The sequence below is a fragment of the Equus przewalskii genome, chromosome 1 (assembly GCF_037783145.1).
Source record: "Equus przewalskii isolate Varuska chromosome 1, EquPr2, whole genome shotgun sequence".
NCBI classification, from domain to species: domain Eukaryota; kingdom Metazoa; phylum Chordata; class Mammalia; order Perissodactyla; family Equidae; genus Equus; species Equus przewalskii.
The window spans coordinates 75,455,353-75,527,182 of record NC_091831.1 but is presented as its reverse complement, the minus strand read 5'-3'; the positions used below and the strand labels follow the sequence as shown (position 1 = coordinate 75,527,182).

Below are 71,830 nucleotides of genomic sequence, written 5' to 3'. Positions count from 1 at the left end.
TCCTTCTTGCTTGTATGGTTTCTGAGCAGAAGTTGGATGTAATTCCTATCTTTACTTTTCTATAGGTAAGGTGTTCTTATTCTCTGGCTCATTTAAAGATTCTTTTCTTTATTGTTGCTTTCTTAAGTTTGAATATGATATGCCTAAGTATAGGGTTTGGGGGTTGTTTTTTCCTTTCTTTTTTTTTTTTTTTTGGCCTTTGTCCTCCTTGGTATTCTCTGAGCCTCCTGGATCTGTGGTGTCTGACATTAATCTGGGAAAATTCTCAGTCACTATCACTTAAAACGTTTCTTCTTGGGGCCGGCCCAGTGGCACAGCGGTTAAGTGCGCACATTCCACCTCAGCGGCCTGGGGTTCACTGGTTTGGATCCTGGGTGCAGACGTGGCACCACTTGGCAAGCCATGCTGTGGTAGGCATCCCACAAAGAAAGTAGAGGAAGATGGGCACGGATGTTAGCTCAGGGCCAGTCTTCCTCAGCAAAAAGAGGAGGATTGGCAGCAGATGTTAGCTCAGGGCTAATCTTCCTCAAAATAAATAAATAAATAAATAAATGAAACAAACAAAAAATTTCTTCTCTTCTTTTCTCTCTTTCTTCTTCTGATATTCCCAACACATGTGTGTTAAGCCTTTTGTAATTGTTCCACAGTTCTTGGATATTTTGTTCCACTTCTTTTTTCAGTCTTCTTTCCCTTTGCATTTTTATTTTGGAAGTTTCAATTGATGTATTCTCAAACTCTGAGATTTTTTCGTCAGCCATGTTCACTCTACTAATGAGCCAGCCAAAGGCTTTCTTCTTTTCTGTTATAGTATTTTTTATCACTAGCATTTCTTTCTGATTCTTTCTGAGAATTCCCATCTGTCTGCCTACATTGCCCATCAGTTCTTGCATGCTATTTTATCCATTAGAGCCCTTAGCATGTTAATCACAGTTATTTTCAATTCCCTGCCTGGTAATTCAAACATCCTTGCATTATTTGGGACTGGTTCTGATGCTTGTTCTGTCTCTTCAAACTGTGTTGTTTGCATTTAGTGTGTCTTTTAATTTCTTCTTGACAGCCAGACATTATGCACTGGGTAAAAGGAACTGCAGTAAACAGGCCTTTAGTAACGTGCTGTGAGGTATGAGGGGCGGGGAAGCATTCTATTGTCCCAGGATTCGGTCTCAGTCTTTTAGTGAGCCTGTGCCTCTGGACTGTGACCTTCACAAACGCTGCCCAGTCCCCTCGCCCCCTTGGGTGGGACAGGATTGCTAGAGCATGTCGGAGGTGGGTGTTTCCTTTCCCACATGTGGAAGGCTAGAGCTGGCTGGAGTTGGGCATTTCCTTTCTCCAGATTGGTTAGGTTCTGATAAAACCCAACAGTTCAGGCTTTGGTAAAATAGTTTCTCTGGAGGGCAGGCCTTGTCAAGAACAGAATGCTCTGTGTATTTCAAAATGGTTCCTTTTCTCCTCTGCCTGCTGATAGTCACTGTGAGAACCTGGTCAAACTCCTGGAGGTAAAACACAAAAGTTTGGCAGCCCTCCTGGAGTTTTTATCTCTCAGACTTGTCCATACTCAGCCCTCAGGAGTTCATCAGTTACAGTTCAGGTTTTTCTCCCCGGCACTGGTTCCCGTGAGAGTTTCTGCTTGTGGGTTTCTGTTTCGGTAAGTTGTGATTCTCTGGATCGGCCTGTTGGTCTCTTCAATTTTGAGGGCAGCAGTTTGAGCTCTGACATCACTCTTCTGACAGATCTAAGAAGAACTGTTGATTTTTCAGTTCCTTGAGCTTTTTACTTGTAAGGAAGGAATGACGACTTCCAAGCTCCTTACATGCTGGCCACTATAAAGTTTTAAGTATTTGAAAGAAAAGTAACTATTTTATTGTTGTCTTGATTTACTTTTGTGATCATCATTTATGTACCATAATTCAACCACTCTACTATCATGAAACATTTTGGGGTACTACTTTTCCCTTCTTTCTTACTTATACTTAAGTACTTAAAATTATTCTTTGTGTACTTAAAATTATTCTTCTTTTGGATTATTTTCTTCTTATACCCCAAATTTATGTCCATAATCCTCAATCCCAAACTCTATTTAAAAAAATGACTATATTAGTCATAAGTGGTTGGATCTTTTGGTGGAGAGAGGGCAGGTAGGGGAGAGAGACGGGGGTTAGTCCTCTTTCCAGAGCTTCAAGTCTTTGCACTGATTGAAGTGGAAAATTTCTGAGCATCATCGCAAGTGGCCTTTTGAAATAACTAGAGTCACAATCCCCTCTCTCTACAAAAGAAATAAGTAGTCCTGAAACTGGGAGCATTTTTACTGAAACACTGGTGATGGGCATTTCTAAAGTGCAAGTTCTTAATGATCAAAAGAGAAAGGTCAATTAGCTTCTGTTGACCTATGAGAAATTAGATTCTACATTGTGCAACTTAAATTTCCCCTTTGTTTCACCTGAATTAAACTTCTCTCCATGCTAACAGTGCCAAGTGTAACTTACTGATGAAAATTGACAAGTGTCTTCCCCTGAAACTGCTGTGTTGCAGATGTGCCTTGCTGGTTTGTGGTGTTTCATGCACAGGTCCTATGCGCTCTCCTTTGCCTTTGGTGCCCCCTACCTTCCCTTTCCGTGCACTTCCATCTCCTTGCTCCTCTTCATTATTTCCTTCCTTCATAAAGTTCCCATGTTCCCCAGAGAAAACCTGATTGGATAAAAATAATTGAAAATAACATAAGACTATTTGCATTTTAAGGGGATCAAAATAGTGTGACACAAAGGAGTGAAATGCTAATGGTGTAATCTCACATAGGAAAAGTCTCAAATCACTTCAAATATGCTAACCTCCACTTATTCTGTAGAATGGATTAAAAAAATCAATTATTACTTCCATATTTATTTGAACATTTCATAGTCTGGAAAATGAGGATAATGGAGGGAAATTTCTTGGGTGACTAAATCTTTGCAAACAGATCAGTCTGTGAAACAGTGTTTGAGGGGGGAGCAAGTCAAGACTGATATTATTAAGCAGACACCTTTTTGAAAATCTCTTCTAAATTTTCTATTTAAAAGTTTTTAATTAAATAAGATATACACAAATAAATACTCATAAACAAAGTTAGAACATTACAGAAAAACCTAGTCTCCTTTAAGCATTACTCTCTCCCAATCCTGGTCCTCCCCCCATTGCCCAGACAGCCATTATTAGCCATTGTTATGAGTTTGGTATGTATCCATTCTTTAAAGAAAAACAGCTTCATTGAGGTGTAATTGTCATACAACCAACTGCATATATTTAAAGTATAAGTTTTGACATATGTATATACCTATGAAACCATTTCCACAAGCTCTATGTGGTGAACATATCCATTATCCCCAAAAGTTTACTCATTTCCCTTTGTAGTCATTCTTCTCTCCCCATCCTTCATCCCAGGCACCACTGGTCAGCTTTCTGTCATTACAGATGAGTCTGCATTTCAATAGGTTTTTATAAATAGAGTCATATAGTATCTACTCTTTTTTTTTTACTTGGCCTTTCTCGATGTAACTACAGGCATAGCTCATTTTATTGTACTCTGCAGACATTGAGTTTTTTATAAATTGCAGGTTTGGGCAACCCTGCATGGAGCAAGTCTATCAGCGCTGTTTTTCCAACAACATCTGCTCACTTCATGTCTGTGTCATGTTTTGATAACTCTTGCAATATTTCAAACTTTTTCATTATTGTTATATTTGTTATGGTGATCAGTCATCTTTGATGTTACTATTGTAATTGCTTTGGGGCACCATGAACTGCGCCCATATAAGACGGTGAAATTAATGGATAAACATTGTGTGTATTCTGACTGCTCCACTGATCAACTGTTCCCTGGTCTATCTCCCTTTCCTTGGGCCTCCCTGTTCCCTGAGACACAATAATATTGAAGTTAGGCCAACCAATAACCCTACAATGGCCTCTAAGTGTTCAAGTGAAAGAAATAGTCACATGTCTCTCAATTTAAATCAAAGGCTAGAAATGATGAAGCTTAGTGAGGAAGGCACGTAGAAAGCCAAGACAGGCCAAAAGCTAGGCCTCTTCAGCCAAACAATTAGCCACATTGTGAATGCAAAGGAAAAGTTCTGAAGGAAATTAAAAGTGCTACTCTAGTGAACACACAAATGATAAGAAAGTGAAACAGCCTTATTTCTGATATGGGGAAAGTTTTGGTGGTCTGGATAGAAGACCAAACCAGTCACAACATTCCCTTAAGCCAAAGCCTCATCCAGAGCAAGGCCCTGACTTTCTTCAATTCTGTGAAGGCTGGGAGAGGTGAGGAAGCTGCAGAAGAATAGTCTGAAGCTAGCAGAGGTTGGTTCATGAGGTTTAGGGAAAGAAGTCGTCTCCACAACATAAAAGTGCAAGGGGAAGCAGCAAGTGCTGGTGTAGAAGCTGCAGCAAGTTACCCAGAACATCTAGCTAAGATAATTAATGAGGGTGACTACACCAAACAACAGATTTTCAGTGTAAATGAAACCTTACATTGGAAGAAGATGCCATCTAGGACTTTCATAGGTAGAGAGAAGTCAATGCCTGACTTCAAAGCTTAAAAGCACGGGCCGACTCTCTTGTTAGGGGCTAATGCAGCTGGTGACTTTAAGTTGAAGCCAATACTCATTTACCATTCCAAAAATCCTAGGGCCTTTAAAAATTGCTAAATCTACTCTGCCTGTGCTCTATAAATGGAACAACAAAGCCTGGATGACAGCACATCTGTTTACAACCTGGTTTACTGAATATTTTAAGCCCACTATTGAGAAGTACTGCTGAGAAAAGAAGACTCCTTTCAAAATATTACTGCTTATTGACAATGCACCTGATCACCCACGAGCTCTGATAGAGATGTACAAGATGAATGTTTTCATGCCTGCTAACACAACATCCATTCCGCAGCCCATGGATTAAGGAGTGATTTTGACTTTGAAGACTACTTAAGAAATACATTTTATAAGGCTCTAGCTACCATAGATGGTGATTCCTCTGATGGATCTGTGCAAAGTAAACTGAAAACCTTCTGGAAAAGAGTCACCATTCTAGATGCCATTGAGAACATTCATGATTCATGGAAAGACATCAAAATATAAACATTAATAGGAGTTTGGAAGAAGTTGCTTCTAGCCCTCATGGATGACTTTGAGGGGTTCAAGACTTCAGTGGAGGAAGCAACAGCAGATGTGGTGGAAACAGCGAGAGAACCAGAATTAGAAGCGGAACCTGAAGATGTAACTGAATCGCTGCAATATCATCACAAAATTTTAACGGATGGGGAGTCGTTTCTTATGGATGAGCAAAGAAAGTGGTTTCTTGAGATGGCATCTACTCTCGGTAAAGATACTACGACGATTGTTGAAATGACAACAAAGAACCTGGAATATTACATAAACTTAGATGATAAAGCAGCAGTAGCAAATGGGCTCCAATTTTGAAAGAAGTTCTACTGTGGGCAAAATGCTATCAAATAGCATCGCATGCTATGGAGAAATTTGTGGAAGGAAGAATCAATTGATGCAGCAAACTTCACTGTTGTCTTATTTCACAAAATTGCCACGGCCCCGCCAACCTTCAGCTACCACCACCCTGATCAGTCAGCAGCCATCAACATTGAGACAAGACCCTCCACCAGCAAAAAGATTATGACTCACTGAATGCTCATGACGGTTAGCATGTTTTAGCAATAAAATATTTTTTAATTTAGGTGTGTATATTTTCTAGACATAATGCTATTGCACACTTAATGGAGTATAGTGGAAACATAACTTTTATAGGCACTGGGAAACCAAGAAACTCATGTGACTCATTTTACTGTGATATTAGCTTTATTGGGGTGGTCTGGAACAGAACCTGCAATATCTCTGAGCTATGCCTGGATTTTGAGATTCCCCTATGTTGTTATGTGTATCAATAGTTCATTCATTTTATTGCTGAGTCATATTCCATTGTAAAGATATACCACAATTTTTGTACCCATTTACCTGTTGATGGACATTTGGGTTTTTCCTAGTTTGAAGCTATTATAAATAAAGCTGCAGTGGACATTTGTGTACAAGTCTTTGTACGGACATGTGCTTTCTAAAAACTTGGATAAATACATAGACTAGCAAGATCAGATGTTAGGTGTATATTTAAATTTTTAAGAAATTGCCAAATGGTTTTCCAAAGAGGTCGTAACCCTTAGCACTGCAACGACCAGGGTCTGAGAGTTCCAGCTCCTCCACATCCTTGCTAACTCTCAATATGGTCAGTCTTTAAATTGTAGCCATTGTAACAGGTGTTAAGTAATATCGCATTATGGTTTTTTTTTTTTTTTAAAGATTTTATTTTTTTCCTTTTTCTCCCCAAAGCCCCCCAGTACATAGTTGTGTATTCTTCGTTGTGGGTCCTTCTAGTTGCGGCATGTGGGACGCTGCCTCAGCGTGGTTTGATGAGCAGTGCCATGTCCGCGCCCAGGATTCGAACCAACGAAACACTGGGCCGCCTGCAGCGGAAAGCACGAACTTAACCACTCGGCCACGGGGCCAGCCCCGCATTATGGTTTTAATCAGAGTTTCCCAAAAGACTATTGGTGTGGGCATCCAGTCAAAAGCTTATTTGCCATCTTCTTTGGTGAATTGTTTCTTTGAATGTTTTGTCCATTTTTATTGGATTGTTTGTTTCCTTATAATTAAGTGTTGAGGGTTCTTTTTATATTTTGGATAAAAGTCCTTTGTCAAATACATGCTTTGCAAATATTTTCTCCCAGTCGCGGTTGGTCTTTCCATTATTCTAACAGTTTCTCTAGAAAAGCAAGAGTTTTAAAATTTGATGAAGTCCAATTTTTCAATTTTTTTTCTTATAGTATTGTGTTTTTGGTATTCTACCTAAGAAATTTCTGCTTAACCCAGATGAGAAATCTGTTGTCATCCTTATTTTCCTCCCTCTCTATTGTGTCTTTTTTCCTATGACTGTTTTAAGATTTTGTCTTCTTCATGGCTTTAAGCATGTTGACTATGCTGTGCCTTGGTGAAGTTGTTTTCATGTTTCTCATTCTTGGGGTTCATTGAGCTTTTTGAATCTGTGGGTTTAAGGTTTTCATCAAATCTGGAAAACTTTATTTTCCCAATAAGCCATTATTTCTTCAAACATCTTTTGGTCCCCCTCCCTCTTTCCGTTTCAGGGATTTCAGTTATATGTGTATTCGGGGACTTGAAGTTGTCCCATGGTTCTCTTATTTTTCACTTAAAAATTTTTTTTCTGAGTTTAATTTTTGAAACTTTTAATTGCTAAGTCTTCAAGTCACTAATCATTTCTTCCACAACATCTTGCTTTCTATTAATCCCATTTTTTGTCTCAGGTATTACAGTTTTAATCTCTGAAAATTCTATTTTGGGTTTTTGAATATTTTCCACGTCTCTCCTTAGCTTGTTGAACCTATGGAATACAGTTAAAATAAAAGTTTAATGTAATTCTCTGTTAATTCTGGATCGGTTTCAATTGACCACTGTTTCTCCTCATTATCAGCCTATATTTTCCCACTTCTTGCAAGCCTGGTAATCTTTGTATCCTAGACATTGTGCACTTACCTTGTTGAGCAGTGGATATTTTTGTATTTCTATAAATCTTCTCAAGCTTCTTGGGACGCAGCAAGTTACTTGAAAAGAGTTGGATTCTTTTGGGTCTTGTTTTTAAGATTTGTTAGATGGAACTGGGCTAGTGCTTGCTCAGTCTAGGGCTAATTATTCCCCACCACTGAGGCAAGACCCTTCTGTGCACTCTATCAAACGCCCACGAATTATAAGGGTTTTTTTCAGTCTGGTTGGTGGGAACAAGCACTATTGTTGGCCCTGAGTGAGGACCAGGTGCTGTTCCCTCTAATCCTCCCTTCCCCAGCCTTGGGTAATTTCCAACATGAGTGCACCCATCAGTAAGTGTTATGCTTAGTAGTCAAGGAGAACATTCTATGGATCTCCAGGAACCTTTCTGTGAAGTCTTTACAGCACTCTGTCCTGTGACTTCCAGCTGCCTTGGTCTCCTCCCACTTTCACCTACATCTCTTCAAATCAGGGAGTCCATCAGGCTTTGCCTGGTTCCCTTTCTCTGCACTAACTGGAAATTCTCTCAAGGCAGTAAGCAGGGATCGTAGCAATCACCTCGTTTATATTCTAGCTCTAAGGGGTCACGGTCCTTCTTCGCCTGATGTGCAGTGCCTTAAAAACTGTTGTTGCATATATTTTGTCGGGGTTTTTTTGTTGTTATTGTTTCAGGCAGCAGGGTAAATCTGGCTCCTGTTACTCTGTCTTGGCTGCAAGGCAAAGTTGACATGTATCCACTGAAAAAAATTTTATATGTAGTAATAGAAAATATATACATTGGTTTATGTCTCCCTCTCATATCATTCTGCAACTTATTTTTTTTCATTTAAAATGTCTTTGAGCTTTTTTTTTATAACTTTCTATAAGATATTCCATTGCATGATTATTACAGCATATTCATCCATTCTCCTATTGATGGACATTAGGGTTGTTTCTGATCTTTGCTCTTACAGACAATGCTGCAACCAACATTCTGATGCATGACTCCTCGTACCATATGTGAGTTCCTTTAGGGAAGTACATAGTTCAAATGGCTCTCCAATGTGGCCATATCAATTTATACTCCTACAGTGTATGAAGACTGTTTCTCCACAATCTTGCCAATATTTGATATTGGCAAGCTTTTAGATTTTTGCCAGTCTGCTAGCTCATTATTGTTTTAATTTGCATTTCTCTCATTTTTAGTGAGGTTGAGTACATTTTAATATTTTTATTGGTCATTTTTGTTTCTTTTAGGAATTTTCTGTTTAGTCTTTGCCTAACTTTATACCGAATTATTTTTCATCATATTTTATTTAAATAAGTGCTTAAAAATTTAGATACTAATCTTTTGTTTTATATATAAATTATATATTATATAATATTCTATCTTATAATTACAAATATAAATATTTTATAATTACTTTTTATATTTTATAATTGTAGGATAGAATATTTCATATATATAATTTTTGTCTTGTTTTATAATTTTCTATTGTCTTGTGGCATAGAAATAAAACTTTTATCTTTTTTGGGTTTATCAGATTTTTTTCTAAGTCTTTTGATATTTTGCCTTATGAAAGCCTTTCCTGTTCACTGAAGTTATTAAGAGATTCTCTTACATTCTCTCTGAATAATTTTAAGGTTAAATGTTTTGCAGTTAGATAGTTAATCTATTTGAAGCTTACTTCTGAGTATAGGGTGAGGTGGGGATATAAATTGCATTATTCAAGTATATAGCAACATATCCCAATACTATTTTTGAACTGTCCATCTTTTTGTCATTTAACCATCTCTATCATATAGCAAGTTCCGAAAGGATACATGAGTGTGGGTGTTGAATTTTTTTCTGTTCCATTAATCCTTTTTTACTTTTTTTATACCAATACTCACTGTTTTAATTACTGTTACTTCATAATATCTTGTAGGGCAAATCCCCTCTCTTTGTTATTATTTTTCAAAATTATCTTGAATTCACCCTTCCGTATGAATTTGTAACCAGTTTGATGTTTCAAGAAAATCTTGTTAGTTTGATTGGGTTGTATTGAATCTATAGATTAACTAGGAAATCATGACTATTTTTACAGTGTTGAGGCTTCTTATCTATTATCCTGGTATAGCTCTCTATTTAGTCAGATTTATTTTTATGTTTTTCAGCAAAGCTTTGTAGTTTTAGTGAATTTATTCCTAGTTACTTTATAGCTTTATTTGCCACTGTAAACAGGACATTTTTTTCGCAGTCGGTTTTTGTCGATATATGAGAAAGCTGTTGGTGTCTGACACATCGAGCTTTCTCCCTCCTTTAGACTCACTTCAATGATTCTAATAGTTTCTCAGTTGACTCACTTGGATCTAAGCCCACCTTTCTGTCTTAGCTCAGAATAAATTCTGAATGACAATTGGTTAAATTAATTTTTTTAAAGATTGGCGATGGTCTAGTCACCAACCTGAGCCTGTTTCCTGCGTTCTGGGGCTGCAGAGCCCAGGAAATGGGGCTCTCATGTGCCAACTATGCAATGTTTACTCCGTCACTGATAACACCGGATTTTCTTCTCATTGCCCTTTTCTCCTAACAGAAAAACAAAACAAAATCTCCTCCAGCTGACTTTATTTAGTTGGGGTTCAAGTTTTAATATATAAAGTTCATCTGTTTGAACAGATTTTTCTCTCCAAATCTGGAGCAGGAAATAAATTGTTATATATAAAGATATTCACTGAGAAAGCAGCTAGAAATGACGCTCAGTATGACAGCATCTAAGATCAAGGCATCAGGACACACCTGTGAGTGCTGAATGAGGAACCAGAGGCTGGAGGAGGATTTCTAGAATAAAAGTGCTTGCTGCACAGCCGCACCTTTTCTGCCCGTCTCTTTTTTCTTCTCCGCATCTCCCACTCCCCACCCATGGCATTCGAAGTGTTTTTAGCAATGTATCATACTGAGAATCACCCACACTGTGCCATTCTCTGTGGGAAACCAAAAGCACCAAAACTGTGGTTTTCTAGCTCATGCAACTTAATGGGTAAATAATTCAAAGTAAGCTGGTAGGAGTAGGCAAGAGAGATGTAATCTCCGGTACGTGGAAGGGCACTGCGTAAGTGAGTAGAGGAGCCTTTAAGAACTATTCACGCTTAAATATATGCACCAGAATGTTGTCCCCCTGTCGAACAAGATTCAAATCAGCAAAAATATTATTTTATTTATTTAAGTTTTTAGTCCCTCTGTTAACATTTTGGAATACATCATTTTTATACATATCTGCAAATCTACAAGGCAATCAATTCACGTGAGACAATGAATGCTTAAAAAGGCAACAAAAGAACATTTTAAATTTTCAGATATAAGTCTCCCTCACATTTGGGCAAGGACGTGAATTCAGCTCTGTAATAAATTACAGTGTAGTGTAAAGATTAAATGGTCTCTTGGCCTGCATTCTCTCCTTGCTCCATTCTATCCTACGCACAGCTGCCACGTTAATCCTCCAAAAACATCAATTTTCATATGCCACTTTGCAAAAACTAGCTTCTTGGCTTCCTGTTGCCTGAAAATTCATTTCAAATGCTTTTGTCTGGCATTCAAGGCTCTCTATGATGTGGTCCTCCTGAACGTTTCACTCTGCTCGTTTCTTCCACCACGTACCACCTGTGTGATCTGGGGCTAGTTATTTAAAGACTCATCTCCCAACTGTCACAGCAAAGGTCCCACACATCTCCTAGGCTCACTGGCTCATTCAGCAATCTTCTGAAAGGCTATTACTGGGTCACATGCCAACCCCTGGAGTCAGGACTCAGGGGTGATGTTGCTACCACCAAATGGCATGGACCGAGAGTGGGAACAGTGGTTATCCAAAAGAAAACTGGGCGTTATTATGAGAAGTTAGATGGCAAAGCAACAGAAATCAAAGACAACTGCCTTAACACACTCTGGACAAAATTTAACAAATATTTGTTCCAAAAATGAGGAGACAAACTTACTAACTCTTACTAGGGCCTCTTCCACCACACACAATTCCACATGGGTATACCAAGCAAATTCAACTGAGAGACTGTCCCAACCCAGAACCTAAGAGTCTCCTATCCTAGAGTCCTGAGTCTACACTACCACGGCAGCTCTAGCCACTGTTACAGAGATCAGACCCTGTTGGGGAGCCAGTGAGCTGGTTCATCCGCACACAATGGACATACCCTTTGAAATAAGGAAGTATGTGGTTCAATAAGATAACTTTTTATCTTAGGTTGCATAAATTTAAGTAACACCCAAAATGGTGTAAAATAAACAAAAGCAACATATTCCATGATGAATCAAATAAAATATATTTTGAGTTGCTGTTTTCCCTATTTGAAGATAACGTGTCTCATAATTGTCCTCATCTGTTTGTGAAAAGACTCAAGACCGACAGTGTCTTCCCTACTTGAGGTGGTAGCCGTATTGTCATGAATGAAGGCCTCAGAATTTGCTAGAAGGCTTCCCTGGCACACTGTCCGTCTGTGAGCGGTCACCACCAAGCCATTGGCTTCCAGGTATCTTCAGTGCCTTTCTTCCACACACACACACAAACAAGGGAGTGATAAAATCACAAATGCACAACTAACGACATTTCTGTACCCACACTGTGGGCCACGTTTGACGTGATTCTGGGGAAGCAGGAACTGAGCTTACGTACAAGTCCCTCTCCCTCTTTCCCACACAACTGAATGAAAATACAGCCAGCATTTTTTTAAACCAGTAGCCACACAGTAAAATCTGTACATCATTGTCTAGTCATTTAAAAAGCAAAGTCACTGGCATGGTATAAAAGTGATAACCAGTACCCTTCACTTTTTGGTGATGAACGCTCTTTCTCTAAGATTGAGAATTATCTCCACTCTCTCTTCGTAACCATTACCCCAGTTCCGTAGTTAAACAATATTTGCAAATCTCTCTGGACTATAAACTCCTAAGAGGCAGGGACTTCTCACTTTGGTTTCCCTAGGACTTGGCATTTTATTTGGGGCTGGGGGGCAGAGGAGCAGTTTAAAAATTGCATTAATAAATGCTGTGAATCAATCCCTTGATCCACACTATGCACAAACACAATAATAAATATTGTTTCATTTCTTGTAACAAAGGCAATAGGAGCTTTTCTCAGACTAAATTCAAGGGAAGAATGAAAGCAGGAAAGTAGCTGATTTATTTGTACCTAATATGTGACAGGCACTGGTTTAGGTATTTTTATATATATACATTATTTCATTGAATTTTTACAAACCTGCAAATTCTTACATACCTAGAGATTGCTAAAGTAACACAAACTCATGGTGACTGGCCCATGAGTCAAATCCAGCATGTCTGACTCCATGATTACCAAGTTCACCATCCCCATTTACTGTGATGCCGAGATTCATAAGTATTTAGGTGCTATAAGAAGTGCTGAGGGGGCTGGCTCCATGGCCAAGTGGTTAAGTTTGTGCTCTCTGCTTCAGTGGCCCAGGATTCACCAGTTTGGATCCTGGGTGCCGACCTACCCACCACTCATCAAGCCCTGCTGTGGTGGTGTCCCACATAGAAGAACTAGAATGACCTACAACTAAGATATATGACTATGTGCTGGGGCTTTGGGAGGAAGGTTGGCAACAGATGTCAGCTCAGGGCCAATTCTTTCTCACACACACAAAAAAGCATACTTAAAAAAAAAGAAATGTTGAAAATGGAACCCTTTGGGAACTGCATTGGAGAATGTTTTTAAATTATTTCTTTAGTAAACTGCAAAAATCATAGCTCCTATTTGCATTACACTTGATAATTCACAAAGCACATGGGAAAAATAAAGATAATGAGATGTATGGTTGCAATTCATAGGAAAGGAGGTAGGAGGAAATGGAGTGAAAGGGAATAATAAGCCATTTACGTGGGCATCTTGCTTTAAAAAAATCTAACCTTTAAAATGCATTTCTGCCGCTCACTTTCTATTTGCTATAATAAAGAATGGGAATGATAAAAAGACGAATTATAGTTCAGAGTTTTAAAAAGCAAGCCAGCTTTAGAGCAGCTCTTGAGGTCGTGTTGCTAACAAGGGGGCAGGCCTTCATATGTGGTTCCTGACAACCTACCTCAGAAGCAATTCAAGAGAAGCACAGAAAGAACCACAAACCAAACCTCGGAATGGATTCTAAGTGAAAATACCTTTTAAAAAATTTCCTTCCTATCAGAAGGGAGACTAAAAGGAAGTTTATCCTCCCACCCACAAATTCCCCAGAAACCTTCCATCTAGAAGGTTTTGCTCTCTTTAGACACCCGGCAGGACCCTCTTCTCTGAGCCTCTTGCTGCTTCCATGGCACATTGCAGAGAGTAAGACGCTAATCCACGGGCCTCAGGACTACCAAACAGATGGGGAGAGGCACGAAGCCAGCGCCCCCTCACCAAGAGGGTATGTAACATTCGCTGCTTTCCCGCATTTCTCAGAGCTGAGCTTTTAGCCAGAGGTGTTCCTTTATCATAAATTGCTTTCAAACCCTATTAAATTTCACTCGCCTGTAACCTTTGTATAATTTATGATTGATGATAGGTTTAATTAGAGTATAACCATCTTAAATATACTCTTAGTAACCGATTCCAATCTGTGCTCACGTAAGTAAGTGGTATAAAAATCCCTTTTAATAAACCTCAGGGTTTTTTAAGGACCAAGTCAGCATTTCCAAGAGAACCCCAAGCTCTTTTTCTAGAGAGGCTGGGAGTATCCAGCGTCTTCTTTTCACCGCTTTGCGTAGCACTTACCCTGGAGGTCAAGTAGTAACCAATGCCAAAGAAAATCAAAATAGACATGATTAGCGTGTGCCATCATGCAGCGGCATACTCTGCCTAAAGATCAGGAAATTGTTTAAATATCAGATCGCCGGCAGGCATCTCAGCCCAGACCTGTGTACGGAGAGTTGTGTCCCGGCTGAGGGCGTGTTTAGGGAGTCAGGAAAGCGACCCGCGACCGCAGCCGGGTTCTGAGGCTAATAATTCCTTCGCAGCCCGTCTCGGGCTGCGATCGCGTGAGCTCCGCGCTGGGACCTGCCCAGGGGGACCCGCGCGCGCGGCAGGAAAGACGCCCGCGCTGGGCGCTGGGGAGGCCCCGGGCACCCAGGGGCCCCAGCCCCGGCCCACGGCACCCCAGCTCCCGCCCTGTGCCTCTGGAGGGAGGGACGGAGGGACGCGCGGAGAAGGGGTTTTGCTAATTGCCAGAGCAGGAAGTGAGCGCGAGGAAGAAGCTGCGGAGAGCCGGGGAGGAAGAGGAGGTGGAGGAGGACGTGGAGGAGGAGGAGGAGGAGGAGGAGGGGCGCGCAAAGCCGGCGTGGTGTGCTGCGGCCGCGTCGGCACAGCGCGACTTTCCGTCCCAGCCGCCCCGCTCTCCTACCCTGTCCTGGCTCGGGCGCTCGTCGGCACCAGCCCGCCACGATGGCTTCTCCGGACGACCCTCTGCGCGCAGGTAAAGTGACACCGCGCCGCGCCCTCACCTGGAGCGGGGACCGCAGGCCGGGAGCACGCGAGGCGCCCTCGGCCGCGGCGGGGCTGTCGGGGCCAAGCCTCCCGCGATCCCCGAGGGGCGTCCCGGACGACCCTGGACCCCTGCGCCCGACCCGGGTCCGCGCGGGGCCCAGCAGGGGACAGCAGCAGCGCCCGGGCCCCGAGGGGGCGGCGCGAGTTCTTCCTGCGAGGGGCTGCCCATCACTGGGGGCGCGCTGGCCCCCTGCGACCCCCACGGCTCCCTGGCCTTCGTCCCCCGACGCGTGCTTAAGACGCTCCTTCCCTCTTCCAACTCTGTGGCCCCAGCCGCTTTGTTCTGGACCTCGGATGCCAGGTTAAAACAAGTCCCTCTGGCAGTAAAGAGTGCAAGGGGTGGATTTCATTTTTTCCTTCCAGGCTCTCCCTTTCTCCCTACTCACGTGCCTTCTCTTCTCTCCTCTTCTCTCCTTATTTCACTTCTATCAAATGGTTTTCTTCTAAATATTGGTCTTGTGAGCTATTTAAAAAACTGGTATCCGCAAAACCAAGAGGCCGCTCCCACCTGTGGGATCCCACCTGTACAGGCCTTTGATTACAATGGCCTCTAGTTCTATGCTTATTTTAAAATACTGTGTTTGTGCCTGAGGCCAGAATCTAGATTTTTCTTTAATCTCTCACTTGAATTTACAATCCACCTCAGACTTCACCTTCCAGGAGTTCTCTGTCCTTGCTCTCCCATTGCCTAGGCTGGATCCTCGCTGAATGTTTGTTGATCGCACAAGTGAATGAATGATATATCCCCCACAGCACACTGGAGCTTTTCCTAGTCTTGTTGAGGCTGGAAAGGCTGGGGAGAGAACCACATATACAGATACAGAGCCGCATTGAACTGCTTAAATAAACGTGTTTCCTATTTTATTTCTTGGGCTTGGGCAGGGGCCGTTTGAATGGTCCATCCTTAATTTGTGGCTTTTGCAGTTAGAAGAAGGAGACAAAGTGTTTGGAGAAGTGTGTGGGTCAGAAGACAACTAAATTGGCATTGTGACATGCTGGGTTTGGGAGAGTTTCCTGGAGATTTTATTTAAAGATATAAATTCTTCCTAAAGTGGGGAATGGTAAACATTTTATGGATTGGAGATGGAAAATAACTTGTCTGGATATCCTTCCCTCCCTCCATACCCATTGTTTGGAAAAACAGCAGGGGCAGTGAAGGAGAAAGACTCCCCCGCCCCCTCCCCTCTCTCACCTCCACCTCCTCTTCGAGAACCTAACTGACAAGGTGCCAAGAGGTGTTAGGACAGATTCTAGTAAAAGTGGTCTCAGATCTCATTAAGTGATGATGGTGAGGGGGATTCCAAAAGATCCTGATAGAGATCCATCGAATGGGGATAAATGTAAACTCTGCTTGGGCCCCCCGAAATCAATGGCATCAGAGAAGGTGGGGCCTGGGAAACACAGCTTAATAGCAACACAGTGTATAAAAAGCCTCAGTGAGTCAATAGTGTGATGAGGCCACCGGGGCAGCAAAGATAATCTTAGATAACGGTCATAACGCTACAGATCTAGAATTGCGGTGATGGTGCTCTTAGTCTGCTTGGCCCAGCCAAAGCGGATGCTTACAACCTGGAACAAATGGGCAACCTGGAACAAAGAGACTTGGAAATCCCAGCACCTGTGGCATGATGTGAGAATTGAGGATGTGATGGCAGGAGGGTGTCATTTGGAAGGAATCTGTCTCCTTGACTTTGCGAGATGGAAACCATACCTCTAGGTGAACTCTTTTTGGCTTCCTACAAAGAAAAGAGAAGCCTCCTAAGGTAGAGATCTCCTTGTCACATCTCCTGGAGATGTTGAAGGACATATCCAGGCATCTGAAAGGTGTCCCACTCTGGAGCTCTATCAATAAGATGAGAGTTCCTCCATTTAAAAAACACTTGAAAATGACTTTCCCTTTCTAGAATTCCATTTAGTTTCTGTAACCTCCGGGACACTCTCCCTCCCCCTTCTATTTCTGTAATGAAGCCACAGATGGTGCCAACATGTGGAACTTGTTAGATAGAGTGTTCACTTCTCCACCCCAGACCAAGTTACCATACTCTCTAGCCCGATTTCCTACCCTCACCTCCCAGCTGGTGTTTTCACACCACTCTTGCCTTCTACCAACCCATTCACCAAAAGGTGGCCACAGTGAGCTTTTAAAAACAAACCAGATCCTGTCATTCCTCTACTTAGAAACCTGCACTAACTCCGACAAATCCTCAGTCCTTAAGTGGTGTCCCCATTCTGCACATCCATCTCTACGTATCCCTTCAACGGACTGGTGCCTGTTCAGTCCCCACCTCTCTGCGCTGCAGCGACACTGCCTCCTTGTGTTTCCTCGAGAGCCCTTGTACCACCTGCCTCCTGGCCTTTGCACAGGTTGTTCCCACTGCCTGCAAGGCTCCCTTCGCCTCCCTCCACTCCAGTTACCTCCTTTACCTCCTCCTTATCCTTCAGATTTCAGCTCAAAAGCGATGCAGATCAAGCCCCACATTATACACTCTTGGCGCACCCTGTACCTCTCCTTTCTATCCATCGTCACCGTTTGTAGCTGTGAGTATTTCACCAGTCTCTCTCCCCCATTAGACTACGCTCTTGGACCGAGTGCATGTCTGTTTAGCTTGGCAGCTTATCTTGAACACCTGGCGCAGTACCCAGCACATAGTAAGCCCTGGCTAAGTACTGTCACCTCAGGGAAGGCATGAAAGATATAAATTTTAAGCACATATGCTTCAAACTGTAGACAGAAAAAGCTCTTCCCATATTGGCATCTTAGGAACTTATTCAAGTTAGATATGTTAACTGAGTTTACCTTGTAACATTTTTTTTAAAAAAAGATGTTTGTATATCCACATGCATATAACAAAGGTGTATATATATTATTACACTATGTTATGAGCTTAATTTTAAATAACAACTTTTTACGCTAAGAAAATTTACAAGACTGTTGAGGTCTCATGGAAGGAAAATAGTCGTGCTGGTTACAGAGTAGCTGTCTCAGGCTGTCTCTACCACTGATAAACAATGTAACACAGAATAAGTCGGAACTGTCTGTCAAATGTGAATAAAATCTGGTTCGTGTTCATACAGATATTCAAAGCAGAAACAAAGAAAGAGGCTTTGAAAGTCTGGGTTGGGGAGGTGGTACAATTCGTTGCTTCATTGCAATGAGCGAAGTGCCCACGGCCACAGAACGCGTCAACGTATGTTCTCTCTTTGTTCCCAAGGACTGGTTGGCACGCACAGCGAGCCTTCTCCCTGGGGGCCCTGGCCCAAGAGACCAGCTCAGGACAGCCCCTTAGGTGGCATGTTACTTGTCACCCAGCCTCTGAGCCCTCCTGAGTGCTTAGATGGGTCCGAGGCAGCAACCTGCCCTCCTCGCTGCTCCTGGGAGCAGAAGCCAGGACTCAAGGAGAACCACTTCAAGGAGCACCCTTATTTGAAAGGCTGGACCAGCCAATTCTTTCTCCAAATCCACCAGAGAGTAATGGCAGTCTGGTTTTCCTTTCTCCCCTCCTTCTTCCCTCTTTTCTTCCCCTCCCTGTGGGGTTTTCCAATGCCCACTTCATTTCTTTTCCTTTCTTCTAATGCCTCTGTTTTCCAAGTTTTCTTCTTTCGTCCCTTTGTTTCGTCTCTTCCTCCTCCTCCCCTGCCCTCACCCTTCTTTGGTCTGATCCCCTCTGTAGGGCCAGGCCCTGACTGACACACTTAATTAAATTCACACTCAGCCACCCTCCGGAGAAGTCACTCTAGGAGGGCTCCTTCTTGATCCCTGGTCCTTTCTCAGCTGATTCAGCTCCTGCTCTGAGGTCAGAGGGTGACAGAGTGGCGTTGCTGCAAAGGACAGAGAAGAAGATAAATTAGACAGTATGTCAGCACTGCCACACAGCATTTCTGCTGTTCTGAAAGCTTTTGTAATCTCGAATATGGTTAGGACTCTAGGGTTTCTTTATAATAACTAATAATGTATAATAACAGCTGTAGGTCGAAAGAAAAGCTGTGGTACAATAAATAATAATAATAAAAAATCAAAATAAATTCACTCTGAAATCACAAGTTCAAAGAATTGCCTTTAATTCTTCACTAGAAAGCACAAAAAGCCCACTCTTGGCTCACGAAGCTCGAGGAAGCCAGGAAGCTCTGACAAGCTTTCCTCTTTGTTTTCTCTGAAAGGTCATCTTTAGAGGAAATCTTTGAACTTCCTTTGAGAAACTATCTCTAGGAACTGTTGGCCCTTATCTAATGTGACTAATAAAGGGAGGTGTCAGAACGTGACAGTGCAGCTCTTGGGCAACTCAGCAGTGTCTGTGTTGGCTACTACGCGAATATTCTTTCTGGAGAGGCTGCTGGCTGCAGTGCACGGTTCCCAGGCGCTCCTGGAGAGGTTCGGAGTCAGTAGATGAGGAGATTTGGCTCTTCTAGTGGTTGATGAGTGGATGAGATTTTGGATTTAGAGTTGATGCTGGAATGGTTAAGGCTCTGGGGATTTTGGATGAATGTATTTTGCATTTGGGATGGATGTGAATTTGGGGGGTCAAAGAGTGGGCTGTTAGGGGTTGAACTGTGCCCCCTCCAAAATTTGTGTTGGCATCCTGACTCCCAGTACCTCAGAACATGACCTTATTTGGAAATAGAGTCTTTCCAGGTGTATTCTAGCTGAAGTGAGGTCATTGGAGTGGGCTCTCGTCCAGTATGGCTAGTGCTCCTATAAAAAGGGGAAATTTGGAAACGGAGACTCCCCCAGGAGACCCTGTCAGGTGGGCAGTGTGTGAACCACTTCTAGAACCCTGGAGGTAGTGGAAAACAGGTCGATTTTGAAGCCAGAAAGTCCCAGATGCAAATTCTGGCTCTTCCATTACCCCGTGACCTTGGGCACTCAGTATATAAAAAGGAGGACACTGCATTTCTTAGGGTTACTGTAAGGATGAACTGAGACTGTGTGTAAACCATGCAGCACGGGGCGGGGGGGCGCACTAGGTAAGTGGGAGTTCTAATTGTCATTGGAGATGAAAGTGCTGTGGACCCGGGTGTCCTTTGTCATAGTGACCTTCAGCCTGAAGATGCCCTTTGACTTGTGGGGCCACTACTTCTCACCGCTTGTGGACTTTTAAAGCTGGAAAGGCATGGGGAGGCTCTCTGTTTACTCCCGAATATTACAGGTCAGGGACTTGAGGCCCAGAGAAAGAAGTGACTGTGCAGCCCGCCTAGCTTGCTGTCACCTGAGGCCTCTGAGAGCCAGGCCAGGTGCCTTCTCCAAGGGCAGTGCTGCATCAGTTCACTGTGGGTTTCTCTCGTGCTTTTTGAGGAACTCTCCAGAAGATGCTCACCTGAATTAAACATCATTCTCACTGCCACCAATGAGATCCCCTTGGGCAGTTGCCAGCTAATTTGGGGTGCTCTGTGCATCGTTTAGAGTGACCGATCCAGGAGAGTGGAGACAGCTTAGGGAGAAAAGCATCTCCCGAGACATTAGAACCACAGCCACGAGCAGGAGGAAGGTCCCCACCCAGCACTGGCACAGCTGCTGGTTTTGCCACCTCAGAGCCCGCATGATCCCCCTTTCTGCTTCAGCTCCCATGTCCCATCTGAGATCAGAGCCTCGCCTGGGGGCTCAGCCTGCTGTTACCTGGGACCTGTACAAGTAAACATTTTAAAGCTTCTAAATGAAGGATTTGACTTCGTATTGTAAACATGCAGCTCCGAGAGCTCTCAGAAATACTTCAGGACAACTTCCTGCTTCTAGACCCGTCTCAACCAGGATGGGCTTCCTCCAGATAATCTCTTTGGTACACAACAGTCCGGGCCTGTGAGAACAGAGACAGCCCTGCGTGAACGACAACAACTGCCAGGGAGGTGGGGGGGTCGACAGAGCACATGGGCCCCGCGCGGGCCTGGGTCCCAGAGCGCGTTGGGATAGCACTTGAGGAAGAACCACGTCTGCAGCCTGATGGATGTCAGAGGCTGATGCGGTCACAGCCACTCGAATGAGAATGAAAAAGACCTGAAGGTGCCGCCAATCCCTGTTCTAAACATGTGGCCTTTCCCGAGTGCCCTCTCACTGTGCCGTCAAGCTTCAGACAACAAAAAACCTAAATTCCATGTGCCCTTCCCACCTTAAGTTCCATTTATTCTCGGAGATTTCAGACCAACGTGAGAGACTTTGCACCTCCAGACCCTGTGGTCCCCTGTCTGCATCTTCCTGTTCGCCTCATAACCCTGTGAGACGTGCTCAGTTCTGTCACAGAGCTCCGTCAGAGTCTGACGGGGAGTGCGAGTTCATCCAGCCTGGTGGTTCCCAACCTGGCCTGACCAGAGGAATGATGCTCAGCTGAGGGTGGGAACCAGATACCTGGGCCCCCTCGTGCTGCAGAGGAAGAGCCTGAGGCTGCACACGCTTACGGGAGTCCTCCAAGGTCCCAGTGCTGGCTTGTCCAAGGCCAGACCTCCGGTCTCAGAGGCGGGCCAGTGAGGACTCAGGCGTCCTCCAGCCGAGCCCCGTGTTTCTTCCTTTTTCCTGCACTATTGGCATCCTCGCTGCCGCTTTTGGTGGAATCCTTGCTTTCCCAGCCATCTCCTCCATTTTTCTCTGCTTTGTCTTTTTCTTTTTTCTTGCTGTCATACGAATTCTTCTGTAAGAAACAGATCTAACTTGTCCTAAACATAGTGGGCAGCATCTGCACAGGATACTCTCTGAGTTATTTAGAAACCCCCCACTCCTCCCGTACCCCAGCACTCCAAGTCCTTCAGAGCCCATTGACCTGAAATCCCATTGTTGTCGATACCTGTAAAATACCACACCCCTAGGGGAGGTAATGTTTTAAAGTATATCATCCAGGTACACTTCAGTGAAGATGAGATCGTTGGGACGAGGCTGTGATAGGAGGAGGAAAGAAGCGACTTGAGGCTACTTAGTGGTGACTCTGACCATCTCTCCCAGCCAGGAAGCAGAATGGGAGAAGTATGGAAAGGAAAAACTAGAAAGCCGAATGCAGGTGCATCTGGCTGGACCTATTTGAAGTACACTAGTGTGTCATATTCTTTCTTGTCTCTAGGCCTTTGTCTATGTTGTTCCCTCTGCTGAGAATGCTTTTCCCTCCCTGACCCCCTCTCCTGGCTAGCTTCAACTCAGCCTTCCAGACTCAGATATCAGTTCCTCTGCAGGCTCTTCTTGACCTCTTCCACCCCACCTCCCTACACACCAGACGGGGCATGAGCTCTTCCCGTGTATTTCCATATCATTCTGCACTTCTACTGTCTTAACACTAAGTGCTCTATATTATAATTACCTGTTACTTGGGCAGCAGGAGTTCTGCAAACTCAGCATGGAGTTAGCAAAACATTTGTTACTTTCTTTCTTTCTTTCTTTCTTTTTTGAGCAAGATTAGCCCTGAGCTAGCTACTACCAATCTTCCTCCCCTTGCTGAGGAACACGGGCCCCGAGCCAACGTCCATGCCCATCCTCCTCCACTCCATACGTGGGATGCCTAGCACAGCATGGCTTTTGCCAAGCGGTGCCATGTCTGCACCTGGGATCCGAACCGGCGAACCCTGGGCTGCCGAGAAGCAGAATGTATGAACTCAACTGCTGTGCCTCCGGGCCGGCCCCTGTTCTTATTTTCTTTACTTGATTTAAATCCAAATCTGAGTTTATATTCCACTGGGCTGGCAGGAAATTCCACTTCAGTCAAAATTGGAGCCCTGGCCCCCTCCTTCGGGTCACGTAGGAATCAGAGAGGATGATGTGGTGCTTGGAAAACAGGGCTGGGCCTTGACTTTTTAGTGCCTTGGAATAGGCATTGATGTCCTCATTGTCCACCCTTGAGAAAACCCTTGAGATCCAGCAGCCCTCCGTTTCTGTGCCAGACACGAATGATGGCTGTCTTTCTGGGGCTGGGAACCCTGGGACCCAGGGGTTAGCGCCCTCTGTGCGTTCCCCAATGTGATCTTGCACCTCTGGGCTCTGCCAGGGACCAGGGCACAGTCCCCACTCATGAAGCTGCAGACATCTATCCCCTGCTCCCTTGGAGGTCACCTCCTTTAATCTCTCCAGTGACTGTGGGCTGTCGTAAAACAAACAAAGAGGTGTTCCCTTCACAGTTTCTCCTATGGCTGTTGGCAGCATGTGGAACGCCCATTTCCGGGTGGGAAACGTCTAGGGAGAGCAAACACATTATCTCAATAAACTGTCCTACTGTGCTTGTTTGGATCCCCAAAGGCATTCCCAGGACCTAGCACCTTGTCCACAGCATGGACTTAACGAGGATTTGGGAAAAAAATGAAAGTTGAATCTTGGCTGGCCCTAGGGTTTTGCAGGTTGTGCACTGCACAAATCTAGAAGACCCCACTTAAACAGATCTGGTTCTTTATTAAGATAGTTTTCTGGCAGATATTTTGTAAAGTGTCTTGGAAAGGGAGACTTTTTTTTCTAATTTGTACAAATTCATAAGATGTAGTGGTGGCCTGTACCTTCTTCTGTATTTCCTCATTAACTTCCTTAAATGCAACAAATGGTAAAACGTAAGAAGCAAAATATTGAGATATCAAAACCACTTTTTGGGGGCCAGCCCAGTGGCACAGCAGTTAAGTGCGCACGTTCCACTTCGGCGGCCTGGGGTTCACTGGTTTGGATCCCAGGTAGGGACGTGGCACCACTTGTCAAGCCATGCTGTGGTGGGTGTCCCACATATAAAGTAGAGGAAGATGGGCACAGATGTTATCTCTGGGCCGGTCTTCCTCAGCAAAAAGAAGAGGATTGGCAGCAGATGTTAGCTCAGGGCTAATCTTCCTCAAAAAAAAAAAACCGCTTTTTGTTTGATAAAGATACTGTGAGGTATTTTTGACTTTATTGATTCACATGAGCCACATTCAGAGGCTTAATATTTTAAAATGATAAATATGAATTGTAGAAGAGTAGAAAATAAGGAAAGAAGTCAGAATTAAATCATTCCTGTTCAAAGTTATGATCAAATCTAATATGCAAATGAGTTGTTAATATCATGGCTGCATGATTTGTGGCTGTTTGTAACTATGGGTATTTGTAGATATTTGTAAGTAAACTGAAAATATGGTGTTTTTAAAAACAAAATTTATATCAATCTCTTTCTTGATGAAATCTGAACCCATTCCTTCTTATTTTGTCTCCACTAATGATTGAAAGTGTGTTTTTCTCCAAGCTTACTAGGGTAGCTCGCATCTCTGTGAAGACGGTTATCAAAGGATGCATTTGTGCTCTTAAATTGAACAAAATCCTCTCCTTTTTATTTTCTCACAGATCATATGGCAAAGGAGCCAGTGGAGGACACGGACCCCAGCACTTTATCCTTTAACATGGTAGGTTACAAATTTTACATGAATGGTGACGACTCTTGTTTTTCCTTCTTTCCCTTTATTTCTTGACATTTTTATTACTCAGTATGTACATGAAGATCAGAAAGCCCAAAATGAGATTTTCCCAAGTTAAATTTCTTTATCATGATATTATCTGTGATGTAATAAATTTTGGGCTTCTCCAGACTAAAAATGGGGTTAGCCTCTGTCCTTGTTTTGCACGTATGAGAAGTGATCTTCTTAGATTGACGTGAGGTCTTTGTCTAATTGTTTTTTTAAGATTGGCACCTGAGCTAACAACTGTTGCCAGTCTTCTTTTTTTTCTAAAGATTGGCACCTGAGCTAACAACTGTTGCTAATCTTTTTTTTTTTCCTTCTTTTTCTCCCCAAATCCCTCCAGTACATAGTTGTGTATTTTTAGTTGTTGGTCCTTCTATCTGTGGTATGTGGGACACCGCCTCAGCATGGTCTGACGAGTGGTGCCGTGTCTGCACCCATGATCCAAACCGGTGAAACCCTGGGCCGCCGAAGGAGAGCTGGCGAGCTTAACCTCTCGGCCCCAGGGCCGGCCCCTACTTGTCTACTTTTAATACTATCTGTCTATTTTTAACTACCCCTTCTTCAGAATTCAAAATACCGGGCTACCTTATGGGAATTGAGTGTGGCCTCTGTGCCAGGTGGGCACATGCTATTGACTGACCTCCGTTACCAGGTCAGTCCCTGCAGCCAGCCCACGAGGTAGGCCCTGCCTGTTTCACAGCTGAGGAACTGAGGCCCAGGGGCTGAGGCAAGTTGCCCAGCTTGGAAGCAGCCTGGGTGGGGTTCAAGCCCAGCAGCTGGCTTCAGACCCCTGCCGCGCCCTCCCGGAACCCCCTGTGGGGTGTCTGTTGCTTTTAGGTGTACCAGAGAGTCACACACGCTGTTTCTCATCCTCCGGATAGCCTCTGAGGTGGCAGGGCAGGTGCCTTTGTCCCCATTCTACAGAGGAGGAAACGGAGAGTAGCTCATTTGTATAAAATCACCCAGACTGGAGCCCTGCTCTGCTCTTACTTGTGACCAAGTAAGCGCCTTTGACAAAGCTACATGTGTCACTATGCAGATACTGTAAGACATAGTCCTTTTCTTCAGAATGTTTGGAGGATGGGATCTACTGAGTCATGAAAAATTCTGATTAATTTAGTTAGAATGACATCAAATACACTTAACAATATAATTAATTGAAATGTCTTCAAGGCTTTGGTGATTCACAAGGCCCGTCAGTGTGTTGAAGACCTGCGGTGTGAGTTTCGTGTCCTGTAGTTACCACTGCACGGGTTGCTAAGTGTGGACCGCGTAAGGGGTCAAGCTTTAACACACAGTGGGATTCACATGGAAGACTCCATCTCTTAACTCTCATCAACACAGAACGCACAGGGACGCTGTGGTCGCTTTTATGATCCCCTCAGGTGTAGTCTATTACTAAAGCCTTTGGTTTCTATAAAGTGTTACTCAGTTCGCCCTTCCTGGGCCCCACTGGTGACTGGTCTCCCACTCACTTCCCAGATGCCAGGCCCTCCCTCCCTCTGAGCCGTGCTCCTTACTGCTCACCTGGAGTTGGGCTCCCTTTAATCACTTCTCTGCTCTGGGCACAAAGGGATTTTTCTGAAGCTTTCCTGTATTAGTTTGCTAGGACTGCCATAACAAGGTACCACAAACTGAGTCCCGGCTGTGGAGGCCAGGAGTCTGAAATCAAGCTGTCGGCAGGGCTGTGCTCCCTCTGGGACCCGTAGGGATCTCTTCTCGCCTCTGGTGGTTGTTGGCAGGCCCTGGTGTTCTGTGGCTTCTCGCTGCACCACTCCATTCTCTCTTCCTTGGCACATGGTCGTCTTCTCCCTGTGTGTCTATGTCTCGGTGTCTCTTCTTCTCTTATAAGGACACCAGTCATATTGGATTAAGGGCCTGCTCTGTGTACGACCTCATCTTAACTAGTTACATCTATAACAACCCTCTTTCCAAATGAGGTCCCATTCGGAGGTACTAAGGGTTAAGACATCAGTGTATCTTTTCTGGGGACAAAATTCAACCCATAACATGGCTGCTGCTCCCAGGAGTAAATGTATACTCTTTGACAGTGCAGAGGAGGTCCCCGTGGCCTTATCTCAACATCCCCCTGAGTGTGTAGCTATTTGCTGCTCCTCAAATCCCCGACGCCTTCTCACCTTCCTAGATACTGATAACGCTGTTCCCTCCAGCGAGGAAAATCTCCCTGCTCCCTCACTTACTGAACTCCTCCGGAGCCTCTCCTCTCGGTTCTAGCACGCCCTGATCCGTGAAGCCTTCTTTGCCTTGCCCCGGGACCTTCAGATGCTCCCTTCTTCATAGCCCAATCCTTACTTTTTATCACGCTGTGCTGGAATTGTTTGCTTGTCTGTGTTCCTACAAGACATCTCCCCACAGGCAGAGCTGGGCATGAGGCAGGCGGCAGGAGATGTTCGATGAGCCAGCCAAACTTCCCGAGAACCTGGAACAGCACCCCACTGAAATCCCTTGCCTCACTTCCAGGGTCTTCCATGCAAACTGGCTCCATCATTTCATATCTAACCCTGTCTTCCTCTTTCCTCCTCCAACGTGCGTCTCTGCTTCAGGCTGACCCGTCTCCTACACTTCCCATTCTTCGAACCACCTGGCCTTGCTCCTCTGTGTTCGCCATCTGCAATTACCACCCTTCTGTCCCTCAGCCATCTGAGTCCTGGGCGTCCTCCAGGCCTAGCTCGGATGTCAATCTCTCCAGGAAACCTGCACTTTCTCTAGCCTGTTTGTTCATTCATGCAGACTTTTGGTAGATGTTTAATCAACACTGTCAAAATCTGGGAATGCAAAAATCATAGCCCCTTCTCTTGAAAAACTCCCAGTCTATCTGAGGAAACACGCAAGTACTTTAAAAAGAGCCTGCTGAATGTCAAGGTGCAGGTGTGTTTTCCAGGCTCTGGGGAGCAGAGCATCGGGAAGGGTTTAGCCTGGAGGAAAACTATTTGACTTTTAAGTTCTCTGTGATTGATGAGTGATTTCTTTTGTGGAAAGGGGTTGGAGGCTCCTAGAGGTCTGAAACTTTATAGCCCAGCTCCAAAGAAACTCCAAGAAAAGGCATTGAAAACAAAATCCTTGGTTCCAAGTTTGTTTTCCTCCTCTGTCAAAGGAAGACATGGGTGAGACCTACAGGAAAGTTGGAAGGTGCAGCTTTTTCAAGTTGGAGAACAGTGGACCCAAAGGCCCAGATGGGGTGGATATGGGATTAGGGAACAGGATAGGGAAATTGGGCACACTTTCACTCCTCTCTTGGAAGTCTTCAGAGATGACTATATTGCTTTGTCTGAAATAGAAGTTTCCAGAACATTAGATACCTGCGTGTAAATACCAACAAAAAAACATGTGATTGTGAGAGCATTTGCTATTTTGAATTCCCTGAACAGTACTGCCCTCACCTAATGCATTGGGGAACTGTACATAATTGTGTATCATGAGTGACCGATTTGTAGAGCTTCGTGCAATCAGTAGGATGGTCACCTTTTCAATCCTGCCCCAGCCAACCCGGGCCAGAGCTCTACAGTAGTGAGTACTGCTCAGAGCACACGCTGTTGACCTGCATGAACGTCACAGAAATGGTGAGAAGAACTGGGTCTATCCCCACGATTCATGAAAACAAATGCTCCTCAGTTTTGAACTGCAGGAAGTAGAAAGGGAGAATAGCACTGCAGAAAAGAGAGGAAGTGTGGTTTAGTGGTCAGAGCTGAGGAAACGAGGAAGGCTTATTCTGTTTCATGTTCCAACATTAACTCCTCATCAACCTTGATTCCATTTCTCTAAACTGAAAATGAAAACAAACAATGCGTCAGGCCTATTGATAAGGCTAAGGCTAAAAATTTGCAAGGTTTTGAGTTAAAATCATGACTTTGTCAAGACAAAGCTTTCCTTTCACTTTGATCTTATAATTGACTATGGTGTTTAAAAATAACTCTCTCTTTTGTTGGTTTCTACAGTCAGACAAATATCCCATTCAAGATACAGGACTCCCTAAAGGTATGTACAGTTATTATAACTACTTGAACTTGTGATTATTTTCATATCTTGAACAAAGCACTAGTCAAAGTAATTTTTCATTATTTAAAATTGTAAAACAGACACCAAAAATTGAGTTCATGGCTTGTTTATGATTATCTCAGGCATGACTTTCTTATCAAAATCTATAAGTTTTTTTGTCACAAATTCTACATGCAATTCCTCTGGGGTTTTTAACGTGAATAAAGTGAAGGTAGCCAGGACTCCGGGTTGCAGGTGACAGAAACCTAACTCGAATTAAAGAAAGAGGGGAGGGACTTATCAGCTTGGGGTCCTTGGATCCAGCTAGGTACAAGCATTTCAGTGACGTCTCAGGCTCACTCTCTCTCTCATGGCTCTGTCATCTCTGTTGGCTCCTTTCTCGGGCAGACTTTCCCCACAGGGCGGGAAAGGTGGTTGCCAACGCCTCCAGCTTTACTTGGTGCTGCTCAAGATGGCGGAGAAAGAGGGCGCCTTTCCTCCAGCGCCCATAGCACAACGTTAAGGACAGTTGTGCTATGAACAGTTTGGTCATGTGGCCATCCCTGAAATCAGTTGTCATCAGGAGGATGGAGGACTTTGGCCAGGAACGAGCCTTAAGTTTGGGTAGGGTTGGGTATGGAGTCAGTTCCACGTGAACCGCGGGAAAAAGGGTTCTGTTACTAGACGAAGGGCCGAGGGATGCCTGTCAGGCCCCAAAGCAAGAGCAGCTATCTTTTACAAAAACCCATAGACTAATGTTTTAGCCCTGATGCAGACCATAAAGGTGGCTAGGCCTTAGCCTTTTGTAATTTCCTCTGTGGGGCAGTCTGCAAGGCTGTATCCATTATGGAGGCCAACCTGCTGGTTGTCACATTGTGCTCTGCAGACAACATAGAGAGGAGGGTTTGGATGGGATGGGCATGGGGAACAATCAGATCTGACCAGCTTCAGAGATGCTCGCCCTGCTGCCCCCTCAAGAAGTAGGACTTCCAAGCATAGCTAACATGGGTTTCCTGGCAGTTCTTGTGGTCTGGGTACTCACAGGGTCACTGGCCTGGCGGGCTGGGAGTTCCCTGTCAGGGCCAGCTGTGATTAAGCCCAGCGTTCTGCCAAGTCTTCCCTCCCCTCCATTCCCTATTCACCAGACTCTTCTCCCTGCTCCTGAAAATCACACCATGAGTGCGTGTCCTGGGAGTGGCAGTGATGGAGGGAAAAGAGGCTGAAGGCCAGGTTTGAGCCCAAATCATGGCTGTACCAGGGGAGGCTTCTGGAAGCTCACTTCCTCCTTTCCCCTCTCCATGAATGACTTCTAGGTGTCCTGAATCCCCCAACCTGTGATTCTCTAGTTCAGCAAGAAAGTGGGAGGTGCAAGCGAGGCAGCCAGGGAGGGGTGGGAGGCGGGCTTGGGTGGTGCTCCTTAGACGTCAGTGTGCCGTGAAGAGTCATCTGGGGGGCGTGTGTGAGGTACCAATTCGGGCCCTGCTGCTCCGAAGTCATGATGTGGTGGGTCTGAGGTCAGGCCCAGGCAGCTGTGTTTTATCGCATACCGGGGTGGTTAGGACGCAGACCTCACCTTAAGAACCTGCCTAAGAAGCTTCAAGGATTTGGTGTGCCCGCCTGTGAGACATAAAGAGAGAACCAAACTTCAGCCAAACCGCCCTGCTCGGCTCTGAGTGGCCTCAGCAGACGACTTCATGTCTCCGGGTCTCAGTTTCCTGTCTGCAGCACAGGGAGGACACTGTTAGCATCCACCTCCCAGGGCGCTTGTGAGACTCAATGAAATGAGTCTGGAACAGCGCCTGGCACACGGAGCGTCAGACAGGTGTGGAGGGACACCTGGCAGAATTGTGAAAAATCAGGGTCCAGGACTGTCAGAAACTTTCCTAGCAGAGTGTCAAAAGCGGACCTGTTTTAGACAAAGCTTGAGCCACAGGGGCCCTGAGAGTGCAGTGTCATGATTCGATCTGTCTAAAGATCTTTCTGTCACCCTCAAAAGTGATTTCCTGTTTTGAAAGAAAAAGATTGCTGCTTAGCAACCTGATACTACAGTAACCATACTATTGCGTTTCTCCTCGAATTTGAGTTTTACCAAATCTTCATTAAAATGGTGATGAGTTTATAGGTAACATAACTATGAAAACCATACTCTAGATCTTTCCTGTGTCCTTATTCATGGGGAACAGCACTATTAGCACATAATTTCTTGTCTCCAAAGAAATACATGGTCTTCTATGTAATGGACGTTTCCAGAAGCTTAAAAACTTACTGCACCACTTTTATTCAGTAATATTCCCAATTTAGTGTCTGCTAGTATTTTTTTAACATACCAGTGGGGCCAATATCATCATTAAACATTGTAATTTTCTCGTTGAAGTTGTTTTTAGGGAAACAAAACTAATATGAATTAGCAAAGAGACTAATTTAGAGATTTAAAAGGAAATGTAATCTAATTACATTATGTACAAATTTGGACTCTGGCATTTAAGTGAATTTGGGGGGCTACTCTATTTAATAGAAGTCATTTGTAATTAGCTTGAACAATTTCCATATGGTTGAAAAGTCCTCAGACTTTATTTTCTGAAGCCAATTAGGCGGGTTTCACAAAATCTTTCTTATACTTCTGGTTAATTCCTATTTTATTCATGGACAGTGTAAAGCTCTTCCTTAACACAGTTCAGACAGGAGTGGTTCTGAATGATGTGATTTAAATTGACTGGATCTACTGCAATCTCAGTGGTCAGCACTTTTTTGAGGTTACACGTGTTATTATACCTGTATTCTCATCGGGGACAAATGTGTAGCTTCCGCCTCAGTCAGCCAACCTCTGATAACGAGATTTCAGGGGGTCAGGCCTCTTTTATGATGAGCGTTCTGTGAGTCTGCAGCCACTAAACTCAGGATTCGTTTAAGGTTGGGGTTTATTTTGTATCACAGAATTCCTGATGTCTCTCAGAAACTGCTGGCTTGAGTTCTGAAGAGAATGTGACTCTTCACGTTTTGAGAGAAAACTGTCTTTGGAAAAAGAATTCTGTGATAAGAGATTAAAATCTCATGGAACTAAATCAGTTTTAACACATCTGTACAATCTTCACCGCAAGGTGGGGAGCTGTGAGGGTAACACGTATGTACGTGAGACAACATAGGAATGGAAGTTCCTTCCTAAGGGTTCATGTTGAAAGGTGTTGAACATTTCACATGCGTATCATGTTCTTTGATTTCTGCCGGCGATCCCCGCTGTAACAGTGGAAGTGCAATGGTTTTGGTTTGACTTTTAGAAGGATGAGCTGTGAAGACAGGTAGAATCCTACTCTCTGCCATCTGAAAGGTTTAGCAAAATGTTGGACAAATGAATGAACACAGTGGAATCTGAGGTAATGTTATATCTCTTGATTAAACCACCTTCCTAAAGAGTAGGTGGAAGTTCATTGAATGGCTTCTTTCAGAGACCAGCATTGTGTATTCTGAGAAGTGAAATGAATGTCTTGGTCACTGTCAGTAATGTCTGGAACTCTGAATGGGAGAGAGTGTTCTAGTGAGGCCTTATATTGTGGCCTTACTATAGGTAGAGACATCTGTTACCTTGATTTATATTTTGTTCATCTGTGAGGCAAGAGATTTCCAGAGTTCTTCATCCCAAAGGGGGCAACTCTTAGGCGATGGTCCAAGAGTTTGTAAAAAAAAAAAAATGTGCAGATGGGGTCGTTTGTTGGCCAGGCCATCCAGCACTAAGATGCCTGCCCGAAGTTGGGCCGGTTGTGCTGACGCTTGGGTCCCATCCATTATCAGGGACATCCTGGTGAAGGAATGGAAAGCAGCAGCAATCTCCTGAGCTCCATCATTTATCATGGTGATGATATCATCTGTAAAGTCTACAAACTCCTATTCCTGTTCATCAGTTGATCTGAAGGGGCTCCCCAGGTAACCTAGAAATCCGGGAGAGGGGTAACCTCTTCTAGTACCATGGCATCTGGCAAGGGACTGAGGATAGGGGAGGCCATCCCTTCCTGAAGGTGGAATATGCCAGAGATCCCAGGTTTAGCTCCATCCAGTAGCAAGAAGGCCTCAGTAGCTGTGTCAAGTTTGTATGGTGCTGCTTCCATGATCCAAAGCGTAATGGGTAGCAGGGTATGGAGGCTCACAAGCTAAGGGGCAGTGAGATCGTCTGTTTCCAAAAGAGCCCAGGATGCAGCCAGCGATCGCTGCTCTAATGGTATATAGAGAAGGGCCTAGGAGGGTAGTTTCTTGCGTCAGAAGCATATGGACAACTTATAGCTGTCAGGAGTGGTCCAGAGACTTCAGGAGGAATGCAGGGAGGTTGCTAAAACCCCTGCAGTGAAGGAGTCTATGGGGGTACTAACGGGAATGCCTTTTGTAGACTTTTGTTGAAGGAGGCCAAATTTACAGTGGGCTGATTTGAAAGTAACAGTATCCATGAAATTAGGTAAAATACGTAAATGAGGAATATGTTGCTTCCAGAACCCAAAAGAACTAAAAGATGTTGGACTTGTATGAACTGGTGGGTGCTGAGAGGGTAAATAGCTCTGTATTGACAGTGTCAGGAATGGAGGAGCCCTTAGTTTACCGAATAATTTTTAGGAATTTAACCAAGGTGGCAGGGCCTTGCACTATGTCTGGGGCAATGGCCCATCCCCTTTCTGGGAGCTCTTTTATGAGTGTTTGTGTGGCCTGGATGAGTATGTCAAATGAATGTCCTCAGAGGAGGATGTCATCCATGTAATGTCATACCCGTGATGCTAGAGAAAGTTGGATGCAGTTAAGATCTTGTAACCTGCAAAGATTGTGTGCTGTGACAAGGCTGTTAGGTACCCCTAGGGTACCTGGTCACGATGTATTATGTACCTTTGGAAGTTTGAAGGCAAACTGCGACTGAGAGGCTGTTCAAATAGGCACTGAGCAGAACTTATTAGCTAAATCTGTAATAGCCAAACACTACTGGTTACTGATCAGATGAAGTCAGTAATTTCAATAATATTGGGTATTGGGTGTGGGGGCCTTAACGGATAGGACCACAGTATTATGGTCAGAGTAATGCACCGTGAGGCACCATTCATTTTCTTTCAAGTTTAGGAAGAGGCCAAATTAGCCTATTAAATGGAGAAGCCAGTGGAAATAGTCACCTCTTCACTCATTAGGTCTTATATAAGAAGTTTGATCTTTGAAGGTCCTGTTTAATATACCTTGGGCCATATTAATTATTTTAACTGGGGGGTTCACAGGGTCCCATTTTGTCAAGTCAACTTCTAACTGCTGAAGATGGAATTTAATATTCATTTATCAGGTCAGAGAAACCATGCCCACGATGGGACACTCTAGGAAAATGGGTGCTATGACCATGGGACGTTTAGGCAAAGCAGTAGTTCTGATGGTTGGGGAGAAGCGTGCCTATTTGTCCCCTTTTATATTTAGGAACTCCCCCAACATGTTGGGCGTCTGCCATGTTTAAATTTAATGGCATCTCCAGGTATAACTGTAATTTGAGCCCCAGGACCGAGATTAAGTCCATGAAGATTTACCAGTTCACACGTTTCAGCAGATAGTAAGTTACTTCACAACCTGTGTTGTAGGGCACAAAGCCAGTCAGCCCTCTTTGATCTGTTGACCTAAAATTATTTTAGTAAGTTTTAGATTTCCAGTTGGGTCAAGTTGCGGACCTCGTTTCAGTTCTTTTTTCTTTCCCTTTTGTCTCCTTCTTTGTATCCAGGTTTTAGCCATCTTTCTTTCATTCTCCCTCCCTTTTTTTGGTCTCTGGATATACTTTGGGTGCAGGTGGGAGGGGAAAGGGATGAGATCCTCCCTACTCTGCTCGTATTGATAAGTTTCCTCCTCCAGAGAGCCTCAGATCACTCCTGTCAGGGTGAGGGGCCTTCCCTATGGCAGTGCTTGCTTTCAGATGGTTTAAGAACCCCAGGCTCACGTCAGGTTTGAATTAACCCCTTTGCTGTGCCGCCCAGCTACCATGGGCTTTGCCCTGTGACTCTGAGATCAGGGTCTTGGCTGCACCCAGGCAGAGGTAGCAGAGTGGCATAGTGGGAGAGCACTAGGCCTGTAACCTAAAGGTTGATACACTGAAACCGAGCTTTGCTGCGGCCCCGCCTTTCCTACCACATGGGCTTTTTGGGGTTTTTTTGGGTTTTTTTCCTTCTCTCTACATTCTCTCAGAATATTTTGGATTTCTGGTTGCATAAAGTCACAGCTTTCAGTTTCTGTCTCTGTCTGATCATCCGTGGTGCAGACTTTCTGGGTAGTTACTGGGAGAGGCTTGTGAGGCCCACTTTGCAGGCAACCACCTCTTCCTCCAGGGAATTCTCGTCAGTCTCCCTGGGGTTGGGGTCCACATCCCGGAAGGTCATTGTGTTTCTGGCCCGGGTGGGGGCCATGAAGCCCATGACTGCAAGATTCGGCTTTTGGCGTGCTGGTGAGCAGCTGTGCTCAGCCCCGGTGTGCCGGCTGGGAGTTTGACATTGGCAGAGCAGTCGAGTACCAGATGTTCCCTGCCCTCCCCTTTTTTCATCAGCTCCTGGGCCACAGGCTACCATGGACGTGCACTGTGATACCCTTGGGGGTCAGGAGAGCATATGTGGCAGCAGCAGCGCAGGAGACAGGCAAGGTGGCTACCCTTGCCTGAGCAACAACAACCAGGGTGCCTTGCTTAATTCTCCCTGGGGCGGCAGTGTCCTTCCTTGCCACAAAGTGTGCAAATGTCTCATGGTGTACCAGCGCAGTGTCTGTATGGTTGCCCGCCCCCCCGCCACTAATTAGCCAGTGGTGGTCACCAGGCTAGACACAGTGCCCAGAGAGCTCTAGCCCAACCCCTGATAAGTGAGATGTGAGCAGCGATCTGTTAGAGTGCTGTGCTACCACATTCTTCTAGGTGGGATTCTCAGGGGCGCCTGCCAAACGTAGGTTGAACCTGACAACACGTCACACTGGGGTACAGTCAGTTAACAACAGTCTTCGTCTTGGGGATGAGAACATTTGAGGTGGGAAGAGAGGACAGACACTCAACAAAGACGACGTGGTACTGCACAGGCCGAAGTGAAGTCTGCCAGCAATTAGCAATTCCATCCCAGGCAGCCTTCTCCACATCCCTGAAGTTAGTTAAATCTGACCAGGCATCCTCTGCCGCGTTTGGGCCATCTTGCTCATTATGCCACTTGTTTTGACCACCTCCTATTCACCCCATGGATGGGGGAGGGATCCTGCCCTGGGGCTATGGGAGTGACCAACCACGCAACACCCATCACAAGGGACAGAGGAGATAACAGCAGTTTATGGGTCACGTGTACTCACAGCCTAGGGGAGGAGGACACTGCATTCCATGCAGCATCACACAGGGGTTGCACTCGGGAACAGAGTGAACAACCAGCCACTGTGGGAGACAGGCATTGTAGTATCAAGAGGATGTGGTGGCCCTGGTTCCCCAGGTGGGATGTGATTGGCTTGTCTGAATCATCCTGTGGGCTGGCCGGGAACTGAAACCCACTGTGCAGTGATAAGCAGGAACTGTGCTTAGTCGCCTTGATAAGGAGCATTGTTTAGCTGGGGACCTTCCCCATGGAGCAGAGTGGGGAGGGGAATGGGCAGTTGGGCCATTTGAGGCCCTCTTGATTTTACCAGATGTCAAGGCAGCACAGAAAATTGAGTCTTCATTTCAGGCCTTACACCACAGAGTGTGTGCTTTCTTTATCCAACCTTGTGTCTTTTTTTCCCCTCTAGTTGAGGAGTGTGATCCAATTAGTATGAACTGTCCATCAAATTCTCATGTGCAGCATCAGGTAAGAATAATTTCAATTACATATTTACTCTTAGGTACATGCTAATCCAACTATAATTTTTTAGGAATTATCTTCTAGAGCTTTAAAAATAAAGAAGAGGATTTTTAAATAAGTTTGGAAAGGATCCTTAAGCATCCCAGTAATGTAGCATATCTATACAACTTCTGTTATTTCTAGTAACTATGGTACTTTAATTAATTCTTTGAAATAAATATTTATATGCCAAAGACAGACCCATCAATGTTAGTGAGTTAGAAAGGAGAGTTGTTTTCTTTCAGATGTAGTTGATATGCTGTGGATAGAAATGTTTTTTTAAGCCACAACAAAACTGGATACTAATAACATTTTTATAATGTTTTTATAAAACTTTCACTTCTTTCAGATATCAGAAGTCAAACTTTTAACATATTATTTTTATTGTCTTTTTCCAAAAAACAAATGCATTTATTGTTTTCTGATTATAAAAGAATGGTTGTTATTTTAAATTTCAGACAAGACAAAATGTACAAAAACAAACAAGAATTGCTTATCGTTCTACTGTTCACCTTTTAAGGTAGATCCTTCCAGAAGCTTCCTTGGGTCACTGTGTGCTTCAGTTACTTCTTGTACTGTCCAGTACATCTCTTTTCACTCACTCAAAGCTTATTAGCAAAATTGCACAACACTTCATATCTGCTAAACTATATTTAGAGCATTAAATATCTCAAAAAGCATGTCTTGCCTCAAGATGGGCTGGTTTGGTCCTGCTCCTTCTGTAACACCAAGTTGATTTTTAACAAGACAAATTTGAAATTTTAGTTAGGCTTGCTTTTAAAACATCAGTCTGCAGGGGCCGGCACCGTGGCCGAGTGGTTAAGTTTGCGTGCTCCGCTTCGGTGGCCCAGGGTTTGGATCCTGGGCGCGGACATGGCACCGCTCGTCAGGCCACGTTGAGGCGGCGTCCCACATCCCGCAACTAGAAGGACCTGCAACTAAGATATACAACTATGTACGGGGGGGCGGGGGGCAGGGTGTTTGGGAAATAAAGCAGGAAAAAAAAAGATTGGCAACAGTTGTTAGCCCAGGTGCCCATCCTTAAAAAAAAAAAAAGGAAGATTGGCAACAGTTGTTAGCCCAGGTGCCAATCTTTAAAAAAAAAAAAATCAGTCTGCAATAAATCAATAGTGATATTCTTGTATAGTCAAATCACTTCTGTAGTAAAGCCAAGTTATATAATAGTTGATAAAATAAGCAATCTTAATTGTAAACACAGCTCTCTTGAAAATTGTCAATGGTGCTACTTTTGTCTTTGATTTGAGGGTCTTCAGTCACTTGCTGTGAATATCATATTATTTGTTAGGCCTGACGCTCAGCGTTTTCTCTGGAATTACAATCTAATGATTGACTTTGGCACTGACTGAATTTAAACTATTTTAGTAAACTTAAAGTATAAATGTTTTCTTTCTTGCAATCTTTAATTTGTTTAACAAAGTTTACTCCTCACATTTTTTGTGACATGATATGGATTTCCTTGAAGATAGAAGAATGTAGCATTGTTTGTTTAGTTTCTTGTAGGCATTTTCCAAAACCGTTGAAGATTAGGTACAGAATATACATTGGGACACTGTGTTCAGTATTTTTCTAATTTTAGTGTTATAGTTCTGAGTACATCAAGTAAAGACTATCCTAAAAGATGAAAATGTTTTTGTCAACTAAAAAAAAGGGCAAACAGCTGATTCAAGATTTTTCTTCAGTTCTGTTTTAAAACAGAATGTCTTATATTCCTATAAAAAGTAGCACTCTACCAAGCTGCTTCAGTTGGTAATTTCTTTGTTTAATCCATAGGATTTTTTCGAACTGGTAGATATCCAGAAAGATACTTTGAAACCAACTTGGCAGTTAGAACAAAGAAAGTGCACTAGAGGAGAAACATTTAAAAAAAAAACAAGGAAAAAAATCCCACACTCCATTTTCTATGGCTCAGACGTTAAAATCAAGCTGAAAATATGTTCTTTAGAATATTTAATATTTGCTGTTTTACTGATCTTTATAATTTAAACACTAAAATCCAATTCTACTATGATTTAATTTTAGCTGCCTTTTTTGAATGATGCAAAGGAAAAACATTGTGATATCTTGGTGTCAAGATTAAAGTTGGACGTCTCAGACCAAATTTTATAAAAAACCATTTACTTTTAGTAATTGGAAATCAATACCACGTCTACCAGGGCTATCCTAGGGCTATACTACTCCTATAGTTTATTACAACCGGTATTTATTAAGCTCTGAGACCAGATTTGGAGTGGGTATTCTTGGACATAAAAAGCAGGGGGGTGGGGGAGGGGGGGAGTGGTGGGAGTGGGGAGGAGATAAGACCCTAAGCAGAGTTTACAGCCTTGTTGGAGAGGCAGCGCACACAACATTAGCTTCTTCTACATGTAGACATGGTTCATATGTTGAAAAAATTCCTACGGTCCTTTATGTTAAAGAAAACATTTCCCAGAGTCTTTATCAAGCAATAAAGTTTTAACTACATATACAAATAGATAGCAAATGATTGTAAAGCAAAACTTGTTCCAGTTTGTAGCCAAGAATCCATGCCAAGAGGAGACTCAAGTAATAATAAAAATAAGAATAGCACATATCAGGATGCTAAGTTGGAGTTATGGAAAGAAGGACATTTTCCTCTATTTATGTTGTTTATTTGGTTTTACCAAACTCAAGTTTTTTAAATGTTAAAGACCACATTAAATTACTGGCTCGTTTAGTTGTCACAAAAGTATCCTACACGTGTAAGATGTTAATAAGGGCCACTGGCTGTAGGGGATACAGGCACTGTCTATGCTATCTTCTCAAATTTTCTGTAAATCTAAAACTATTCTAAAATAAAAAGTTATTTTAAAAAATACACAATGAAATTTAGAATCTAGAAAAGTGAAAAAACTCCTCCACAATTCCACCACTCTAATATAACTATTCTTGTTATTTTGATGTATTCCCTTATACATTTTATGTGCATAATTATAAAAACTTTGTAAATAATTGTATATCTTGCTTTTGTTGTATAGCATTATCTCACAAACATTTTATCCAGTTTGCTGCATGGCCTTATCATCAGTTTGAATGCTGCCTCTATTATCATCTCTGACACAGAAATAGATTCTCGGATGTGTGTCTGAGGGCAGGATGAGAATAGTCCTTCTGGGAGAAATGGTAAAAGCAAGGGCTCTGAGGAGCGGCAAAGGCAAAGAGTGAACTTTGCCTGGAGCTGAAGGATTGGGAGATCAGGCAATGAGGCTGAAAGATAAGTTGCAGCCAGGGCCCCAGAGCCTTCAAGGCCAGCGAGGGGTACATGGAAGGTATTGGGGGGTTTGAAGTGATGGTCCCATGACCATATCTGGGACCCTGGGGGTGCTGGAGAGAAGATGAGATTAGGTTTTAGGCCTGTGACTGGAAGACGATTGCTACTAACTATATAAAAAAAGAATTCAGGAAGAAGATCAGATTTGTGTGTTTTTAGGATTGAGTTTTGTTTGTTTATGAGTTGCGAAAGAGGATATAAAGGTTTGTAGAGTGTGGGGTCTGTGAAATTTGTGGCGGTGCCCAGTAAGTGGTAGAAAATGCAGCACTAGGTACTGGCTTAGGATTCCTGCATCAGGAGGTTACAGTTGAAGCCCTAGGAGTGGATGAGCCTGTCAAGGACAGAGTCCTCGTAGGAAAGCAAACAGGAGAGCCCAGGATGGAACCTCGAGAAAGATCTCATTTTAGAGGCCAGAGGAAGAAAGGGAGCTCTGAAGCAGACAGAGGAGCAGCCCGAGAAAAAAGCTATCTGGTCAAGGCAACTGTACTTTCCTTCGTAGCACATACCAGTTTATAGTTCTGTTTCTGATGATTTAATCGTCTCCCCCAGCGGTTAACCTGTGACCCGTGAGGGCTGAAACTACTGTGTCTTTTTGCTCAGAACCGTATCCTCAATGCCTCGTATATAGTAAGTCTCACTAAATATATGTTGAATAAAGAGAGAAAAAGGCCAGGAGTAGGTATTGCCTTAAGTGCCAAGGCAAGGACTGTCAGCATCACCAGGGAGCACAGTGTGGCCAAGGGGAAGGCATACAAAGACACCACTGGACTTGTCCATTCAGATGTTACTGGGACCCTTCAGTAAGGAAATCGATCATGGGGACAAAAACATAATGGCAAGACTTAAGGAGTGAGTAGGTGAGAAGGAAGTTTATGCGGTTTTGTCAAATTCATTAAATTTGCAAGGGAAAATGTTAAACTCTCCTTTGAGGCTGTTGGAAAGTACAGAAAAAGCTTAGAATGGGAAACATCAGATTTTAAAGGGTAAGGTATCTCCAAGGAGTGGAGAGATTAAAAACTAAGAGGGAGAAGAGAGAGAAATGGAATAATTAATGGGATTTGTTTTCCCTGTGGAAGGTAAAGAGGATTAATTTTCTTAGCAAGTATTTTTTTTTAAAGATTTTATTTTTTTCCTTTTTCTCCCTAAAGGCCCCCCAGTACATAGTTGTATATTCGTTGTTGTGGGTCCTGCTAGTTGTGGCATGTGGGACGCTGCCTCAGCGTGGTTTGATGAGCAGTGCCATGTCCGCGCCCAGGACTCGAACCAACGAAACACTGGGCCGCCTGCAGCGGAGCGCGTGAACTTAACCACTCAGCCACGGGGCCAGCCCCTCTTAGCAAGTATTTATTGATGGTATACTTAGCAGTGTTTTGTGGAGAATGTGGAACACACTGATTTCCCTCCAGGAATTTGTAATCCGGCAGGGAAGATAAGATGTATGTACACGTATGTTGGATAAATAAAGTTATCACAGGCACAGATAGACGAGTTAGCATTTCAAAAGTAAGACCTTCCATTCTTTTTCAGAGGAGGGATTAAAGGAAGCCTGGATAGATAAAGATATTATAAACAGTTTTTTTAGATTAAAGACAAGAAATTGATTTAGTTGATGTCAAATTTGAGTTGTGCCTTAAATGATGATGCTTGAATGGGGCAGGAAGGGAGGAAACCCAGCAAAGATGTTGGGGGGCTAAGGAGTTTGTTCTGTTCATACAGCGGGTGGCCGTAGGCCTTCGTGAAGTAGGCAGTGGTATGATAGCATCTGATAAATTGGAAACAGATTGCAAGAGGATAAATGATGAAACGTCTATTCATCCATTCATCTATCAAGTATTTGAGCGCGAAGAATGTATTACCACCCCTCTCTTAGGTGCTAGGTGTACAATGGTGAATACTTAGAGCAAGGGTCAAATTTAGCATTTAAAATGTCTGGCCTGGAAAGCTGAGTAGGAATTTTTATGGATGCTCCCAGAACAGAGGCTCCATAGGCAGATAAGCTAAGAAGCTCTCCCTTAGATTCTTAGAGAATCTCTGCCCATATGCATAAGAAGGGAAAAGAGAGAGAAGACACCCAAGATTGAGTTCATTCAACGGGTAAGCAAACTTCTTTGAACAGAGGAAGACTTGTTTCTCCCACCACGTACCTGTTCACCCCCCTGCTCCAGCGTTTCCTCTAAACGCTACTTCGGGAAGCACTGCTCTGGTGGAAGTCTTAAGTGCTAGGATTGAAGTACGGACTTGATCCCCCAGGCCCTGGGAAGTTCCTGAAAGAGTCTTTCCATGGAATGGTACAATACAAACAGAGTTTTAGAAAGGTTATCCCAGCAGTGGCTGGTCACGGGGATGGGTAGGAAGAAAGACTGAGGCCCGGAGGTCCCAAGTGGCAATTGGCGATCATCCAGGAATACAGTCCCAAGGACTTAGATGCAGGCTGGGGAAGGGAGAATGAAGAGGGGACAGCGCAACCCAAAAACATTTGTATTTGTTTGCTAGGGCTGCTGTAGCAAAGCCCCATGAATGGGACGGCTTAAGCAACAGAAATTTATTGTCTCCCAGCTCTGGGGCCTGTAAGTCTGAGATCAAGATGTCAGCAGGGCTGGTTCCTTCTGAGGGCTATGAGGGAGAATCTGTTCCAGGCCTCTCCCCTTGGCTTATAGATGGCTGTCATCTCCCTGTGTCTTTCTTTATCATCTTCCCTCTGTGTGTGTGTCTGCCTCTCTCTCCAAGTTTCCCCTTTTCGTAAGGACTCCAGTCGTATTGGCGTAGGGCCTACCTCATGACCTCATTTTAACTTCATTACCTCTGTGGAGAGCCTGTCTCCAAATACAGCCACATTCTGAGGTACTGGGGGTTAGGACTCCAATGCCTCTCTTTTGGGGACACAATTCAACCCCTAGCAATGTTTGAGAGCAAAACAATAACGATAACAACATATTCGAAGGATAGATGAAAAGGATTCAGTATCCGACAGGATTTGGGAGTGAAAAGGAGGGAAGAGTTGAAGGTCTCCTTCAGAGAATCCTAGCTGGTGACCAGTGGTGCGTGGCGGGCAATGCCAAAAATAGGAAAATAGCTTGTCTGAGCAGTGGGGGGAAAAAGTGGGTTAATCTTTTTTAAGCTCTTCAAATGTCATCAAGCACATCATAAATTCTTTTTGGGTATGTAGCGAATGAATAAGACTAACCATGAACAAATCTGTGCAATATAGGGCGTTTCTAATGGTAATTGTGCTGTGGAGAAACATAAAGCAGAGGAGGGGAATGGGGAGAGCCAAGACTGGTGGGAGGTGCCATTTGTAACAGGGAATCGGAAACAACCTATGCGGTTTTCAGGGAATCAGAGCACATGATGTATTTTTGGAAAGTGTTAAAGAAAGCCATGAAAGCAATAGATTTGGAGAGTCCCCAGAAACCAAGAGCTTCTGCTAATTCAGGTTCAAACAGCCTTGCCTCTTCCGCCGCACAGGCCGTGGTGTGTCGATGTGGTTTGCAGAGGACTCACAAGGCCAGGTTCCTCCCTCCAGAAACCCACAGAGGAGCTGAGCTGGCAGGACACACACAGGGTGAACAGACCCAGCTCGAGACACTGACTGTGGGGCCCAGCTGGGCACACGCAGCAAAGGCTGGGCGCTCAGGGATTCTCCAGGACTCGCTCCTGCAGTGGGTTGGTCCTGTTACCTGGGGGCAGGAGGGAGAGTGGAGATGCATTAGTAAGAGCATCCTGCTGGTCATCATTGAGAAGAGAGGCAGGTGAGGTAGAAGGAAGGAAATGGAGCCGGCTTGCAAGAGCTCTGAGCTTCCAGAACAGCAGAGGAAGAGCAGAACTTTCCCAAGCCCCTGAGAAGTTTCTAGAAACCTCACAGGTGATTCTGATGCACCCACTCCCTCCCCCCCAAAAAATCATTGTATAGGAGGGATAAAGTGTCTGCCCATGGGTGAAATTCACCTCTTCCACAACAAAGTCGATGTATGAATAATTTTAGTTTGTGTTAACATAAATCTACAGTGGAAGTTATTGTGAGATTAGTCGAAAATGTACCTCTTAGGCTTCATCTGTCATATCCTCTTGCCACCCTATCCTTCTGGGCCATTTTTGGATAATCTGTGAGCCTGGCACATCACTTAGCACATAGAAGGTGCTTCAGACGTTGGCCCTGGAAAGGGGCAGAGGTCTTGTAATCGTCAAGTGGCTGCTGTGTGATCTGGCACTATACACGGTAATGAGAATGCTTGAGGACAGATTTTAAAAACATGGAGGGGCCAGCCCCGTGGCCTAGTGGTTAAGTTTGGTGCGCTCCGCTTCCGTGGCCCAGGTTCACAGGTTCAGATCCTGGGCACAGATCCATACCACTTGTTAGCCATGCTGTAGTGGCGACCCACGCGTAAAATAGAGGAGGATTGGCACAGGTATTCACTTGGGGCTAATCTTCCCCAGCAAAAAAAACCCAGAAACATGAAAAGCACCTATTAGTGGCCCACAGAAAACAGATTTAGATATTCTTACTGAAATTATTTGTGCCCACCTGTGATCTGTTTAGACCAGTGGTTCTGGACCCTGACTGAACATTAGAATCACTTGGAGAACTTTTATAAAATACCAATGCCTGGGTCCCGTTCCCCAGACATTCTAGCTGAAGTGGTCTGGGCTAGGCTCCAAGCACTGATATTTCATAAATGTCCCAGGACTTACTGTGCAGCCAGAGTGAGGAAGGCTGGGCTAGACCATGAGTCCACAGGGTAGAGGAATCCGGACATGTCCACGTCCGCAGCATTAACTCTTCATTTGGCATGCATGCAGGCTGCTCCTACCCACTGCCCGGTGTGGCCCAGTTAGCTGAAGTAGAATTGGGGCACCCTGGGTGGCCTGATCCTGGAGTCAGTCCCCTGCTATGGTCAGAGCAGGCACAAGGGGACAGCCCCAGCTGCCAGTACAGAGCATGGAAGAGAGGATTCCTTGACACCCCAAAACCCATTCTTCATCTCTTAGGCCCAGGAATCCGAGGAACGCACATTGGGAAATGCTGATGCAGTGTTTTTCTGAGTAAGAGTTTGGGCTATTTTAGATTTGGTCTTCACCTAACTAATGTGCGTTCTGATACTGAGGTTATGGAGACCTTCAAGACATCAGAGGTGGAAGACACTGTGTCATTTGGTCCATTTCTCACTTTGCAGATGTGAACACAGAGGCCCAGAGAGAAGCAATGAACATGTCACGTTTCCTAGGGCTGCTGTGACAAAGTACCGCAGACTGAGCACCTTAAACAGAAATTTCTGGTCTCACAGTCTGGAGGCCAGAAGTCCAAGATCAAAGGATTTTCAGGGTTGGCTCCTTCTGAGGGCTGGGAGGCAGAATCTGCTCATGCCCCTCGCTTAGCTTCTGGCAGTTTGCTGGCACTTTTTGGCATTCCTTGGCTTATGAAACATCACCCTTATCTCTGCCTCTTCATATGGCGTTTTCCCTGTGTGGGTGCCTGTGTCCAAATTTCCGCTTTTTATAAGGACACAAGTCATATTGGATTGAGTGCGCCCTAATGACCTCATTTCGATTGCCTCTATAAAGACCTTATTTCCCGATAAGGTCACATTCTGAGGCACTGCGGTTAGGCCTCCAACATATCAGTTTTGGGGGGTAGAATTCAGCTCACAGCAGCATGCAGTGATTTGGCGTTGATTCTATTGCAGCTTTTATCTTGGAATCTGATACCCAGTCAGTGTTTAATAAGTAGAGTGGATAGGTGGACCCATAACCCCTGGCATCCGGGGTATTGTGTGTGTGTGTGGCAGTTAATCTGTGTCAGAAAACACACCCCAGATTGTTTACATTCTCCTCTGAGCAGAATGCCAGAGCTTTCCCGACTAACCAACCTCAACTCTTATGAATGATTTTGCTTTATTTGTCATTCAGTCTGTCTGTATAGGTCACACTTATTTCACCTTCGAGGTGTTCTCTTTGGTCCTCCCCCCATCTGGGATACACTGTGTATGTTTACTGAGCCTTTGTTGAAGCACAATGCCTTGGATATGCTAGGCATTCATTATTGATTTAAAATGTGAAATGTAACTCTCAGCTAGGAATAAAAAATTCTTTCTGTTAAATGATTACTTTTCCATTGTAAAAGTAATGTGCTTATTAAAAGAAGAGGAGGGAAGTATTATTTCCTCTTTTTTTCCTTTGCACGAGTATAACCACTTTTTGTATAGTTATAATCACACTCTATAGACAATGAAATGTTTTCCTTTCTTCACTTAATATAGTGTCATAAGCATTTTTATAAGAAATTAATTTGATGTAATCAAAAGAATAATAATTATAGTTAACATTTTTAAGGCCAAGTGTTGTTCCAGGCGCTTACCTGTATGAACTCCTTTAATTTTCAAAATGATCCTATGCAGGATGAACTATTATTATGCCCATTTTACAAATGCACACTGAGGCACAGAGAGGTTAAATCATTTGTTTAAGATCACACAGCTATTGAGTAGTGGAGCCAGGATTTGAACCACCCAGGCAGTCTGCCTCCAGAGTTCATGCTTGTAGCTGATACCAGCCTTACCGTTGGCTTTGGAGCTAGACAGACCTCCTAGGCCCCAGCTCTGCTACTTAGCTGTGTCACCTTGAACTAGTTACGTAACCTCTCCCAGTCAGTTTCCACCTCTGTAAAATGGGTGTAATAATACCAGTCTCCTGGCACACAATAGATGCTCAATAAATACCTGGTTAGTGTTATGTTTAAGTGAAATGAGCTCCATACAGAACTTAAATCTCTCATCCAGTTCAAAGCTTCTCTCTTCGCTCTGACTCAGGCCGGGTCTGAAATGTGGAGGCCCAGAAGAAGGGCAGGCGGACCCAGTTCTCCTCCCCTTCCCCAGCGAGTGAGAATTCAGCACTGTGCAGTTGCCTGATATGGTGAAGCCGGGCTCCCGGCTGAGTGTTTGCATCTGCCGCCAACAGCTAACCCAGCTCCTTCTCTCATGGTGGTGCATCACGCTCCTCTTACCTTGGGCAGGCTCCTTTCAAGATGGCTCTGGTCCACTTGGCCATGGAAAACTTGCCCCACTGTCCCACGTTGAAGGCCAGCTCCAGCTAGCGTCTGGTTCCTCATACACACAGGTTAGGGTCTCCCAATGGCAGAAGGGTTGGAACTATGGGTATCTACAGATCAATAAGCATCCAGCTGAGGAGTGAGAGGCTGGTCTCCCCCTCTGGCAAGCACCCCCAACAAGTAGTGATCTTGAAACCCCCCTTACTTGGCTTGGGTAGGATGGAGAGCCATGCCTTCCTCCTTACGGGCAGAGGAAGGGAAGCAGCCACAGCTCGTACTTATTCCACTAATTCCTGCAAAGAAATCTCTTCCCCTTGTCTAAGCTGAAGGTGGGGCTCATACCACTATTCTAGGCCCCTCTTAGCTGGTCCTTCGGGGTTTACCTGGCACCTCTCTGTGGAATGTATGCATACCATTGTGCTCAGCTTGGGACCCCAATCAAAACTCTTAAGACACTAGGAAAACATCCCATCTCATATCCTGTTATATTCTGTGCCATAGAGTTACTTAAGAGTGCCCCTATTATGGGACTTGGAGATTGTCTCAAGTATTTTGCTCTTCTAGATACTGCCGTGGTGAACGTCCAAGTATCCCTCCCCGCCTCCCCCTGCGATGTGAGGCTGTATGTTTCCTTAGACTCCGTGTACATCCCTGTTTACAGACTAGACCGAACAGGCCAGGCTGCCCGTGTGTTCTTCCACTCAGCAAGCAGCATGAGCTCCAAGTCAATTCCTAGTTACCAATGCCACCAGATTAAAAGAAAGATGCAGTTTTATTTGTTGAAAGCCCATCAACAGTTCATTGAGTTCTTTGAAGTTAAATATCTTTCAAAAATAAAGTTCCACATTTGTTTCCCTGAGTAAATGGTGGGCAGAGGGCACACACCCAGTTTTTAGGCCATGGAACTCCAAGCATGCTGGTCTGTTGATAGTTTACACAAAGTACAATATGGTGGCCAGGGCTAAAGTTCTCGGTCCCTTGTAAGCCAGACAGCTCTCCTAGTCAATGACTGGTGCTAAAGTAGCAGCCCAAGAAATTGTGACTCATTTTGTGTCTTTCTTATTCACCAAAGAAACAGAAGTCTTTTATTTCCAAGGACACATATTTTGTATCTTAGGGGGGACTGTCCCCTGTGGCCTTGACCCCTCACACACCGTCTGTGCCTTCCTTTCACCTGCCTCCCAGCTCCCCCGCACGCCCTGCCATCCTGACATATGCTGATCCTGTCTGTTGTGCCTTGTCTCGGTGCCACTCGGTACTAAATCAGAGGGGTGGCTTGGCATTGCTAATCCTGACAATTTAGAAAGTGGATCTGGGCCCAGATGCCCAAGTTGACAACTTGGCATCTTTAAAGCTGAAAGGGACCGTAGAAATCATGTTGGTCAGCCGCTTGTTTCAGAGGGGACCTGAGACAGTCCGTGAGTGGCTGAGCTGGGACCTGGGCCTTGTCTAGCATCACTCCCCCCTCCTCTGCCCCCAAAGCCCAGCATTCTGAGTCAGTAGCAGTTGGGTTACCCGGTGCTGCTGGGCCTCTTGCCCTGTCTAAGCTAGGGAGATTTCAGGCTTGTCCACAGTTCTAAATGGTATCAGTCCGGCACACTACTGTGGGTAAAAGCTACTCGAATAAAGCTGGTAAATGGAAGGGTTGCTCTTTTCTTTAAATTGGACTGCGAGGTAGTCGGCAGGATCCCATCCAACAGCCTCCTTGCCTTGGCAGAGCAACCGGCCCACCAGACTATCTGCAGACCCGAAGCAATTACACGCCTTATAATAACAGGGAATGGACCCCACCAGCACTCGCTGTAGATGATATCTTGTGTGAGTCAGCCCAGCAGGCCCCTGCCTGCTCTGCTTGATATGCAACAATCCTTTCAAGCTCCAACAAGATCTGTTTAATAGATTGGCGAGTCCTTTAGTTTTTTCTCGAAGGGAAAATCAGATAGTTCTGCTTTTAGGAAATACTTGGTAGTTCCTCGCTTCATCCCTGATATGAAGTTTAAAGAATGGGGAACCAGTGCTACTAGGTAAAACTAGAAAACTAGAGCCTATACTTGGTCATTTTAACTCTGGTGAGAGGGACTCAGGTCAGCCCTGCAGTCACTATCTGCCAGTCCTAACAGACTGCACTGCCTTGAAGCAGGCTATGAAAGGGTTCTGGATGCAGAGCTGTCTGGGCATTTAGAGGAGGGAGAAGGGGTTTCAAAGGGTTGGTTTCAGTAGAGTGGAAGTCACCTGTTCTATGCTGTGAATTTAAGTATCGCTGATCTCTCTTGGCCTTGTGCTCCTCCCTCCCCCTGCTCCCTCTGCTCTTCCTCATTTACCCCACCCTCCCGTCAGTCTGTAGCGTTGACCATCTCACCTCTAGTGGGGTGATGGAGGTGCCACATTAGAATAGATGGGTAGATACCCTAACCATTAGAAAGTTAAAAATAAGTGAGTCATACCAGGTGAACTTGATTAGTGTCTTTAAAAGCCATAGATCTTTTCTCTCTGTTTTCTAGACAGTTTTGCGTAAAACAGATAATGATCTGATTCTATCTGCCATTTGGTACCTAACTTCCTCAAGTTGTGTCAACCTACTTTTTCTAGACTAAATTTATGTGTCCTGGATGGCGATCTTCCAGTGACCTTCCTCCTCCTGTGCTCAGGCCATCCAGGGCACCAGTCGCATCTCATAGCACATTATCACTGGGCGCCAACCCTCCGCCTCAGACTCTGAAGTTCCCCTCTCAGATCCAACCTTGCGTCTTCTTCCTTCCGCTTCCTCACGTCCTCTGCATGTAAGCTGAGTTTTCAACAGCCTCCACTCGTTGGGCATTTCGGTGATGCTCTTGCTGATTTTTGGTGGAATCTGCCTTGCCAAGCCCTCGGCTTAGGTAAACCAGGGCCACCTGCATTCTCTGTCTTTGATTGCTGGAGAAAATGATGAAATACAAACCGCTGTTCCCACTATAAATTCATGCCACCAAACCGCAGCCATCATTTCAGGGACTTGAATACTTTTTTTCTGTGATGAACTTCCCAGAAATGAAATTTTAAAAGAAAAATTATTTGATGACTCGAATTTGATGTCGTCTATTAACGTCTATGTCTGTGACTTATTTCCACTTCAGGATAAGTCAAAAAACTGTCGTAAGACATGTACAAGCCAAAGGGCAAAAATGCCTGCTTTCCAGAACTCAGGGCTTATTTCCCTAAGAACTGCATAAGGGAAGATTGTTTATTAATCCTTAAATTGTACAGTCCTTTATTGTGTCGGCTCTAATTGTTTGACTTAAGGGCTTCTATTCTCATTATTGTTCGGTGCTCCATTAACTGCAGTGCCTTTGAACTTCACAAGTGGGTTAGAATTTCACTGAAACTTCCAGTAGGTGTGGGTGTCAGGGTGCCGCCGCCCTCACCCACAGCTCAGAATGTGAGTTGATACGGCCTTCAGAAGATGATTTGGCAGCGTCTAGTATTCATTGATCCAGCAATCCCACTTTAAGGACTTGATGCTACAGAAATCATAGCAGAGTGTGTTTGAAATAGAAAAATGTTGCAGATAACCTACGTGCCCATCAGTAGGAGCTGGTTGAATAAATTTCGGTACTTTGACAAAGTGTAATACAATTAAACCATTAAAAAGAGACAAGATCACTGACCTTAAAAGATATCTGTAATATATTATTAAACAAATAAAGCAAGTTGTAGACTAATATGGTTTGGAATTAAAAATGTCTCTATATAGGTTGTAAATGCGGCTGTAACTATGAATCTGGAAGGACGTGCTCCAGATTATTACCGGTAACCTCTGAGGCGGGAGGTGGGATAGAGAGATGGGATGAGAGATTGAGAGAAAAAGATTTTTACATCTCTTGTTGCTTTTTTAAAAAAAGTATGATTTTGAATACTTTTATTTTTGTACGTTTTTGGTATTTTTTTCAAATTAAAAAAACAGCTAATGGAACAAGACCCAAACATTTAGGTGGTGTTTAGGCTCAATAAACTTTTCATATATTGGCACTTGAAACCAAGTCATCTTTCTTCAGCCAACATATCATTACGCATCACAGGAAAGTTATAGATGAAATGAGGAGTTGATGAATGCTCGTCCTCATCTCGCAGCCTTCGGTTAGCCTGTGCTCTCGTGCCGCTTGTATCCCACGGCCTAGGGCTTGTGAATGTGATGAATACAGGCAAAAACTCCTTGCCTCTCTGTAACATCCAGAGCCTCGTGGTCTGCTTGCATTCGCACGTGCAAACCATAATCTCCTGTGCAATGCTTTATGATATTCTGAGCAGTAACCGGCTATACTTCACACACAAAGGGAAAATCCCTCTTTCATCTTTGAAACCATAGCAAAGGTATGAAATTACACCTGAGCCTGCCCGGCCTCAGACTCGCAGAGCAGCTACCACAGTCCTTGACCCCCACTTCTACTCCAGAAGTAGCAGGTCTGTCTTGTACTTGGATAGAAAACTCGGTGGGAGAAGAAAGAACCGAATGTACACAAACCCGCATGTTTGCTCTCATCCCAGCAAAGCACCGTAGCATTTATTTCAAATTTCCATCCTTCCATATTTAGTTCTTTGATCCTCAGTGAAACTTTCCCTGTTCCCTGAGGTCTCACTTGAATTCTTGCCCACGTTTGTGCTCCCTTGGCCTTCTGTCTGTGCCTTTGTAACACGTTATTCCTGTGATATCAGTATTATGCATGTCTTTGTTCCATACTGGATTGTAACCTGGAGGCGACAGGGGTATGTCTCTGTATTCCAGGCCTACAATGGTCCCTTCCACTGCATAGGTGCTTCATACAATGTATCCTAAATTAAATGAATTTCTAAAAGCCAATTTCTGGAATATACTTTCAAACAAATAGATATGTCCAGTTTTCCATATGTATATTATACTTCAATAAAAAGTAAAAGTAAGTAGAAACAGTTATTACAATAATAGTGATTAATTTGCAGAGAAAGAACTGAGTATAAATTGCTTTAGAAAAACCCAACAGGAGACTCATAGTCTAGTCTAAAAGTGTAGAAGTGCATAATTGTTAAATGCATTCGGAAGAGTGATGTGTATACCTGGTCTGTTTTGGGAATCCATACCTCTGAAAGCAACTTGAGTTTCACTGACCGTGTGATGGGAGAGAGTTTCAAATGTCTATGCTAGAATAGCTAAATCCATGCTATTTAAGCCCTGTTTCTGTTGCACGCTTAGGCGTTTAAAATCATATTTTCAAAGTACTTACTAAAATATTTTCTTAAAACCGAGCGATCAAACTTTAGCATTGGTTGTTCTCCCAAAGAAGCCAGTGAAGTAGTTTGACAAGCTGGTACCACAAGTGTGTAAGTCATCCACATGGGAGGCGTTTCTTCTCAGGCTCTTTGCCTGTGAGTTAGGTTGCTGCCACCAGATAAGCAGGGATGACATGGTTTGGGTCTTCATGGCGGTTTCCAACCAGACTTAGGCTATAATCAGGTTAACCAACCTGTCGTGTGCTTTCCTACTCAGTTGTCTTCCCCTTAGATGGAACTAGACAGTCCAGAAGAGTATGATTCACGGAAAACTACCCTCTTGGTGCCAGTCAGAACCTTCCCCATCAATCTGTCAGTGTCTTGGGCCCTTCAGTCCGTCCCCACATGGACTGCACGCAAAGAGACATGTTCACCTCTGAGCTGAGAGCTTTCCCGGGGTGTTTTCCTGGCCCCAGGGTCTCTGGTACTTGGGGCCTGCTGTGAAATCACCAGGTGCAACTCTCCAGAGACGGCTGTTCTTCAGCACCCAGTGCTGTCAGCTCCCGAAGCAGAAATAGGACCTGACTACCTGTTTATAAACTAACCAAAGAGCAAAATTAGTGTAACCTAGCCAACTTTCTTTCTGCTCAAAGAATTCTTGGCAGCAGTTAACACATTTGACCAACTATCAGGTAATTCCCTCATATTCACAGTGAGGTTTTACAAAACGGGAGTTTTCTTTAGCCTACTTCAATATATGGTGTTCAACATTGGTGTTGAACTTGGCAGTACCTTCACGTTAACTAAGGAGACTAAAAAAAAAATTTATATTATGGTAAAATACACGTAATAATAATATTCACCATCTTGACCATTTTTAAGCATACAGTTCTGTGGCATTAAGTACATTCACATTGTTGTGAATGTACCATCATCACATCAGCACCATCAGCACCATCAGCACCATCCATCTCCAGGACTTTTTCCTCACCCCAAACTGAAATTCCATACCCATTGAACACTAACTCTGCTTTCTCCCCTCACCCCACACCATGATAATCAATATTTTACTTTCTATCTCTTTTTCACTCCTTTAGGTACCTCATATAAATGGAATCATACAATATTTGTCTTATTGTGTCTGACTTATTTCACTAAGCATAATGTCCTCAAGGTTCATCCATGTTGTAGCATGTGTCAGAATTTCCTTCCTTTTTTTTTTTTTTTTTTTGAGGAAGATTAACCCTGAGCTAACACCTGCTAACAACCCTCCTCTTTTTGCTGAGGAAGACTGGCCCTGAGCTACGTCCATGCCCATCTTCCTCTATTTTATATGTGGTATGCCTGCCACAGCATGGCTAAATAAGCAGTGCATAGGACCACACCTGGGATCCGAACCAGTGAACCCCAGGTCACTGAAGCAGAGCATGTGAACTTAACCACTGCGCCACTGGGCTGGCCCCAGAATTTCCCTCCTTTTTAAGGCTGAATAGTACTCCACATTTTATTAATTTATTCATCTGTCAATAGACATTTGGGTCATTTCCATCTTTTTTCTTATCTACACCTTTCTCCTTGGGTATACAGACCCAACCATATCCAGAAACTATTCTCTTCCGCAAAACCCACACTTTATACATGAGCTTCATTCAGAATGAAAACAAGGCCTTTGACCATATATCTGCAGTGTTTCATCATTTCTAGGATGACAGTTCTTAGCTCCTTGGCATTTGGAGGAGTAAATGAGCTAACCCAATAAAGCGTCATTTGCCTGGCACATAATGTGCACTCAGCAGAAGTCAGTCATTGGGAAATCTGGAAGGAAGGAGGGAAGAAAGGAGGGGGCTGGTGGGGGGGTTGCTTTTGGGAGCTGGCTTAGAATTGGGGATGGTAGTATGTGCTTCAAGCCCCAGGGATAGGGTCCCCTGGAGGGAGAGGGACAAGCATTCAAGGGAGGGGCTGGAGGGGGATCATTTTAAGCCCCTGTCTCATTTCTCCTGCTCTCCTGGGTTGCTCATAGCTAAGCCCACTGAGGCTCTGACCCCCGACGCTGTCCTCTGTGTTCCTGGATCAGTTTGAATGGGAGCAGCGAGTGCTCAAGCTGCAGCTTGTGAGGCTGAACACCATTCATTCCCTCAGACCCAGACCCAGTGTCGTAGAGATGTCACAGGACTGAGCCTCCAGGCCCAAGTCACAGCTCCCCCAGGCCCCTGGACTCCAGTCCTAGAACTGCACGTATAGTGGGTTCCCACAAGCAGCTTCCCTCCTGAGGATGGGTACTGGCCCTACCTGTCACTGGGTGTCATCGGCCTGCATTCCCTGCTGGTGTATCTCAGCTCTCTGATATCCGAGTGGAGCCCCACATCTTCCTCTTGGAAATTCCTGCACCAGCTGCTTCCAGAACCATCACAGAACTTGCCTCATCCTCTGCATCTGATGTCTTGTCGGTCATCTGGACCTCCGCTCCCTTGCCCATGTCAGACTGCTCCTCAGGGCTGATCTGGTCCTGGAGGCAAGTCTCGTGTTGTAGCAAGAGGCCACCTTGCAGTGATTCTGAGTTCATTTAAATTCAGCTAACATTTTTTGAACAGAGCGTCTGAGCTCAGTGCTAAGTGATATAAAGATGGATAAGACATGCCCCACCCTTTGCAGTAAGTTCCATTAAAAACATCTGCACAGAACCATAATTCAAGGAAAAAGGACTGGCCTTGAAGATGGAAAGACACCATCTCCTTGGAGATAGGATTGAAGGGGAAGAAGGTGGGCAAATCCATCGGCCCTGCCTACGTCTCAGGGGATAAAGGGCACGAATGGGTATGGGGCCTCCAGCAGACTGGAGAAGGTTTGGAACAGGACCCAATAGGGCCTTAAGGAGGACAATTAGAAGGGAAACCAAGAATGACCATGTTGCTTCTGGGCCCAGCTGAGATCAGATCTCTTGAATGCGTGAGCTCTGTCACTTCTTTTTCCCCAGCAACACTCGGCAGTTTAGAGCAAGACTGGTAGAGTGGAGTTCACGCAGAGTTAAGTACTGACAAGGGGCCCGCAGTTGACGGACAAATCTAGGGTATTTTTAAACATATCACTAGGAGGCCTGACAATGACTGAGTGGACAGGAACCCAGGTGAGACCAGAAGGGTGGAGTGGGAGTGGAGGCCACGCAACTGGTGGCCAAGGAGATGAAGCCAAAGAGCAGGGTCCGAGGGAAAGAGGGAGGGGTAAGGAAGGAGAGCATCTTGAAGAAGGCAGTCCTTCCCCTCGTTTGGAAAACACTCGCTCCGTGCTGTATTTAGGTTTTCTTCCTTCTCTCCCTCGCTCGGCCTCCCTTCTGCAGATATTAGGTCTTATGTGTCTCAGATGTGCTAGTCACCATGGTACAGCGTGGACGAGACCCTTTGCCTCGTAGTTTGGAGTCTCGTGCAGAAGAAAGATTCTTCAAACCTCTACACTCAGTGTCACAAGCACCCTGTGGGGTCACACGTACAGGCTGCCATGGGAGCACCCAGGGCACTTAACCCAGACAGGGAGTTTGGAGAAGGCTGCCTAGAGGAAGTGGTGTCTCAGCCGAGGCCTCAAAGATAAGAAAAAGTTAAGCAGATAGAAGGGCTGGGCGAGGGGAGCATTCCGGGCAGACACAGCTGCACATGTGTGCTCCCGCCACCTCCATGTCTCCCTGCCCACCTGCTAGAAGCTGGCTTTGGCTTCCACCACTCTGCTAGAACTCCTTTCAGAAATCACCACTCCTCTCCTCACCGAATCTTGTCGCCACGTGGCCCTCAGAGCCCCTGACCTTTCTGCGGCTTTTGATGCTGTTGCCTCCTGCTTTTCTCCCCTCCTCTCCCACCTCCCTTCTCTGCTTCCTTTTCTCATTTTCTCCCTTGCCACCAAAAGGGAGGTGTTTGGGTACTCCTCAAGGTTGTGACCTCACGTGTTGCTCTCCACAGCCCCACTCTTCTTCCATAATCGCTTCAGCATCTGTATTTCTGTCTCTAGCCCTGGCCTCCCACAAGGACCAGTATCATGTGTTCACCTCCCACAGACAGCTCATCATCTTATCCATCACTTCTTCACAGTTCGTTCTTCATTTCTGCCTCTTTCATCTATCCCCTTAATGGCTATATCTTTGCAGTGGTTCCAGCTTTATCCCTTCCTCGGGTTTGGGGTCCCCTTGATCATTTCCCACAAGTCAGTCATGCTCTCCCACCCCCTAGTCCCCCTGCCTCCATACCCTCCGTGACTACCAGGTATACGCTACACTCCTCAGCCGGGCGGGTGTTTCCCACTCTGCTCCTAGACAGCTCTGGAGATGCCCTGCTTCTGGTGAGTCCTTTAATGACTCTCCATTATCTGTGATAGGAAGTCCAGCTCCTTAGACAAGCTTTCAGGCCTCAGTCTGCCTTAGTTCATTTTTCCTGTCTCATTTCCCTCTATTTCCCCTTTCATTGCCTTTGCTTAAGACAAAATGCCCGAGAGGTGCCCCATGATTTTCCATTTCCTTGCCGGCTCCCATGGACCTCTGGCTAAATGCCCTTTCCTCCCAAGTCCTCGCTCTCCAAATCGTCAGCAAGGCTCATCTCAGACGTCTCTGATTGAAAGAAACCGCCACTGTTTTTTCTCTTGGGAGGAACCTCTCCCCTCTGACTTTATTGTCTCTGCCTCCCTATTGGACTCGCCGTCTTCTGCCTTGTGTTTTAGTTATCCGTGTGCGTCTCTATTTCCCCAGCACATCTGAGGGCAGGCCTTGAGGTCAGGGCTGAGGTCCTTTTATCTTTGTGTGTAGGTTCCAACACAGGAGCTTGACGTAGTAGCTGCTCAATACAGAGGTGTTGAATAAAGGCACGAACGTGGTTTCAGTAAGACCCTAAAAAACACAAAAATGCGTCTTTACTAATTTCACTCAGAAAACTAACCTAAAAGAAGTAGCATAACATAATAATCAGAGCAAGAACACAGATCGCAGATATTAAGCTGAATTCTGTCTTCCTCACCCTTCACAGGTAATTCTGAGTCGTGTCCCTTGTCTACATCATGGGTGTGATTCTGGCCAGACATTGACTTTGGTAAAATTTTCTCCAGCTTCTGAGAAGTCAAGTCCAATATGCCGTGTAGTGTAGTCCTTCCTTAGATGAAAGTTCATGCGTTAGCAGGGACCCCGATTGTGCTGCGAAGTCTGTCAAGTTTTAACAGTCGTGTCTCTTAACCCTACCTGAAGGTCCTGGTTCTGTTTCCTCCAGCAGGTTGCCAGTTCAGTGAGCAGAACTGTGACCATGTTGATAAAAGAGCAGACCTGCCCGGTCCTGCTGGAGTCAGGCAGATGCGAAAAGGCAGGTCCCTACCTGACCTGGCGACTGGTGCCTAGTGGCCCCGGCATTGCAGAGCCTCTGGGGTTAGCCTTGTAAAAGTAAAAAGTTTGCGCAGAAACATTTTTGTTCTTTCAGAGACTTCCCGTAACTCTTACAAACTCTATATACATATGGTGAGCGGGTTGCTTTTGTCCCAGTAAGGACAGCGGTGAGGAACGAGACTCAGACAGAAGCAAGAAATATTTAGACTGGTTAGGGGGAAAATCTAGCTGATAAGACATAGGAATGCTTCTGGTGTGGGAAAAAAAAGCGAGGCTTGTAATTAGACAAATGTGTGTACCCTGCTGAGCCATGGGGATTTATGAGCCAGGAGCGAGGAGAAAGACCTCTTAGAACATTAAGAGAAAGAGAGTGTATAAAATGTTTGGCATCTTGAGGGTCAACTTAGCATGTCGTTAAGGGTGAATCTCTCAGAGACCAGAGGATGTTGAGCATCTTCCAGGTAAGCTCATCCCTCAGCATCTCGTACGCAAACGAGGCATCAGAGAGCAGCGCTGGTCAGTGTTGTGCCCGCGGTCATGAGTGCAGCTGGACCAAACCCAGGGCTTTGACCCTGAACTCTAGTGCTTCCTCTGCAGTCCTGTGGCTGCAGGGGACGATCTTAGCTACTGAGAGGGATTTTAGTGGTATAAAGATGGAGTTAACGTGAAGAAACATATCCTGGGGCTGGTCTCCTCTGCTGGCTTCATTGAAAATACACACGCACGCACGCACGTATACACACACACACACACACACACACACACCGTCCCTCCAAGAAGATCAGAGTAAACCCCTCCATCTAGCATATTCTGTGGCACGGCCTTGGCTCTCAAAATAGAACCCGAATCAGCTGGGCAGAAGCACGATTACCTCTCAAGAGATTTGGACATGCTTTTTAACAGTTTCTCTTTGCTGCTTTGTTGTATATACTTAAAAAGTGTAATCGATAAAGGAAAGAATTATAACCTAGACAGACAAACAACAAGCCCAACAAAAAGTAGACAGGGAATAAAATAAGGAAAATAATCCATGATGAGAAATAAAATTAAATCATAGCACCTTGTTGTGTGCATTGATACGTTGTTTTCAAAAACAGGGACAGTAATTCACTTAACAAGCGTTTGTTGATTGTCTTTGTGTGTCGGGCACTGAGGACCCAGCACGGGGAGCAAATGGGCGGGAGTCGCTGCCCTTCTAGAGCCAGACGCATAGTTCACTACCCATTAAAGCGCCGTTCTCAAGATCTGTTCCCCTGCTCAGGTTTGGGTGGAAATTTAACTATATTGGGAAATCGATACCATCTCTGTTCACATATGGTATGATTTTAATGACAGCTGCTTTTTGGTTTTTAGGAAGAAGAAAATGGCTTTCCAGAGAGTACTGGAGACCCCCTTTCAGGTAAATGATTGACTTGAACGATCTGGGCGGCAGTGGTCACTGGCGTGGCTAAATTAAAGATAACTGGAGAATATGTTTAGCATTAACTTTCAAAATCTGTATTACAGACTAGAGAAACTTCCCAGCCACAGGCCATGGTGAGCTGCAAGGAAATCTTAGAAGATTTCACAAAAGCCTTCAAAGAGCGTTGTCTCTGAGTTAAGGCTCCTTTGCCTGTGAGGGGCATAGCAGGGCTGTGAATTGGACAGGTTTGGGGTTGGGCTAAGGTCAGAACCCAGAGGCCCTCCTTCTCTTCCTCCCTCTGCGTCCAGGGGGACAGGATCGGTGGAGAGCTCCGCCAGGCGGAAGGAGCAGTGGGCCTTGGGCACCCTCAGGAGCGAGGGGAGGGGCCAGCTCAGCCATCGGCTGCTCCGCTCCCTCTCTGTACCCTCCTGACATTGGCCATGTGCTATGCCCCGCCTTTTCTGCTTTTAGTGAGTTTAACCAAAGAAGCATTAAAGTTTGTCTCCCCACCCCATCCCCCCCTTTTTTATTGTGAGACAGAAACTTTGGCAATGTTTAGATTTCTTATTAATTAACCATGGGGAAAATATGGAGTGAGCATTAAAATAAGCTGCCAAAATACTAATTAAAAGCAAAAAACCTCACCAACATTTTCTACATCTTTTAAAACACATATTGAATGAACTGAGTCCTCAGGGTTTCCTTCTCTCTTTCTTTGTTAAGTGGGGGTCGGGGGCCGTAAGACCCTCGGGAGAATCTGTCCTCAGTCCCAGACTGTGCCCGGGTAACCATGCTGAAAATCAGAACACGCGGTGCATAATCAACTCCTTTTTTCCCTTAGAAACATGATGTTAACAGCAGTTATCTCTGGGTAGTGAGATCTGGGTGATTTTTTTTTCGTTCAACATGTTTTTATTAATTAAGAACCCGCTGTGTGCCAGGCTCTCTGAGGAGGCCATGTGGCAGAAGTGCAGCTCTGGGGGACAGAAGTTGGGGTTCTGGTTCCAGCCCAGCCACCACCTTGCTGTGATTAGAGAAGTCAAGGGAGAGATTGGGCCAGATAAACTTCCGGTGGAGCCTTCCCACCAGGTTTCATGGGACAGGCCAGTGTCCAGGGTCCCATCTGGATACCTCATTGGAACTCACCTTCCTTGGACCACCCCCTATTCCTACCAGAGGCTGGGGCCACTGGCCAGTAATTATTCCTCATCCATAAATGCTGCTGCGGACCCAGGCTCAAGTTAGAAGCACCTAGCTGGGTGACGTGGAGGAGGGGAAAGCATCTTTGCATACAAGCAGAGACAAATTTTATTTTCTTTCCACTATCCTATATTTTTTAAATTTCTAAATTTAAAAAATCTTTTAATTTAAAAATTTTAGGGGCTGACCCGGTGGCGCAGTGGTTAAGTGCACACATTCCGCTTTGGTGGCCTGGGGTTTGCCAGTTCAGATCCTGGGTGCAGACATGGCACTGCTTGGCAAACCATGCTGTGCTAGGAGTCCCACATATAAAGTAGAGGAAGACGGGCACGGATGTTAGCTCAGGAGCAGTCTTCCTCAGCAAAAAGAGGAGGATTGGCAGCAGATGTTAGCTCAGGGCTAATCTTCCTCAAAAAAAAAAAAATTTTTTTTAAACATGAGTGGGTATCAGAAAAATCTCCTCCCCTGCCAAAAACTTTAATCTGTATATACAAATATGTATATAACAAAGATCAGATATAGGCAAATACATACAATGCATGGTAAAATAACCAACAAAATCTCTAAAAGGCTAACTGTGATTGGCCTGGGTGGTAAGAGTGTGAATTTTTTCTTCCATATGCTCATGCAAATTTTCAGATTTTCTGTGACAAGCACATATTTCTTTTCTAATTGAAAAAACGTACATTTAAACTTTTTAAAAACTAACAGCCCACACACTAGTGTGAAATGTCAGCTCAAATGAAAATGAATAAAGTAAGTTGGTTAGGAATATCTATAAACCCTTCAAGGATTCTTAAGTGTTAAGGTCATGATTAATAAATTAACTTTCATCAAGTTTCAAATTATCTCTAAAAAATTTTACCTGTGTGGGAATAAAATGGAAGACTCTCAAAGAGAAAACTTCACAGTGATGGCGGTCCTGTTACCGAGAGCAGGACCTGCGCTGTTGAAGTGGCATCTGTAGCACCCAGCATGGTGTTTTGACACAGGACTGTTCAGGTGTCTGGTTGGGTTTGGTTTTTTTTTTCCCCATAAACCAGTATATGAGAGACCTGGCCATAATGGCTTTGCTCTTGGATGAAATGGCCAAAGCAGATCTGCGTAGTTTGTCTTTGAATGAAAGTAGCAACTTAAGAAAGATTTATTTTATTGTTTTACTTACAAATGCTAATGTGGCATTTACCATGTATACCAGGCCTGTTTCTAAGCCCTTTACAAACGTAAAGTGCTCCTGACAACTCTGTGCATAGGTCCAATTATTTTCTTCCCCAGGTAGATGCGAGGGAAGCAGTGCTGGGTCACACGGCTGGCGCCAGGTCACACAGGTCCTAAGTGGGATTCAAACCCCTGGCCTGGCCCCACCTCTGTGTACACCCATTGAATGCTTCTGTGTCCTACAAGGGGTGAAGGTCAGACTTCCAGCTTTCTCAGTGTCTTAAGCTGGAACAAAGCCAAAAGTCCGTCAGCCCCACCCCCCGACGAGTCCATCTCTGAGCCGCTGAAATACCTTTCACAAAAGCTTGCTACTTTTCCCTGGATCAGGCCCTCCGGCCTTAACTCAGAGCCTGGCTTTTTATTTAATTCTTGTAGTTTGAAAACCTTAGTCATCTGGGATCCAGTTTTAGCTGGTTAAGATAGGAGGGTGGAGGGTAATCCGATAAAAGGAGGCATAAGACAGGAGTGAGACATGACAGCTGACAGTTTGTAATCGAGGAAAGAAAAAGAATGTGATTCAGAATCAGCTACCACCAAAAAAGCAGTGCCGTGTTTGTGGAACCCTCGAACACCGACGCAGACAGCCCCAGGGCAGAGCACAAGAAAGGAGAAGATATTCATGGCAATGCCCTGGATTAAAACAACAAAGGATGTTCAGTTCACCCTGTTAAAGGAGACATTGAGGTTGTACAGTGTTTTTATACAGATTTTCAAAATGAAGACATTTGGGCATTAAAGAAAAAAGGTTCAGTTGTAAGAAAAAAAACTCCCCAAGTTGGAAAATAAAAACCTCTTCTCGTATTCGTTTCTAGTGGCAGTAGATTTCACATGGACCATAACACTTTCTGCACCTGTTCACAACAGTTGCCAGTTTTTCAAGGATGACTTTCTGACGACCTCGAATAAGTCAGCACTTGCCTGATCTAAATCAAATTTCCCCATAGAAATGAATGTAAAATAGGATTTTCGTTTTTTTTCAAATTAGGTCCATAAAATGACACTTTGTTAATATGTTGTGTCACATAATTTCAGACTTCAAATTCACGTAAAATTCTGTGCTGAATTTAAATTGGGTCCTTTCTTTTGTAAGAGTTTCATTTTTCTCGCATGCCTTCTACACTCCAATTTTGCTTGATGACAAGGTTGAGGCCCAGCATGATTACCTGGATCCATCCAATTTGTCAGTTAGACTCCCCAGTGTTGCCGCCAACTTGTTGTCTCCTCGAAGGGTGCTTTGGAGAGAGAAAATGAAATCATCTTGTTTTTCTCTTTGGTTAAGAGATCAAACGCCCATCAAAAGCCCTTGGGTCAGTTTCTTAGTAGATAAAAATAATTCTTCATCACTTTCCAGCTCATAGCATGTGACTACCTACCTCTGATGAATAATGTGGTGTGCACGCCCCAATGATATATCAAAGCCATGAACTGGCATTTTAAATATATTTCTTTCCAACCACATTGGAAACCACACACAGAAAAAAGCACGAATTTACACCCTTCATAAACGTAACTGCAGAAGTATTTGACTCTACTTTGACACTTGTTGGTATTTTGTAGGCTCCAAATCTGATAATTTATAGACACCTGGGATAGAGTTACTTTATTTCAGAACCACAATGTTTTGCCATCTGCAAAGTTGCCAACGTAAAATGTTTACTATTTAACTATTTGAACTAACTCAAGACCTAGTTATCTGGGAGCATTATTATATAAACAACCTGAGAGCTGACAGTCGCACTGAGCGCTTTGGAGGGAAAGACCCAGTGCTAACAGGGTCGAAGAGCCGGAGTGTGCGAGATAAGACAGCTAAGACAGCACCTCCGCTGCAGGGAGGCACCTTAAGTCAATCTGTGATCCACTGCCAACATCCTGACTGGAGCCATTTTCTAGGCTCAGCTAATCATGACCTTTGTGAATTCTGAATCTTGTTCCCGTTCACAACTGTTAATTGACCGATTTTTTATAGGCTGCCTGTTTCTTACAGTTGTCTTCAATGACGTAGACATACTTTGTTGATGAACTACTTGCTTCCGGAACTCTTCTTTAGGTATAATGCAAAATGTGTGTGAGAGAGGATGAAGAGTAGGGGCGAGGGTCGGAAAACCCCGAGAGAAAGATCCATTCATCTGCTCGTGCGTCTGGGAACACGTTATCTATCCACAGACTCCTAATCACCGAACGGACATGGTATCTCTCAAAGACGAGCAGCTGTAGTTCCAGAATCTAACTTTGGCAGGCCCTTCCGACTAAGAATTTGCTCTGCAGATGTCTTTAAGGCAGTAGTTTTCAACTGTGGCTGCACCTTAGACTTCCCAGGAGAGCTTTTAAAAATTCCCATGTCCTACCTGCACCCCAGACCAATTAAAGAAGGATCTCGGTGGGTGGGACCAGACATCAGGATTTTGTAAATCTCCTGGGGGGTGGGGATGGGGAGAGTTTCATCTCTCCCCACCCCCCGGGTGCAGCCAAGGTTGAGAACCACTGCTTTAAAAAAGGCTGTGGGTTATGACCCCTCACCAGCAGTGACTAATTCTTTATTGCGTGCTCACCACGTGTTCGGATGAGGCGTTAATGGATGATCTCATTTAATCCTCTCAACAACTGTATGAGATAGGCATAGCTCTGCCTGGACTGGGAGTGAGGACACGGGCTTAGCAGCTCGAGAACTGCCAAGTCGCACACCTGCACAGTGTTAACTGGTATTGACAGTCAGTTGGCATGCCTCTAAAGCTCTTCTTGTTAATCTCTATGGTACACAGGGTGCTCCTTCTCCATGGCAACCAGTAATCTTGCTTCTGCCTTGTATATACTCAGCACTAAAAAAAGTTTCAGTTGATTTGAAAATGTCTACAGAGCTCTTCATGGGCTGCCCAGAGGTTTCTAATTTGACTATTTCTCTTTGTCACACTCTTCGTTGATTTGGTTTACTGAACAAATATGATGGAATGCCTGCTGTGTCCCTGGAATGGAGTAGTGACATCAAACATCAAAGTCCATGTCTTCTAGGAGCTTACATGCTAGTTGGGAGTGACAGGCAATAAACATAAGCTCTCAGAAGTTGGAGCACTGGGATTTCATGAGGCTCATCTAATATGGATCCAGAATTGGTGTGATTCAGGATTATGCATGTAAAGGATTCAGGGCAGGACTAGTTAGACACTAGGCACTTGATAAATGAGTTATTGTGATGATGAAAACCCACTGAGAAATCGGGCCCTTCCTCCTCTGATAAATTCTTCCTTCGTTCACATCAGCACTCAAACTAGAGTTACAGAGAGCAAGTCCTTCCAGGGTTTTCACCTCTAAAATAAGAAGTCATCATAAATTAACAGTGTGTTCCATTCTTGCTTTGCATCAGTGGAAAATACACAGGTCCAAATATGGCAAGTGAGGACCCTAATTATTAGAGAATCTAAGTGAATTTTCATTCATAATTAACTTCTTTATTTTCAACAACCCTCTCCTTTCCTCCCCAAATCTAGAATCGATCCATCTTTTTGTATTTTCAGACCAATTCTGTACTATTTTCCACCGATATCTGTTTACTGCCAGCAGACACCAGCAACATTCTCTTTCCTTTACTATTAATTCTCTCTTCAGGTTCTAAAATTCGTTAAATGATAATAACAAATCTGCCTGACTTGTTCTGAGGACAAAGCACAGTTCTCATTCATTCATTCATTTAGCAAACAATTTTTGAGTTTCTACTGTACAACAACGCTGTGCTTATCATTTGCAAGGCGTCAAATATTAATCCCATTTTTCCTCCATTTCTGATGAAAACTTCTTTGGTCCTAAGTCTCTCTCTCCCCACGATTGTTTCTTCCCCAAGGCATCACCCAGTCCATCCTTTATGTGCACTATTACGGATAGGTGTTTAAAGCGTGGCAGGACTAAATGTATCTGATAGAAAAAAGACGTTTCCCCACTTAAGTCCCCCAGAGAGCTAATTATAGTTTATGATTCTGAAAGCCAGCTTTAAATTCAGTAGTGTTGGCAGTTCGTGTAGATTCCACTTCAGTAAATGGTTTGTCATTTGCGTCATTGTAAATACAAAGAAAAACATCAGAGACTTTTGGCGCATCATTTATTTTTAAAACAAACTGGTAAGTGGTCAGTGTGATTGTTCAAAGAAATGAAACCTTCTCAGACACTAGAAGGTTTCAAGGAGCTTCTCAGAAAGCTTACTCATGTTTTTATTCTTCTTCTTGACGCTAAAGGAGAAAACATTGCCAACGCTGAATCTTATAAAAGTAACAGCAGGGAGGAACTTCAGCCATTAAATTCTGGACTTCGAGGTTATATCTTAGTTTATTTTTCTGTGACATTTAAAAAATACTTTTAAAGTATCCAAATAAACACAATAATTATAGAAAATTGGGAAACATCCATTGTTAACATTTTTCTTATACATAATTCCAGATTTTTCTCTATGCCTATGAATGTGTATATAATATACTTTACATGGATATGAGCGACTGTATTATTTGTTTTTACAAAAACTGAATTATGCATACTCTTTGGTAACCTGCTTTCTTTTCCACTTGGCAGAATATTGTTAAGTTGACCTTATCTTTAAACAAGGACAAAGAAAATTGCAAAATTCCTCTTATACCCGTGTTTTTGTGAGAAGCCACCTTCACCATTAGAAAGTTCTTTAGATAAATGAGCTTCTGTCTCACCATGCAGCTAAAGTCTTCTTTATACACGATGATTACTGTAGCTGAAGCATAACTCTCCCTACATTACGTAGAAACGTAATTCCACATTTTAAAGCTCTAAGATGTGGAACACACTGCCGAAGGCTATGCATCTGTTCTCAGAGCGTTGAAGGTATAATGAGGAACAAGGAAATCATGCAGAATGTCCCCCTGCAGGGCAGAGTCAGGAGATGTGAACAGAATCCTGGGAGTTGGAGCGAGCCGGCATTCCGGGCAGTAGCCGGGAAGAGTTCGTGGAAGGGGCGTCTCTGAGGCGGGTTTTACAGGATGGATGACGTCCAGTAGAGGAAGGGAGGGCCAGCAGAGGAATCTCAGGGAGAGGGAGACGGGAAGAGGAGAGAAAACACCAGAGGAAGCAGGGAGGCAGAAAAATAGAAGGTATACTTTCTCCACCTATGAAATTGACAGAGATTTTTTTTTTCCTAAAGATTGGCACCTGAGCTAACAGCTGTTGCCAATCTTCCTTTTTTTTTTCTGCTTTTTTTTTTCTCCCTAAATCCCCCCAGTACATAGTTGTATATCTTGGTTGTGGGTCCTTCTAGCTGTGGCATGTGGGACGCTGCCTCAGCATGGCCTGATGAGCGGTGCCATGTCCGTGCCCAGGATCCGAACCAGCAAAACCCTGGGGAGCTGAAGTGGAGCACACGAACTTAACCGCTGGCCCCCTGACAGAGATTTTTTAAAGCTAACCTTAGCACTGCCAGAGTTGAAGTGAGATCAGCACCCTTACTGTACACTCTGGTTGGAGTGTAAATTGGTCCGGCCTTTATTTCTGGAAAGCAATTTGGGGCACATGCATTGATAGCCTTAGAATGCTCATACCTTTTGGCCTAATAATCCAGTTACTGGTGAGGTGATTAAAGATGGGGCCAAATACACATGCCAGGGTCTGCATGGAATTGTTACTGAGAGTCATGAAAATTTAGGAAAATCCTAAATGTTCAATAGTTTATAAAAAATCCATAATCATATATAATTTCTAAATTTTCTATACTGAGCTTCTGTTAGTTTTCTTGTAATTTAATTAAGCTTTTTTAAAAAAGAAGATTCAGGGTGTCTTATTCAGGAAACAGAATAGTCTAGCTTGTCGGGAGCACAGGGTTATATTAAGGAAGTCATGGGAAACAAGACAGGCGTAGTAGCACGGAGAGCTTCTGGTGGAGGCTGGGACGTGGGAACTGGTTGGATACAGTGAAGAAGTCTATAAGGATGCCAGGGAATTGCAAATGTAAATAGGGGAGTCGAGGTGCTTTTGGTGCATCGAGGGAGACATTTAAGTGCTGTTTTAGATCCATGGAGTTAGAGATGTCATCTGGACATCAAGAGGGGCTTTCCAGGAGTCAGTTCTGGAACACAGGAGAGCCGGCAATTTTAATCATTCATTTATTCACTCATGCATTCACCCACTCATTCAATAAACATTGGCTAAGCATTTACTATATGCCAGGGGCAGTGCTGAGTCCTGCAGTTACAATAAGAAAGGGCCTTCCATGCTAGTGGGAGAGCCTTGTAGGGGTTGGTGGGAGTGAAGGAGATGACCAAAAGGAGAGAACGTGGAAGGGGAAGGTTTAGGGCTAAGAACCTAACTGGAGCACCTCCTTATATCTCCTGAGGCCTCGGCGATGAGACAGGCTGGGATCGCAGCATGTCAGGCAGACAGGGGAAGGGATGCGGCCGGGACCTGGTGGGATGTGTCTGGTGATATGGGGCTTGACTATCAGAAGGAACCTTCATCGAGGATGCAGCCTGCAAGGCAATATACCGTGTCCAAAGGGCAAAAGAGCCTTGGGTCCGGTTCCAGAGGCAGCCACATCCAAGGGGAGCTAGTGCGATGGGGGCATAAGCAGCAACAGGAGGTCTTGGTGATCCTCAAAGTCAGGTGGGGATCTCCTTCTCTGTTCTGGATTTTCCTGCCCAATCAGAACTGGACTCTGGCCAACAGTTGGGGTGCAGGGAACTGAGGCCAGTCTCCACAAGGTTTGGCGGGAACTAGGCTCGGTCAGATGCTGCTTGAAGCCAAAGAAGATGAAGATTAAGAACATGGTGAGTCATTGGAGGCAGCAGGTTTTGAATTCTCCTTCCAGAAATGTAACAGGGAATAAAAGAAGAGGAAGAGGAAGATGACTTCGGCAAGTTATGAAACCAGAGGAGGGTAGTTTGAGATTCTTGTTTTTTTATGATAGAGGAGCCCTAGACATATTTGTAGATAAAGGAAAGAGAATCAGTAGAGATGGGTGGTGGAGAGGAGGGGAAAGAAAGGAGATATTTGATGAAACAAATCATGGAGAAGGTAGGAAGGGGTAGGCTCAACCGTGGGTAAAACTTGCCAAGCAGGAAGGATGCTGTTTGATACATCTTCTCTGTGTTAAGCTAAACAACGTATTTGTTAATGTAATACATTGCTTTAGTTATCACAGAAATATAACAGCACTAGAGAAAGTTTGGAAAATAGAAACATAATCCTACCAAATTAACACAATGGCTGTTATTACTTTTGTACATTTCCTTCCATGGGAATGTTAACCTAGAGTTTTCACATCGTTCTAATCAGAGTACATACATTCTTTTTATCTTGCATTTTTCACTTGACATTACAGCGCAAACATTTTCTAGGTTGCTACCTAGCTTTCGAAATTATTTAAGTAATATTCCAAGTAGTACAGTAATATATTTCACTAGTCCCCTAATTTTGACATTTCAGTTTTAAAAAATGGATAATATACGTAAGACTAATAAAAATTTTCATGTATGTACATTTTTAGATTTTCTCCTTAGGCTGGATTCCCAGAAGGTATGTTAGTAGGTCAAAGAGTATGGACATAATTTTCAAGGCTCTTGTTATCGTTTGTACTTGCCTCAAAATTGCTGGTTCTCAACCTTACATTCACCAAAGTGACTCCCTTTATCCAAAGTCTTTACTTTCCCAATTGGGCGGTCCATAGCTCAGTGTGGTAAAGACCATAACAACCTTCCAGAATTTTCCAAGCCAGCGAAGTCTAGCGGAGCCTTTGGCTATTGAAATCCCTAGTCAGAGGGATCAGGAGACCCAGCGCTGTGGTGGAATCTAAGTCGCTGGGGTTGTTGTGCTGTGCAGTACTGCTCGCAGTTCTGTTATAGATGACTTCACACCTTTTAGCTGCTGGCTTCATCCTCCTCCTAACACGCTTCGCAGCATGTTGGAAGAATGCTGTCCTTCCTCTGGGCGTGGGCTGCTCTTCTTGGTGAGGCTCAGCTCACAAGCCCCCCACTCATCCATCCCACTGCACACACCTCAGGGTATTGGCTGCACTTCAAAGTCAGCCCCAGGGGTGAAGAAAACACAGATAAAGGCAAAGGAATGATAAGGTGGCCATAAATTTAAAAAGTTTTCTGGCATTATTAATTATCACTCACTTTCAAATATGTGTATGGAGTGGATATTCCAGTTTTCAGTGTGTTTTTTTTAAGACCTTTTAAAGAATTGTGCAGTCCTTTACACCGTAAGATGCTATTGTTTGGCATTAAAAAGCTGTCGGGACTGACTTGTAACTTGGAAGGGGTGATGGCTGAGGTGTGGGTCAGCCGAGTCTGACCCCTGCTGGACTGGCAATCTGCCACAGCGAGAGCTCTGCTCCTCGGAGCCCTCATTCTGGCCAGCAGTCTCACAAATGCACATTTGTAAGACAAGAGAGTCTCAGAAAGAAAGGGAAACTGGCTTAATGAAATCTTACTACTGCTTCCAGCTAAGCAACCGTCCTTGGCCATAAAGAACAACACGTTATTGTGTGAGTATATAGAAACGAGGATCCTGAAATCTTCCTCCGTAACATATGCTGTGTTATACTTACACTGATGCTATTGACGATTCAGCAGGGAAAATAAAGCACAGAGGAGATGAAGGCGTATTTCAGGCCTCTTGCTGACATGTGGACTGTCCTGTTTGTTCCTGCAGATAGAAGCAAGGACAAGTCCTGCAAGGAGAACTGTACTTGTTCCTCCTGCTCGCCCCGGGCCCCCACCATAAGTGACTTGCTCAATGATCAGGACTTACTAGACGTGATCAGGATAAAGCTGGATCCATGTCACCCAACAGTCAAAAACTGGAGGAATTTTGCAAGCAAATGGGGCATGCCCTATGATGAACTGTGCTTCCTGGAGCAGAGGCCTCAGAGCCCCACCTTGGAGTTCTTGCTCCGGAACAGTCAGAGATCAGTGGGCCAGCTGATGGAGCTCTGCAGACTCTACCACAGGGCCGATGTGGAGAGGGTCCTACGCAGGTGGGTGGATGAGGAGTGGCCCAAGAGGGGCCATGGAGACCACGCCAGGAACTTCTAGACCTCTGCTTCTTCTCGGCCTCTTCAGACGTTGAAACAGCCACAGGTTAAGGAGGACTGCAAATCTGTTCTTTTTTAAGAGTTTAGGATAAGGACATGGAACAGTGGACATTGGTTTTCTCCAAAGCTGGTGGTTTTGTGGAGGGGTAGGTTATGTTTCGGTGGTGGATTTTCATTTGTTTAGTTTTGCACATCTGTTTTAATTTAATATTTGAATCTGGAACTGGGAAAAACATTTGGTAGGCTCATATAAGGACCAGGGCCAAAGCCCACAATCCGAATGGATTCGTGCCATGATGAAAATAAAATTATCCTCTTCCTTAAATACTGTTGAAGATTGAAAGAGGAACTAAGATTGTTGATGGCACCAAACAGTCATCATCCATAAGATCCTTGACGACAGTGGCACTCCCACAGCTTAGAAGGAAATGACACAGAGAAATCACCTTGCTTGGTCTGTTTGTTACTTTTTTTTGTTATGCTTAGGTGAATTAGAGGATATTGGTATTATGTGGTGATACCCTTCAGAACACATGTGCCATCTTTTTTATTCGAATACTTTATGAACTGCTATCAAAAATGTCATTTGCTCAAGTAGTTTTGAAAGAAATAAACCGATGACTATTGGGAGCACAGTCAGGAATTAGGAGGGGGATAAAGACCATGGGAAAGGTGTTTGGCAAAGAGTGCTCAAAATGCCCTTGTATTACCCATGACTTTTAAAAAATTAATTTAAAAGTTACTTTTACATCTTTTGTCTAAGGCTGAGGGTCTCACCCCTGAGATGAAGCTCTGATAAAAAATAAATAAAAATCACTTGGCCCATAGGTACAACGTAACCACCTCTAGCACCTACTGTCCCAGCTTAAAACAGGGCCCAATAACACTACACAACAGGTTCGCCAAGAAGGGGGGTCTTTAATGGTGATGCTGGGAGGGAAGATATGCATTAAAATCCAAATTTTAAGGGATTTTTAAAACCAAGTGAAAAATTGGATCCAAAGAATATCTAATGTTCTTATTTGATGGTTCACAGGGAGAGAAAGTATGGTGATAGGAGAGAGAGATCAGATTTTTCTAGTTTTGGGGGGAAAAAGAGAGAGAGAGAAGAATACAAAGCCTTGGTTTGCTTGACAATTTCCTAAAAGTGCTGTTTGGTTTTGGCTGTAGGTTTAGAAAGTTAAGGCACTTTGTTCACTTTGGGGGGATTCTGTCCAAGACCCTGATTAAAATGGACAAAAATGATGAATAACATTGATTGGAGTACAAGAAAGATTAGGATCAACTCAAAAGAAAGTTATTTTCTAAACCACCACCATTTTTTTCCACTAATGATTACAGCTGTTTTTATTGGGTTGCTAATACATGAAGTCGGCTTCACCATCAAATGTAAGCTCTAAACTAGCACAATCTACCAAAGAGACTTATTCACACTTCTGATTCAGGGTTAATCACACCCAGCTCATCTCTCCTTGTCAGATTTATCAGATAAATGTCAGGTTTATTGCAAGATGTATGTAAAGTAACAGCCAGTAATAAAATGTAGAGATTTTTAAAAATAGATTCTTTTGCAACTTGATGTTTAATGAGGTGGTTGTTAAATATTTATTGTCAGCCACGTTCTAGGCCCCGTATAGAACTTGTCTTCTAGGAATTTGGTTTTATGTACCATGTTCTCATGTCCTCTACGTGGGACACGTCCTCATATGTTAGCCCAAAATTGACTGTGGGAAAATATAGATGAGCTTCTGGCATTCATTGCTGACATTTTAGGGAAATGG

At 44.2% G+C, this 71,830-nt stretch overlaps 1 protein-coding gene across 2 annotated transcripts; it reads left to right on the top strand.

Annotated features, from left to right (window-relative positions):
• The first annotated feature begins 14,354 nt into the window (after positions 1-14,354).
• Positions 14,355-71,628, top strand: EDARADD (EDAR associated via death domain). 2 transcript variants are annotated; one of them, XM_008528897.2, is made up of 6 exons: positions 14,355-15,014; positions 24,342-24,400; positions 28,414-28,453; positions 36,191-36,249; positions 58,549-58,594; positions 69,668-71,628. In XM_008528897.2, the coding sequence occupies exons 1-6, from the start codon at positions 14,984-14,986 to the stop codon at positions 70,048-70,050; spliced, it is 618 nt and encodes a 205-aa protein (XP_008527119.1). In that variant the 5' UTR covers positions 14,355-14,983; the 3' UTR covers positions 70,051-71,628. The 2 variants fall into 2 exon arrangements, with proteins under 2 accessions (XP_008527119.1, XP_070424479.1); XM_070568378.1 differs by lacking the exons at positions 14,355-15,014; positions 24,342-24,400; positions 28,414-28,453 and adding an exon at positions 35,778-35,898.
• The last annotated feature ends 202 nt before the right edge of the window (positions 71,629-71,830 follow it).

Coding starts and splice junctions, on each gene's coding strand:
- EDARADD (XM_008528897.2), top strand. CDS start 14,984: ATGGCTTCTCCGGACGACCCTCTGCGCGCAG. Junction 15,015..24,341: donor GGACGACCCTCTGCGCGCAG/GTAAAGTGACAC, acceptor ATTTTCTCACAG/ATCATATGGCAAAGGAGCCA. Junction 58,595..69,667: donor TACTGGAGACCCCCTTTCAG/GTAAATGATTGA, acceptor TTGTTCCTGCAG/ATAGAAGCAAGGACAAGTCC.